Source organism: Castor canadensis, chromosome 10 (genome assembly GCF_047511655.1).
Source record: "Castor canadensis chromosome 10, mCasCan1.hap1v2, whole genome shotgun sequence".
In the NCBI taxonomy this organism is placed as follows: Eukaryota; Metazoa; Chordata; class Mammalia; order Rodentia; family Castoridae; genus Castor; species Castor canadensis.
In genome coordinates, this window is record NC_133395.1 from 39,474,936 (window position 1) to 39,547,024 (window position 72,089).

Consider the following 72,089-nt stretch of genomic DNA (forward strand, 5'->3'; position numbering starts at 1 on the left):
TAGGAGGACTGTGTTCCGCACGGTGTCCTAAGCACTTGAGTGGTGGTATTGGGTACAACCAACATGTGATTTTAATAGAACAGATGGGGTATGTGGTGGGAACTGAGAAGTCAAGCATAACTCTAATGTTGACCTAAGAATTTGGAAAGGTAGAAATACCATCAAATATCATGAGCAAATAAAAAATTCCATATATTTTAAGAAATTTTAATATTTTAGCAATTCTTCAATAAATTTAGGTTAGTATTACTTAGGTGTAAGGTTAAGAACTGATACAATTTTAATGTATTACAAGTATGTTAGTAATTTGAGTCTATAATAATTATTATTCCTCCTAGTTACTCTTTTGTTCACTTGACATGTCCATCCTCATTTTTTGTATAATTAAAAACAATATTTACCAATGTACTGAATAAATTTAAGATAATTTCCCATTATGTTTCTTTCTATTGTATCCTGTATATCAATTCTTCAGATTAATAACTTGCATTAATAAAAGTAATATTTCTTTTAAGCCTAAAAGTAAATGTTGGGTAAACTGAATGTATGTAGGAAACCAATCAAGCAAAATTCTTGGTGGAACCTGAGAATCAGCTGTAGAATTCTCCATGTTGTCCCTTAAATAAACTCTGACACTGACTAGCTTAGAGACAAATATCCAACATGAAGAAGACATTACATAATTTTTCTTTCCAATAAAACTTTCTGTCTCAAATATCAACTTTTAATACTTCTGTACCTTTACCTGAAACATGTGATAAAGAGGGCATGAGACTTAAAATCTTCTGTTTCTTCATTTTTTATTTACTCAGTAATTTCGCATCTGAAAAAGTAGAGTATGTTTAAAAGTCAGACTGTGTTGTCACATAAATATTGAGACACCATATTTAGAGGAAAATTTCAGTTTTTTATACTTCAGAGAAGCCTATTTAAGGCTTGAGAATAATCCGAGTAGGGTATATTATTTTCCAAATCATGTTGAGAATCACCCAGTAAGGTAAGCAAATGATAACATTTTCCTGACTGATTTTAATATGGATATTTTTCTTCATTAAATATGCATAAATCTCATATTCTAAAAAGCACACTTTGAAAACTATAGTACCTCAGTGCTTCAACAAGCACTTTTTGACTTAAAATTATTTTCCTTTTAAAGAAAACTTGTGTATTCCATCTTAAAATATTTTGTTTCCTTCTGAGTATTTTATGTGTGCCTTTTCTCATTTCATCATATTTTGTTGAATAGGTCTTTTGCATACCTGATCCTTTTTTATTGCTATGCTTGGGGTACATTGTAGCATTTACAAAAGTTCTTACAATTTATCAAATATATTACAATTGAACTCACCCCCTCCATCTTTCTCCTTCATTCTCCCTCTCCCTATTCCTGAAATAGTTTCAACAGGCCCATTTTTCCATTCACATACAGGTGTACACAGTGTTTGCACCACACTCACTCTCCTACACCCTTTACTTACATCTTCACATCTTCAACCTACTCTCACTGGTACCAATCCCTGAGACAAGATCTATTTGGCCCTCTTTTTCTCTGATTTTGTTAAAAAAAAAAAGACATTTTTGTTTAAGATAGCTGTAAATGGAAATTCCTTGTGACATTTCTGTGTACATCTGTATTATACCCCGAATTGTTTCATCTCTTCTATTTTTTTTCTTCCTACATTAGTCCCTTCCTTATGGTGATTTCAACAGGTTTAAAAATTCTATATTCATTCTTGTATAGAAAGTACATCAACCATATTCGCCTTAAATTCCTTCTTTTACCCTCCCTATCTTATATGTGACCTCCCATTAGAATGACCTATTGTTCATAATATTGCTTATATTTGTATTAGGCCAATATTCCACGTATGAGAGAAAGCATGTGGTCTTTGGCTTTCTGAACCTGGCTAACTTCACTTAAGATGATGTTCTCCAGTTCTATCTACTTACCTGTAAATGACAAAATTTCATTATTCTTCATAGTTGTATTATATTCTACTGGATAAAACACCACATTTTCTTAATCAATTCATCATTAATGGAGCATCTTGGCTGTTTTCATAGTTTAGCTATTGTGAATAATGCTGCAATAAACATCAGTGTGCAGGTGCCTTTATAGTAACCTGAATTATATTTCTTTAGGTATATTCCTTGGAGTGGTATTGCTGAATCATATGACAGTTCTATTTTTAGTTTTTTGAGCACCCTCCATATTTTTCCCATAGTGGTTGTACTAATTTACATTTCCACCAAAAGTGTTTAAAGCTTCCTTTCTCCTACATCCTCACCAATGTGTGTTGTTTGTGTTCTTGAGGATAGGCATTCTAATAGGAGTAAGATGGAATCTTAAAGAGGTTTTGATTTGCATTTCTTTAATGGTCAGAGATACTGAGCATTTCTTTATGTGTTTTTTTAGCCATTTGGACTTCTTCCTTTGAAGAAGCCCTGTTCAGTTCACTTGCCCATTTCTTCATTGGGTCATTGATTTTTTTTTTTGAGTTTAGTTTTTTGAGCTCCCTGTATGTTCTGGTTATTAATCCCTTGTCAGATGTGTAGCTGGCAAAGATTTTCTCCCATTCTATGGCCAGCCTCTGAAATTTAGAGACCATTTCCTTTGTTGTACAGAAGCTTTTTAATTTCATGCAGTCCCATTTGTCAATCCTTTCTCTTAGTTGCTGAGCCATTTGAGTTCTATTGAGGAAGGCATTGTCTAATCCTATTAATTCCAGTGTATTCCCTGCTCTTTCCTGCACTACCTTCAAAATTTCAGGTTTTATATTAAGGTACTTAATCCACTGTGAGTTGATACTTGTGTGCAGGGCAAAAGACATGGATCAGTATCACTTTTCTGCATGCAGATATCCAGCTTAACATTTGTTGAAGAGGCTGTCTTTCCTACCTGATCCTTACATATAGGAATTTTGTCAAGTTTAGTTTTCTGCAGCTTTTTAAGGTGCTCTAAATATCTTTTTTCATGCATGGAGCCACCACCATCTTCTCTAATATTACAAGACTTCTAACTGTACACTTTTGCTTTGTCTTTGTGATTTTTCACTATAAAGCATTTTGGCCTATTCTTATGCTATTTCCATCTACAGGAACAAACTGCAATGTTTCAATTGTATTTTCCTACCTCTTCTCTAAATTATTCACTCTGCTGTTTCTATTAGTCTCAAAACACTTTGAGCCTGGTAGACTAAAATTATGAAAACTTGTACCAGTTTTCCTTTTCATTTACATACAATGTTCTATTGGATTCAAAATGTTTAAGGATTTCACTTTCTCATCTCTTGGAATTTTTATTTTTGGTCCAATTTTATTTCATTCCTATGTTCCTTAATCATCCTTTTAGCTAGAGTTTATGTTTCCAGATTTCTCTGAGTGAATCCTTTGGTTCTATTTAGAAATTTCTACTTTTATATATTTTAATACCTTACTTAGCAATTTCCATCACAGCATTTTGCCTTTTTGTAAAAATTTCTGCACTACACTTAATAACATTAAAATTCTATATGTTTGTGTTACAAAATATGCCTAAATATATGCACATATGTGGATATAAAATATAATTTATTTTATGTTTTTATATTTGAAAATCTTGGTATATTAGTATATACTCATAATCACTGCAATATCCTCACATATAGAAGTTTGTGATATGTAAAGAGTGTAGATACATATAGTCATGTCCCCCAAGTCTTAATGCATAAAGAAAAAATAAGGGTATGACTTTAATTAAAGGGCATTTTAATGAAGTAGACATTTTTTATAATTTGAAAAGAAAAATAATTATTTCAACCATATAAGTGCACAGTTTCAACACAGTAATTTTGACATAAACCATATATGCACATTTTGTGTTTAAAGTACATTTATATTTAAGTTATTTATATTTGAAGTATGTTTTTATTTAAAGACATACATATAGAAAGAGATATACATGTGTGTACATGTATATGTATTTCACCTTCTCGAAATACTGAAGAAAACTTCAAATATGATCAGAATTCTGAGAAGATCCTTACAAATTATAGATAATTTCTTTATTGACTAGTCAGATAAGGTGAATTTCAATGGAAATATTTTCTAAATAGAGCACAATTTTTCCCTTGAAGAAGATATGACTTAATATGGTTTAAATATTTTTCTCCTTCAAAACTCATGTTGAAATTTAATTGCTGACATAAAAGCAATGGAAAATGGAAACATTAAGAGGTGCCTAGTCCGTGAATGCTCCACTCTCCATCTGCAGGGGGAATAAGTACCATTAAAAGAGGGCATGTTCACTCCCTCCAGCTTCCTCTTGCTTTTCTTCTTCTGCCATGGAATCAGCAAGAAGGCCTTCATCAGATACCAGCACTGTAATCTTAGACTTTCCAACCTCCAGAACTATGAGACAACAAATGTCAGTTCATTACAAATTATTCAGTCTGTGGTATTTTGAAATATCAGTACAAAGTGTCTTGGTACAAACTAGATTTTACATATGCTTTACATCTATAAACAAACTCAATAATCCAAGCATATTGAATGTGACTGTCTTCTGAACAGTCTAGCAGTAATTGTATGCATCACCCAATATTAAAGGATGAATTCTGTCTTCACAAAATTTGTATGTTGGAATTCTAAGCCCAAGGACACCCCAAAGTGACTTTAGTATTAGGTAGAATTTTTAAAGATGTAAAATGAGGTAATTAAGGTGGTCCATAATTTAGTATCACTGATGTACTTTGAAGAAGGACTTAATTTGAAGTTGGGTGTAGTAGTACACACTTGCAATTCCAGCACTTGGGAGACTGAGGCATTGGGATGTAGAATTTGAGGCCTGGGCTACAAAGTGAGTTCTAGGCCAACCTGAGCTAATAGCAAGATCTTGTATTAAAGTAAAAGAGGAGGAGGAGGAGAAGAAGGAAGAGAAAGGAGAAGGGGAAGAAAGGGAAAGGGATGGGGAAGAAGAAGCAGCAAAACTTTAAATACTTTGATTCCAGATATATATTTGTGTTTTCTAAGCCATTGTACTTATTTTTAAGTCAGATTTACCAAATTAATATGAACACATTTTACAAATTTCTGTGGAAAGCAATTTCCCTCATTCTCTCACTTTCTTCTACTTGAACTTGCCTTTCCAGAAGTTGCTATATTTTTGAGGCAGTTGTAGTATTTTCTACCAAGAAATATCTGAATTTTTAAAGTGCATCTTCCTGTCAATGTGTTTCACTCACTGGATCCTTGCAACATGTAGATAAAGATGACATATAATAAAAAATAAATGACATGTAATTTTTAATACACGAATGGTATCAATTAAGCTACATTAAACTCAAGATGTAACTTTGTAGGACATGTCAATTCAGCAATCAGAAGACAAGAGATTTACTGCAGGTCCTTAGTAAGAGAGTAGTTTTCTTTTCATGTTTGAGAATTGGCTCTGGCCTTTATGTGTAGATGTCATTGGTGACAATTTGACATACAAATGACAGGATCATCTGGTTATAGCTTCATAGAACAAAGAACCATTTTTTTGTCTGTCTATAGACATCCTGAAATTTTGTAATCAGTGACCACCTACTTGCTAACATACCATTTAGCATAAATTTGTATTATCATTAGTCATTGTAATAATGACCACAGGTCAGACATGAGAACTAGGTAAACTCAGAAGCCTATATAGATGTACTTTCTGTCAACTGAACTAATTAAAATGAAGGGGTTCTTTTTTTTTTCCTTTTTTTGTGTGTTTTTTTTTCTTTTATTATTTATATGTGCATACAAGGCTTGGGTCATTTCTCCCCCCTGCCCCCACTCCCTCCCTTACCACCCACTCCACCCCCTCCCTCTCCCCCCCACCCCCTCAATACCTAGCAGAAACTATTTTGCCCTTATTTCTAATTTTGTTGTAGAGAGAGTATAAGCAATAATAGGAAGGAACAAGGGTTTTTGCTGGTTGAGATAAGGATAGCTATACAGGGCATTGACTCACATTGATTTCCTGTGTGTGTACCACAGGTCAGACAAGAGAACTAGATAAACTCAAAAGCCTATATAGATGTACTTTCTGTCAACTGAACTAATTAAAATAAAGGGGTTCATCTCCCACTTAGATTACCATTCATAATGACTGAGGAACTGTATTCTCCCTTCAGAGTACCATCCTTTTGTTGCCCTAGGTAGAATCCTACAAACTTCTACTCTAATTGCACAGTGTGTTAATGTATCAGTGGCACTTTGTACATACTTTCCTCTGTCTTCACTTTTGTCAAAGTGATCTCATCATTTTATAATCACCACTCTTTACATTCAAATAGATCATTAAAATCTGTAGCTATGCAAAATATTTTGTATTTCCACTAATATATTTGTCACTCCACTCATTGTACTAAGACTAGTTGTTCACATTTATGCCTGTCCTTTTTAATTGTGTGCAATATTGTGCTACACAAAACCCATGCATATTCAGGAAATATACTTCCTGTGTGACTTTGGAAATACTAGTTTTTTGAGTCTTTGTATAATTATAAACTTTTTTCTTTGTTAAAATAATGTAACTTCAATGAAATTGAAGAACAGAGCACTTGTGAATTCACAACTCTAATCTCTTTCATATATACTTATGAGAACATTCCCAAAGAATAGCTCTATATTCTACATTCTAGGTATTTAATATGTACTATTTTTTGGTTTCGTGAGAGTAGCGAATTATATTTGTTCCACAAAACTGATTTTGTTCTTTTCAGCACAGCATCTTATGAAGAAAGGACATTGAGAGATACTAGGTTGATACATAAATATAAAAGGTGTTCACAAAAAATATATCAAATTTAGTTGACTTTTCCAATCATTTATTCCAAATTAACTTTCCTTTTCTAAAAAAATCATTTTTAAGGATTCTGTTCATAGCTCTAAGGCCAGATAAAAATCATTAGCATGTATTGACCTTTCGCAGTAGTAATTTAATCTTTCGGGGAACAAAGTTGATTAATCATACCTTGACATATTGAAATTTGGCATAATTCTTTCCCTAACGTGCTTATAGGGCAGCAAGTTCTAGGGCATTTAGTGTAATAACTAAGTTACATGTTATAAATAAAAAGTACTCAGAGAAGTTTCCCAGAAATTTAAGAACAATTATTGCAGTTTTTCAATTCTAGAATGGTCTTGCAAGAGTGTGATGAACTGATCACGTGTATAAACTCTCCAAAAGATAAAACCTCTGAAAAATTATAGTCAGTAATTTAAATGAATTAGAAGGGGCACATTTACACTACAGATAAAAATTCAAGGGACTGTCTCAATGGATGTGAGCTTTTAAAAACATGGTTGATGTTAGACTTGTTTTTCTTAACAAACATTCCACATCATCTTCTAACACAAAAAGTCTGCAATAATAAAAAGTATATTTTTAGGTTTCAATTAGAGAGTCTTACAAATTTTAACAAGATATAGTTACAGTAAACTTAAATTTGAAACTAAGACAAATGGAATAAAGGGAAAGAACTGAACATTCATTTTACAGATTGTACCAGAAGTGGTAAGATTCTGACATATTTGTAATTCACCAAAAACTTTTAAATTATAAGAGTGTTTTAGTCCATTTATGCTACTAAATAAACTATCTCAGATTTTGTAATCTATTAACACACTCTTGTTACATATAATCCTATAGGCTAGGAAGTCCAAGATCAAGATCCTGGTATTCATTGTCTGGTGAAGGTCTTCCTGATGCATCCTCAGATGGCAAAATGGAAGGGTAAGTAAGGAAACTGGCCAGTTCTTTCTGACCTGCTTGTTCACTAGTTTCATTCATGAAGATGCTCCCTCTTGAATCATTCACCTGCTAAAGGGTCCATCTCTTAATACTACCATCTTAGCGCCTACATTCCACAGTGAATTTTGGAGTGGGCACAAATACTTGAAGCATGGCACAGCCATGGATCTGGAAATAACATTTATATCTCAAATCTCCAAGTGTGGTAGGCTAATTGTTAATTCTCCAGTTTCTGATTGTGATAGGGAGCACCTTCTAAGGAAGTACATTTCATTGCTATAGCTTTATAAGTCAGATATCAAAGTAAATTTTCAGCTGCCTAAAAGATTCATTAAGCTGCCTATAACTATGAGATAATTCTCCCATCTTCATTTCATTTTGTAGCATTTATTCTAGTTGAAGTGGATTTTGTTCTCACATGTAATCTAATAAAATAATAATATCAGGAATTTCTCTAACTAATCCTACTTATTAATATGTCTGGGTTTCTTTATTTGGACAGCTATGTGAAAAGAATCAAGTGTGCATTCACTTTGTGGCTAGTCTATTGCCTATTCATATTATGCAGTGACAAGACAATTCAGACATTTCCTCTATTACCTAAAATGAAGTTTCTCTTGAAGGTAAGGCTTTGACAGATACAGCAACTCCTGTGATAAAACCTTGGAGTTGAAATGAAGATTCTCCTGCAGGTTATTATACTACAATAGTTACCCTTATCTGCATTTTCTCTTTCCACAATTTAATTTAACAATGGTCAACCATAGTATGAAATATAGAATGGAAAATTTCAGAAATAATTCGTAAGTTTAGTTGTGTGCTCCAATGAGAAGCATTGTGAAGTCTCATATGTTCTAAGCCATCTGGTCTGGCTAAGGATTTGAATTATCTCTTTTTCAAGTTTATCCATATCTGTATCTTATATGTGTGACTCAGTAGCTAAGTGACTAATAGTCTCAGTTATTGGGTATACTGTCTCAGTATTGAAGTGCTTATAAGGTTCAGTAGTATTTATAGCTTCAGGAATCCAATGACAATTTTATTCACCACACCTAAGTGTGGTAACCAATACACAGTACATTTTCAGTGTTTGGTTTTACCTGGTCACTCAACTAAAAGTTAATTGAGAAAGAGTTGAAAATTGGGAAGTGCCATGAGGGCACTTTAATGGAATTAAGACTGAATATCACCATCCTTTTGCAAAGCCTGCCTTGCCAGCATAAAAAACCTGTGTCTGCTTTTAAAGGCTATCCCTGCTTATGGGCCTCACCCATGTTCAAGACTTCCAAAGACAAGGAATATCAGTGCCTTCTATTTGTCTCTGCTATTAACTGTCATTGCAACCAAACTTCAAACCATCAGTTTGATGGACAAGAAAATATCTGAGGAGGAAAAACATATTTTAAATATTAAACAGCACAGTATTTTTCTTATATGCAGCAGCACAGAAATCGGAATGTAAAGGAGATGAAACATGTTTAAAAGAAACATTGTATTAGATTGTCCTGCTTTGCACAAATTAGAGTTTTATAGAAATAACAGATAATGGACCATGTATCCTAGTTTAGGTAGCTGAGAATGGTTCCATCTCTTTATAATTAAATGGTTAGTAGATTGAACCGAGAATTAAACTTAATATATGATTATTGAAGTTGTGATATGTGCAATTTCTATGTGACACAGTGGAAAGGACTCCCAAAACTGTAGATATAAATGATTTTTTGAAAGAGTTTTAAGTAATTTTTGCTAACCCATATTTATGTATCTAGTGGGCTAAGAAATTATTTAATTCATAATTAAATTGTGGAATATATCATACTACTTTCATTGAAAAACAGTGAAATGCTGGGTGTGGTGGTACACATCTATAATCCCAGCACTTCAGAAGCTTAGGAAGGAGTATCCCGTGTTTGAAGCCAGTGCAGGTTACAAAGTGAGATCTTTTCTTGAAAGACAACACAAACAAAATGAGAATAGAACATAAAGGAAACATAGCAATAATTACTTCCTACAGGGCTGAAGAAAGTTTATGCGATACTGTAATTTAGTTAATCAATTTCAGGGCGTATGGTGAAATCTGACATAATTACCATTATACGCAAGTGGGGTCAGAATTGTGTAGTTGGCATACCAGAATACTGGTGATCATTTATCCTGTCCTCAGGACAGAAAGAAATACCCAGACACTTAACACCATGCTTTCTTGAATAGTCAAAATATAAATTAAGAGCTAATTGAATGTAAAATAGATGCAAATGATCATAATGGAGTGTCATGTCATTTCATCAGACTGAAGGAAGGCATAGAATCCTGAAATTTAAGATTTATGGAAAAATTCTATATGGATGTCTTCAGTATATACTGTAAGCCTTTATTATCCTTCTATCCAAGATAAATATAAGTATTTACACTAATACTGATGCAGGGAAGAAACATTTCCAGTTATTTGATCAATTACTAAACACAGTCACTGGTCTGCCTATAACCCCTTATTATCCTTTGACCCAGTGTTTGTTCACTAGTCAAAATTGATCTTGGAACTGTTTCCATCTTACCATACATTTTCTATATTCATCAATAAGTAGTTTTCCTGATATTTATACACATACACATATTTAGCAGTTAACAGACCTCATTAGGTATTATTACTTTGGCCAGAAATACATCCTATTAAGTTAGGATGGAGTAAGAGGAATTCATAGAATCAAACTCCCTTAACAATGTAGCAAAGTGATAGAAATACAATATTCCTTGGTGAATGCATAAATAATGCTACCATTAAATACTTGAAAAGTGAAGACAGCAGACATATATTTAGCTCATTTGATTGGCTTGTAGAAGACACAGATATCTCTTGACAATTTATCGTGAGAAAAGTTAATGCATCCCCTGATATGAAACTCTCCATCTGCTAAAGGGTTTTTCTTTGTTCTTCATGGAAAATCACCAAATACCATGTAATTCAACATATTAAGAAACAGCAGCATACATACCCTCAATTCTCTACCTCTGTATTACACCAACACCCCTTCAAATTGCTAATTAAGCCCTAGAAACCTTGATCATTTCACTACTTCATAATACAGCATATTGGTTTATGAAACTTACAAACTGAAGACTTGTTGGGAAGGAAGAAGCAGTTTACTTGAATGAACTGGTAAGACACAGGCTGGAGTCTGTGACATAAGCTTTTGTCCCAAGTGAAGTTTCTAGGAGTGTGTGAGAGTGTGTGTTTGTGTGTGTGTGTGTGTGTGTGTATTCTTCCAAAGGTAAAAGTAGAATGTAGCTTCATTTAACAACTACTTCTAAAAAGGAAGCCCTCTAAATGTTGGATCATTCTCAATTTTGAAAAAAAAAACAATTAAAATCTATGTTGGTATTGTTCTGATCCATTTCACCTGTAAGTTGAGTGACTATCAGTTTTTATAAGAATTCAAAGCAAGAAGATGAGCTCACTTTGTCTAGATTTGATTTCAAGAAAGTCAGTTACTATTACTTCAGGACCCAATGGACCAAATCAGAAGATGGGCAGTAAACAAAACAAGAATTTGATAGATTACAAAGCAAACATATAAAAATCTCCTAATTCCGAACAAAACTTCAATACTCTATTTTATTTAGAAAATATATCGAAATTCTATTTTTGCAATATGGGAAATGTGAACATAGAAAAAACGAAATATAGAAATAATGCATAATGTGTATCAGTGCAAAAATAATAGATTTAGAATGAATAAATATTTATAATACTTGAGAAATATGTATCAAATAAAGGAATTAAAATGTAATAACCAGAAATCCAAGGGTGGACTCTCTCAAATACATGTTTAAAGCATTATATGACATGCATAGTAAATACCTATAGACTGATTTGGAATGGTTATTTGTACATGCATTTATCAACAACTTATGGATGTTTACTTCCTGCAGTAAATCTCTCCTTTTTATTATTTCTGTGTAGCTCAGCCTCTCATGTATGATGTTTTCTCATCTCTGAGAAAATTGCTGATGGGAGAGTTGGGGATTCTCCGTTGTTCTAGAAAGATGATTGAGATATGTATTTGTATTATATGTAGATAGTAATGAACAATACATTATATCAAATAATTGGTAGTAATTCCTACTCCCACATGAATACAGGAAAATTTACTACCGCAAACCCTGACAAAAGGTTTTTTTCTCCAAGATTAGGCAGTTAGCTGGTATGGATTCTGAACTGCCAATTTTGAAATAGGATCTCATATTGTGAATCAGGACCTCTCAAATGGGATTTCCTTGGACAGATTGTGGAATTTATCTTTCAAAGTAGACTTACTCTGATATCACTATCTCATCTTACAGTTCTACTGTATACTGCTCATACTCATTCCTATCCTGCTAATCTTTTTTACTTTATTCACAAGAGTTTATAAAGACAAATGTATTTTAAAATAGTAGTTTGCTTTAACTGTGAGCTATATGATTAAAGGAAAGTAATTTTGCCTTCCACAAAGGTAGGGAAGTTTTATTCTCCTAACGAAAATTATTTAGGCATCAACCCCTGAAGACAAAAAAAGAAGAAAATAGTTTCTATCCAATATTGAATGTGGTTCTTTCCATCAGAAACACACAAATACTATATTTAATCTGCTAGAGTAAACATAATAAGTATTTCCTCAAGTTTAAGTAGTCTCATGCTGCCCCATAGTTAGATGTTTTTGGGTCTTTTTTTGAGACAATTTGGATAGAATTTTTCTAATTGTAAGCAAAGTATTCTTTTAGGAATCAAAATGTCATAGTTTTTTACTGATGTAACTTTATAGCAAATTGAGAAGGAGGTTTTGATTGTTAAAAATATATGTTTATATAAATAATTCATCATTTTCATGAACAGGAAAGTTTTTTGACCTGGGGACATATGAGTGGTACAAGAATTGAATTTTTTCATTTTTCAGAAGAAAAATGATTTCTTCAGACACTTCTTATGGCAAGCACAAAGTAATTTTGTTAATAGATTAAGACCAAGTGGTCACAAATATCTGTGAGCACAGTATATAATCACTGAAAATAGGCACAGGGCCTAATATGAAAAATGCTGTTGAAATAGGCTATTGTAAGACATGTGATTACAAATCAAGTGTAATAATTGATTTTTTATTCATTTATTCACATGTGCATACATTGCTTGGGTCTTTTCTCCCCCTAAGTCCTGCACCCACCTTCTTCCCCTGACCCCCACTCCCAACCTCTCCTCCCTCCCCTGCTCGCTTCCAGGCAGAACCTGTTCTTCCCTTATCTCTAATTTTGTTGAAGAGAAGACTTAAGCATAATAAGAAAGACAAAGTGTTTTTGCAAGTTGAGTAGAGGATAGCTATACTGAGAAATTCCAGTATTGCTTCCATATACAAATGTGTTACAACCCAAGTGGATTAATCTCTAACTGATCTTTACACTGGTTCTTGATCCCCATCTTGTGTTGACCTCTGTTGCTTTAAGGTTTTTGTATTAGTTCCTTTGGAGTGGGGACATCAAACGCTTTCATGTTTTGGGTTTACTACCTATCCCCATACCTTGCATATGTGCTCTCCCCTTGTCATGTGATCCAAGTCCAACCACATTGCTGCATTTGCCCTAGATCTAAAGTCCACATATAAGGGAGAACATATGATTTTTGGTCTTCTGAGCCTGGCTAACCTCGCTCAGAATGATGTCCAGTTCCATCCATTTACTTGCAAATGATAAGATTTCATTCGTATTCATGGTTGAGTAAAATTCCATTGTATATAAACACCACATTTTCTTGATCCATTCTTCAGTAGTGGGGCATCTTGGCTGTTTCCATAACGCTGCTATTGTGAATAGTGCTGCAATAAACATGGGAGTGCAGGTGCCTTTGGAGTAAACTGTGTTGCATTCCTTTGAGTATATACCCAGGAGTGGGATTGCTGGATCTTATTGCAGATCTAAGTTTAGATTTTTAAGAAACCTCCAAGTTTTTTTTTCCAGAGTGGTTGCAGTAGCTTGCATTCTGACCAGCAGTGTACCAGGGTTCTTTTTTCTCCATATCCTCACCAAAAACCTATTGTTGGTGATGATTTTGATGATGGCTATTTTAATAGGGGTGAGGTGGAATCTTAGTGTGGTTTTGATTTGCATTTCCTTTATGGGTAGAGATGGTGAGCATATTTTCATGTGTTTTTTTGGCTATTTGAATTTTTTCTCTGTTTAGTTCAGTTGCCCATTTCTTCATTGGTTCATTGATTTTGGAAGGGTTTAGTTTTTTTGAGCTCCTTGTATATTCTGGTTATTGGTCCATTGTCTGATGTACAGCTGGCAAATATTTTCTCCCACTCTGTGGGTGGTCTCTTCAGCATAGAGACCATTTCTTTTTTTATGCAGAAGGTTTTTAATTTTATGAAGTCCTATTTGTCCATTTTTTCTCTCAGTTGCTGGACTGCTGGGATTGTATTGAGGAAGTCCTTGCCTATACCTATTAGTTCTACAGTGTTTCCTGCTCCTTCTTGTATTAATTTTGGACTTTTGGGTCTGATATTAAGGTCATTGATCCATTTTGAGTTGATCCTAGTACAGGGTGATAAACATGGATCTAGTTTCAGTTTCTTGAAGACAGATAACCACTTTTCTCATCAACATTTTTTGAAGAGGCTGCCTTTTCTCCATCATATATTTTTGGCAAGTCGTCTCTGTATACACATGTGTACGTATGCCTATGCCTAATTGTATGCTTATATAGTTGTATATTTATGCACAAACCTACCACCCCTTAGAAAGACAGATAGACAGATATAGATAGATTGATGGATAGATAATGCACACATATATCCAACTAATCAATGTTTTAAAATATTTGACAATATTCAGTGTTTGCTTAGACATTAACATTTTCTTAAATCAATTGATCACATAGTTTTTAGCATAATTTCTAGACGTTCTTATTTTGAAGCAATTTTTATGTACTATGAGAGGATTCATTGTATCTTGATTTAAAATAGCTTGGATAATTTTATTTCAGACAATGTGGTAATCAAATCTTTGGGAGGAGTGTTAAGTAGTCATTGACTTTGAATAGAACTGCATGAAATGTTCAGAAGGTAGTGATTAACAGATCTTTAAGGCATATTATTTGTGATATCATTACACAGTTTGTTTACTGACATCTGTATTTTCTTTTTGGTGACTATGCTATCACTTTGTAACTATTTAATTATAACCATAAGATTATTTCTGTATATATTTCTGAATCTCTGCCTCCTTTGTGTCATTAGTCTTCAAATATTTAAAATAGATATCTTTTTAATTATTTATTGTTCTACATTTAATGAAGTATATTTAAAATATTTCAAGCACTTTTTTTGAGACAGTGTCTTACTATGTAACCCATGATAGCCTTGAACTCTGATCCACTTTGCCTCAGTCTTCAGAGTGCTGGAATTATAGATCTATGCTATCATACCCAGCTAGAAAAGAATTTTTAACATATGCATCTGTATCACTTTTATAAACTCTAAATCACTTCTATATATTGGTAACTAATGTTAATTAATTAATTCTTAATGGAGTTTCATAAGGTGTGAGAAGACCCTAAAACATATTTTGCCTTATAACCTACTTTAATTAAAATTTGAAGTAAGTAGTGTATTATGTGTCCAATTTTGTAGTAAAGAAAAGTTAGCCTTCCTTTTTTCTTTTCACTCCAATGGTCTCCATAGAAATAGAGGAATGACCATGATAAATGAAAATTTTATTAAGTATAAATACATTGAAGAGACCACTGATATATGTGGATGAGAACTAAAGAATCACTTAAATAATATTGATCAGGTGATAGCAGTCAAATATTATTATTGACCATTTTATAGTTACCTCAGGAAGACAAGAATGAAATACATACTGTAGCAGGAATGGTAAGATACATCATGTACACAAATTCTATTTCTGTGCCTGTTAAAAGTTGTTATCACTGTTGATGTTAATCCTTCTAGCAACAAAAACATGCACTGAACCTCCAACCCTGGAGAAAGCATCTGGATACTTGATGTCAGAGTGTCTGTCTTGGATCTCATGGAGTCTATAAGGAATAACAATTCATTTTTGAAAGGGATCGCTACACATTCCAAGAATATGGTATACTTTACTTCATTCATGTCCTCAGGCAACACCACTCTCCAAAGACTTAATAAAAGTTTGACTCATTTGCTTGGGATATTACATAATGTGTTGGGCCAATGGGCACATTTTACATGAAGAAGATACAAGAATGCACCCCCCAGGATTGTGGTATCCACTTATGGTTTCAAAACAAAAACATTCAAAGTATAGAGACCTGGAAGAGCAATGGACTGGCCAGACAAATTAAAGCATCTGCTTGATAATTTATAAGTGTAGTGCTGTCTTGTTGGATATATCAAAATCCTTATATGGCAATCTATACCTGAAGAAGAATATATGGTTCAGAATGCACGAGTTAAGCACTGGAATAGCTCCACTTACCATACATAGTCATAAATAGTGCTCTTAGGATCAATATCAGTTTAAATAATGTTAAAGAGGAAGGACTATCCCTGTGATTAATGCTTTTGTTGTTTTGGAGTGAGGATTGCATTGAGGAAAATATTGTGATGTCAAAAATAGTTTTGTTTAGGATAATGTTCAAATCCTTTAAACATTTTCCCACTTAGAGTATGGAGAGCAGTAAACTAACTAGGAAAGCAGGCATGATACTATATTTGAGGGAGCAATTGAATGGTTTCTTTTTGAAATGTATATTTTCATGTCCTTAAAATTCTTACTTTTGTGGAATTGAAGGTTCTGTACTTCTTATGCAAAAACATTTCCATTATAGCAAGACCTTCATTTAATTATTTGTAGTACTGTTGCCTAGTATTTCAAGAACTTTGTTAAGGATCCAGCAGTCAGGGAAGCTAGTCATCATTTTGTTTGAAAAAATAGATCTGATTATCAAGGGGAGTTAGAAATGTATTTGACCTTCAGATAGGCAATTCTGATGACTTTTGATACTCCTTTGCCTATTTTGCTGTTATGGGTAAATTCAGGAAACCTGACTAATAAGACTATGTGAATGATATATTTCAGTTCTGTCAGGGCTAAAGATCCAGGATATGCCATCAGTAAGCACCATCACAATCAAAACTTCCACCTGAGTATAAAGGACTGTAATATAGATAGCAGAGTAAATGACAATTGTCAACTATGGCTTTAAGATCAGTTTCAATGGCAGGAGCTCTGTGTCAACACATAACTTGTGTCTTTTCAGTTTCACTCAAGAAGTGGTCAATCAGAAGACTGAAGGAAATGTTCCCAGAGCATAAAGAAAGAATGTATCTGGGCAATACAAGAGTGCATTGTAGACCAAACTATGATGAATGTATGATTCCATCCTCTGAGAGTGCTGTTGGAACTTTGTTGTTATATGTCAGTCCTCCTTCAGAGTTCTTTCTCTCATAAAATCTACATCACACAGGGTTGTGCCCTTCTTTGAGCAATTTGTATTCAACAGCTAGTCAATGTGGATCACTCTCCTATCCCAAATATGGACAATTCTGTGCCAGTCACATTATTATTGACATGTAACATAGCTCTACCAATTCTGCTTCTTTAATCTCCCCTATAAGAAATCCACTACATGCCCAACAATGTCCTAAATGTTACATTTATTTATAAAGTTGGAATGAATTTTCACTATCATACACTTTTTAGTCATAATCATGTGACATAATGAAATCTCTTTTGACCATATCTTCAGTTTGTGGAAATGAAATATGTAAAAGGTTTTATTGCTTTAGTACCTAGAATATTTTTTTGCACATTGGTGGTTCATTGGCTATAATAGCAGCTTTGTGGCCAATATCTAGGACTTAAAATTTAAGTAATTTATTCTAAGGCCTCACAAGTCGTTTCTATGATTTGCTATTAATTTTAGTTGTTAATATTCCTTCAAGAGGAACATTGTTTTAAATAAATTAAGACTTTTTGATGAAGTGTTAATTTATACTAACTTAAAGTGAAAATAAGCTATGACAGAAACTCATTAAGGATTATTTAAGGAAGAGAAAGAAACTATAAAAACTAGCACAATTTTATTTTAAAATTAAAATGTATTCAATTTAGAACAAGTTTTGAAAAACTGCTTCAGTAGCAAGTTTCTCAGAATTAAGAGTTTCAATTTACAATTTTCTTTTGTTATGACAGCTAGTATAGGAAAACGCCAGGGGTGTTAAAATGTATGAACTTTAGATAAAGATTGCTGCTTTGCTATTTAACCTTTACTTCTCTCTCCAAAGTGATGTACAATAGCTAGTTTTACTTAGAAAATTGTTGGCAAAATGTTACACATGAAAAATATATCTGATTACTGTGATTTTTATTTCCTTGTCCTGAAACAAGTTCAAATTTCTTTTTTTAACATACTTTTACCTACAAAACCAACTACTTAAACTTTGCATGTTTTCTTCAAAATAAGAAACAGTAGTAAAAAACTGCATAAATAAGAATTATTTTTAAAATGGCATAATTTAGAATGAGAAACATCAGAAAGTGCTTTTGTCAATTTGCTAAATTTTAAAAATATAAATGCAGTCTTAAACCATTTTTCTTTATGGTGTGGAGAAATGAAAAGTAATAAAATGTAAACTCTTCCATTATTTAGTTGAAATAAATGAAATTATATATAACTATGCATCTAGATTTCCTATTTTTCACTGACATACAGTTGAATGGGAATTTTCCTGAATTTAAATACACTACCCCTGAGATGAAAAACTTTGAGAACAAGGCACGGTAATAGCCCTGTCATTCAACAACCAAAATGAAAGCCTAAACCTGCGAGAACCACTTTGTGGAGATGTAGAGTATCTCAGGGTGCATTGTTCCTTTTCTGTTGACAATGAACACATAGCCCAGAATCTTATAGTCAATTCACTATAGCATGCACTTACCTCTTCCATGTATTATCTATTCCACTTTTCTTTATTTATTTCCATCTTATTTACTTCTCAGCTAATACAAAAAAGTGTAATATACTCACTTTTTACTCTACTGAAACTTAAACATCATTTTTATAGCACAAAAAATTGAAAAAAATTCTCAAATATAAAAGTAATTAATTTAAATATATCAAATTTATAGAACACTGTTACCTTATTATCATATAGCATGTTTCTTTGTAAATATATACAAATAACATCCTCATTATTTACAAGCAAGAATTATTGCAGCTAATACTTACATCAATTTATAATTGTACAGGCACTGTAGGCAGTGTTAAATTCTTAAAGGTAATCTTTACATAGATTAGAGAAGCAGTTCATTGATCAATTATATGTGCTATTAGAGGTCTCATAGGTTGAATGGGATAGTACTGCAATAAAATCAAATGTTTAATCAAGTTGAAAATCCAGTTGTTATGTCTCTGGGCCAAAATTATAGGTCCTCAACATTTTTTAAAATGCGTCATATTCATAAGAGATATTTGGACAGAGATTGTGTGAAAGCATGAAGTCATTCTATAACCCATACTAAAAGGCTAAAATAACAAGAATCAGCCTCTAGCATTATACCATATACAATTATTTATGGAAGCACTGGGTATATAAGTGATCAAAAGAGTGTACAGTGCAGAACTTTTTATAATAAATTATGACATTTGTTTCATAAAATTTGACACTATCATTCTAAAAAATCACATACTTGGGGAAAAATAGAATGAAATATGTTTTCATGTTTTTACTAAGTACACATAAGAAAAAAACAGGGATATTGAAATAATATAAATGAATATGTGAGATATACACAGCATATCATCAATATTAAAGTATTAGAACATATTTGATTATCGCTGAATAAAACTATGGTATGATTGTGCTAGAATTTCTAGTGAAAGACTCATGGTATTAGAAACATGTATGTCTATGATAGAAGATATGGTTTTTTTAGTATTTATGTGTATAGCATTTTTTTCTTAAAAGTTGTATGATTAGAAAGAATTCCAAGATGGCGGCTAGAGGGAGGAAGCAGAAAGTGTTCCTCCTATGGTGAAATCTTGGAGGCAAAATCACTGAGAAGAGGCAAAACTTTAAACCCTCCACACCTCCAGCAGGCTCAGAGAATCTCCACTTCATGTTAAAAGGAGAAACCAAGAGGGCAGAAGACAGAAGGCACAGACAAGGTGAGCTAAGCGATACGTGGTACTCCCACAGACAACCCTGGGCCAGAACAGCATAGCCCCATGGACAGACCGACCTCCACCTGGGGAAAAAAGAGAAACTGAGTAATAAGCAATAAGAACAATAAAGACACGTAGCAAAGAGGGTGAGGTGCAGTAAGCACTGAAAAGAGGGGTGGGGAACCATTCCCGGAACTGTAAATAAACAAGCCGGGCCTGGCTGGAGAGGCTCCAGTGGGAGCGGGGGTGCGCGCCTAGCAACCAGGAGCAGGAAAGCTTGTGAGAGTGGTGGAGGGAGAAAAACTCCACAGGAGAGGAGGGAAGACCCACTTCCCACGTGAGCTGTAAACAAACATGCAGGCCAGAGAAAGCGGATGCAGTGTCACCTCCCCCAGTGTGCTTAGAAAGGGTAAAGCTTATAGCAGAGGCTCACGCACAGGAGAACTCTGAGTAAACAAAGACTGTGGGGCCAGGTAAGTGTTAGGCTCACTGAAGAGATCTGCATAAATAGCACCTCGAGCAACAGCAGGCTGAAGCAGTGGGCAGGCAAGCCATAGCCACAGATAGCCATTCACAGACTTGTCTCCAGACTCTTTTTTTTCTCTCTCCCTACGTTTGATGAGAAAACAACCAAACTACACTTGCATGCTGAAAAACTTACTGAAACTGTATTGCATTTGAACTTGGGAAACTTTGTGGGATTTTTTTTTTTGGGTGTGTGTGTGCAGTTTTGTTCTACTTTATGTGTCCCCTTTGATGAGACAACTACAGAACAACAACTGAGGTACCATCTCCAGGACTGGAGGCTGAGACAGACATCAAAATTATTAAGACTGAAACTTCATTGCATTTGAAATTGGAAGTTATTTTTTTCTATTTTTCATTTTGTTTTATTTTATTTTATTTATATATATATATACTTTTTTCTTTCATTTACTTATTTTTTATTTTTATTTTTATCATTATTTTTTTATTTTTACTTTTCAATCCTCTCTCTGTCTCTCTAATACCTTTTCAGCTTACAGTTAATTAGTACACTGTCTCTCCCTGTTTATATCTTTGAAACTTTTTTGTTTGTTTCTTCGTTTTGTTTTTTTTCTACTGATTATTTGTTCTTCCCTTTTCCTTTAACTTCTTTGCTTTCCATCCCCTCTCACCCTTCCATTCTAAATATCACTAGTGCTATTATTATAAGACAGAAAATACTTAATTGCACACAGTGCAGGGACAATAACAACATCAAGGGCAAAGATGGGAAGACAGAAAAAGCAGGGAAACCAGTTTCCCCACAGTAAAAAATTACTACAGGAACCAGAGGGAAATGAAGAAAACAGATACTCAGATCCAGACTCCAAATAAATGAAAATAAACTATGACAAAGAACCTAATGAAGCCCACAAGAATAATTTAAAAGAAGACATACTATAAGTACTCAATGAGAATTTTATAGAGATGATACTGGATATGGTCAACCAAAATATACAGGAGACACTCAAGAAATTCCAAGACAACAAAAATAGAGAATTTGAAAAAGCAAAAGAAGAAATAAAGGAAACCATAGAAGCACTGTATAAACACCAAAGTGAAACAGAGAACATGATTAATAAAGAGATAAATGAACTCAGGACAAAAATAGACAACATTAAAGAGGAAACCACCCAGGAAATGGAAAACCTCAGAAAAAAGAATGAAACAGAACTGCAAAACAAAACAGAAGGCCAATCCAGCAGAATAGAACAAAGAGAAGACAGAATCTCAGAACTTGAAGATGAAATGGCAATTAAAGGAAAAACCTGAAGAACTATTAATTAAACAACTCAAGACCTGTGAAAAGAAAATGCATGAAATCACTGACTCCATCAAAATACCAAACTTAAAAATCATGGGCATCAAAGAAGGAGAAGAGGTAAAAGCAAAGGGAATGCATAATATATTCAACAAAATAATAACAGAAAATTTCCCAAATCGAGAGAAAAATATTCCCATACAGATGCAAGAGGCCTCCAGGACACCAAACAGACCAGATCAAAATAGAACTAACCCATGACATACCATCATTAAAACAACAAGCTCAGAAACTAGGGAAAGAATATTGAAGGCTGTAAGAGAGAAAAAATAAATAACACATAAAGGTAAACCCATCAAAATCATAGCAGACTTCTCAACAGAAAAATTAAAAGCAAGAAGAGCATGGGGTGAGATCTTCTGGGCACTGAATGAAAATAACTTCAACCCCAGGATACTCTACTGAGCAAAACTATCATTCAAAATAGATGGAGCAATAAAAGTCTTCCATCATAAGCAGAAACTAAAACAATATGTGACCGTAAACCAACACTACAAAAGATTCTTCAAGGGATTCTGCACACAGAAAGTGACACCCAACTTAACCATGAAAAGACAGGCAGCACCAAACCACAGGAAAAGAAAAAGCAAGAAAGTAGAGAGTAACCTAAACTTCAGTACACAAAGTCAAACCTTCAAACAACTAAGACAACTAAATGGCAGGAATCACCACATACCTATCAGTACTAACACCTAATGTTAATGGACTTAATTCACCCATCAAAAGGCACCGCTTGACAAAATGGATTAAAAAGGAAGATCCAACAATTTGTTGCTTATGGGAGACCCATCTCACCGACAGAAATAAGCATAGGCTTAGGATGAAAGGCTGGAAGAAGATTTACCAAGCCAATGGCCCCTGAAAACAGGCAGGAGTAGCAATACTTATCTCTGACAAAGTAGACATCAAACTTACATTGATCAAACAAGATAAAGAAGGACATTCCACACTAATAAAAAGGGAAATAGACTAAAAGGAAATAATAATTATCAACCTGTATGCACCCAATGTCAACGCACCCAATTTCATCAAACATACCCTGAAAGACCTAAAAGCATATATTAACTCCAACACAGTGGTTGTGGGAGACTTTGACACCCCATTATCATCAATAGATAGGTCATCCAGACAAAAGATCAATAAAGAAATCCAAGATCTAAAATACACCATAAATCAAATGGACCTACTTGATGTCTACAGAACATTTTATCCAACTTCTACAAAATATACATTGTTCTCAGCAGTCCATGGAACCTTCTCCAAAATAGATCATATCCTAGGGCACAAAGCAAGCCTCAGCAAATACAAGAAAGTAGAAATTATACCGTGCATACTATCTGATTACAATGCAGTAAAACTAGAAGTCAACAACAAAAGTAAAGACAAAAAACTTGCTAACAGCTGAAAACTAAAAAACTCATTACTCAATGAACAATGGGTCATTGATGAAATAAAAGAGGAAATTTAAAAGTTCCTGGAAGTCAATGAAAATGAAAACACAACCTACCAGAACCTATGGACACAGCAAAGGCAGTCCTGAGAGGAAAGTTTATAGCCATGAGTGAATATATTAAAAAGACTGAAAGATCCCAAATCAATGACCTAATGATACATCTCAAACTACTAGAAAAACAAGAACAAGCAAATCCCAAAACAAAGAGAAGGAGAGAAATAATAAAAATAAGAGCTGAAATCAATGAAATAGAAACAAAAAACCATACAAAGAATTAATGAAACAAAAAGTTGGTTCTTTGAAAAAATAAACAAGATCAACAGACCCCTGGCAAGCCTGACTAAAATGAGGACAGAAAAACCCCAAATTAGTAGAATCAGGAATGAAAAAGGGGAGATAACAACAAACACCATCGAAGTCCAGGAAATCATCAGAGACTACTTTGAGAACCTATATTCAAATAAATTTGAAAACCTTAAAGAAATGGACAGATTTCTAGATACATATGATCATCCAAAACTGAACCAAGAACAAACTAATCACCTGAATAGATCTATAACACAAAATGAAATTGAAGCAGCAATCAAGAGTCTCCCCCAAAAGAAAAGTCCAGGACCTGATGGATTCTCTACTGAATTCTATCAGACCTTTAAAGAAGAACTGATACCAACACTCCTTAAACTGTTCCACAAAATGGAAAAGGAAGGAAAACTGCCTAACACATTTTGTGAAGCCAGTATTACACTTATCCCCAAACCGGGCAAAGACACCTCCAAAAAGGAGAACTATAGGCCAATCTACTTAATGAACATTGATGCAAAAGTCCTCAACAAAATAATGGCAAGCTGAATTCAACAACACATCAAAAAGATTATTTACCACGACCAAGTAGGCTTCATCCCAGGATTGCAGGGGTGTTTCAACATATGAAAATCAATAAGCATAATTAACCACATTAACAGAAGCAAAAACAAAAACCACTTGATCATCTCAATAGATGCAGAAAAAACCTTTGATAAGATCCAACACCATTTCATGATAAAAGCTCTACGAAAACTAAGAATAGAAAGAAAGTACCTCAACATTTAAAAGCTATATATGACAAACCTATAGACAGCATTATACTTCATGGAGAAAAATTGAAACCATTCCCTCTAAAATCAAGAACCAGACAAGGATGCCCTCTATCTCCACTCCTATTCAACATAGTACTGGAATTCCTAGCCAAAGCAACTCAGCAAGAAGAAGGAATAAAAGGAATATGAATAGTTAAAGAAACATCAAATTATCCCTATTTTCAGATGACATGATCCTATACCTTAAAGACCCAAAAAGCTCTACTCAGAAGATTCTGGACATCAATAGCTACAGCAAGTTAGCAGGATATAAAATCAATACAGAAAAATCATTAGCATCTCTATCCACTAATAATGAACAAACTGAAAAAGAATGTATGAAAACAATTGCATTTACAATAGCCTCAAAAAAAATCAAATACCTAGGTGTAAACCTAACAAAAGATGTGAATGACCTCTACAAGGAAAACTATAAACTTCTGCAGAAAGAGATTGAGGAAGAGTATAGAAAGTGGAGAGATCTCCCATGCTCATGGATTGGTACAATCAACACAGTAAAAATGTCAATACTCCCAAAAGTAATCTACATGTGTAATGCAATTCTCATCAAAATTCCAATGACATTCATTAAAGACATTGAAAAATCTACTGTTAAATTTATATGGAAACACAAGAGGCCACGAATAGCCAAGGCAATACTCAGTGAAAAGAACAATGCTGGAGGTATCATGATACCTGTCTTCAAACTATATTACAAAGCAATAACAATAAAAACAGCATGGTACTGGCACAAAAACAGACATGAAGACCAGTGGAACAGAATAGAGGACACAGATATGAAGCCACACAACTACAACCAACTTGTCTTTGACAAAGGCACTAAAAATATATGATGGAGAAAAAGCAGCCTCTTCAATAAAAACTGCTGGGAAAACTGGTTAGCAGTCTGCAAAAAAACTGAAACTAGATCCATGTATATCACCCTATACCAAGATTAACTCAAAATGGATCAAGGATCTTAATATCAGACCACAAACTCTAAAATTGATACAGGAAAGAGTAGGAAATGCTCTGGAATTAATAGGTATAGGTAAGAACTTTCTCAATGGAACCCCAGCAGCACAGCAACTAAGAGATAGCATAGATAAATGGGACCTCATAAAACTAAAAAGCTTCTGTTCATCAAAAGAAATGGTCTCTAAACTGAAGAGAACACCCACAGAGTGGGAGAAAATATTTGCCAGCTACACATCAGACAAAGGACTGATAACCAGAATATACAGGGAACTTAAAAAACTAAATTCTCCCAAAACTAATGAACCAATAAAGAAATGGGCATGTGAACTAAACAGAACTTTCTCAAAAGAAGAAATTCAAATGGCCAGAAAACACATGAAAAAATGCTCACCATTTCTAGCAATAAAGGAAATGCAAATTAAAACCACGCTAAGATTCCACCTCACCCCTGTTAGAATAGCCATCATCAGCAACACCACCAACAACAGGTGTTGGCGAGGATGCGGGGAAAAAGGAACCCTTTTACACTGTTGGTGGGAATGTAAACTAGCACAGCTACTCTGGAAAAAAATTAGGAGGCTACTTAAAAAGCTGGACATCGATCTACCATTTGATCCAGCAATACCACTCTTGGGGATATACCCAAAAGACTGGTTACTCCAGAGGCACCTGCACATCCATGTTTATTGCGGCACTATTCACAATAGCCAAGTTATGGAAACAGCCAAGATGCCCCACTGCTGACGAATGAATCAAGAAAATGTGTTATCTATACACAATGGAATTTTATGCAGCCATGAAGAAGAAGGCAATGTTATCACTTGCTGGTAAATGGATGGAATTGGAGAACATCATTCTGAGTGAGGTTAGCCTGGCCCAAAAGACCAAAAATCGTATGTTCTCCCTCATATGTGGACATTACATCAAGGGCAGACACAACAAGGGGATTGGACTTTGAGCACATGATAAAAGCGAAAGCACACAAGGAAGGTGTGAGGATAGGTAAGACACCTAAAAAATGAGCTAGCATTTGTTGCCCTTAATGCAGAGAAACTAAAGCAGATACCTTAAAAGCAACTTGAGGCAAATAGGAAAAGGAGACCAGGAACTAGAGAAAAGGTGAGATCAAAAAGAATTAACCTAGAAGGTGACACACACGCACAGGAAATTAATGCCAGTCAACTCCCTGTATAGCTATCCTTATCTCAACCAGCAAAAACACTTGTTCCTTCCTATTATTGCTTATACTCTCTCCTCAACAAAATTAGAGATGAGGGCAAAATAGTTTCTGCCGGGTATTGAGGGGGTGGGGGAGAAAGGGAGGGGGCAGAGTGGATGCTAAGGGAGGGGGTGGGGGCAGGGGGCAGAAATGACCCAAGCATTGTATGCACATATGAATAATAAAACAATAAAAAAATTTAAAAATTAAAAAAAAAGTTGTATGATTAGAATTGACATTATCTCCATACTATAAACAACAAAATTATAACGGATTAATTGAATTGTCTGAAATCACACAACCATACATTTCCATAACCTTCCAATATATGAATTTATTTAATTCCGTGTTTTGTTAATAATTTTGGATAGAGTTTTACAGGTGTATAATATATACATATGTATACATGTATGTTTATATGTAAGTATAATGAAGAAGTTTTATCTATTGTTAGCTTATATCATTGTCCACAAATAAAATTAAAATAAAAAATAGCATCTATTCATATAGTAATTTCTACTAGGGATTAATGCTACAAACATAAATTTATTATTTTTCTTTTTTGGGACAGATCTCATTGGGTAACAATGTAGCTTGGGCAAGCCTTGAACTCATGATCCTCCTACCTCAGCTTTCAAATTGTGAAATTACAGGCTTTCACCAGGAAACCTTATTTAATTTTATTTATTATTTACTTGCTAATCTGTATTAATTTTCTCATAGATGTACATGCACATACGATTATATCAATAATGTTCATTGTTTATAGAATATTATTTAAATAATCACATAAAAATTCACCAGTTATATTTAATGAAGTTAGAAGATATTCTATATGAGAACTAAGTAAACAGTTTAGTACAGTTACATTCTTACGTTTTATTTGTTATGTTTTGATTATAAATACATTTTAAAAATGGTACTTGGGGGAAAATACTAAAACAAAACCAGAAAGATAACTTTTATCAACATAAAATCTTTAAAACCATGAGGGAATTTTCCTTGACAGAAGTACCTGAGTATGCAAGTCATCCAGGAAGAGTTAATATACACCATCTATACGTAATCTTCTGTGTTTAGATGTACATATGAGGGGATTCTTTATTATGTAATCAGAAGTACACCATATGTACTAATTCCTATTTAGATTTCTTTCAACTTAACTTTATTATAATTAGATTGCAAATCCAATTAAATATAAAAATTTTGTTAGAAATGCTTTGTATTCCATATCGTACATGAAAGAACTGAGTTAATTTAGTGATAACATTAAACTTACAGACAAATTCACAATGTATTTCCATTTGTAAAACTGAAAAGTATGAAACATTTGCCAAATGTGCATGCAATTTAACTTTTAGTAGCTACATAATCAAAATTTCACTGGAAGTAGAATTGATGACACGTCCATATATAATCTGGAATTTAAGGTGGTTCTTGAATTAGGAAGGTTTGATTATGACTTTTTGACTTTACAATAGTGTGAAGGTTATACACTTTCAGTGAGAATTGTACTTTCAATTTTGAGTTTTCACAGACTAGCTTCATACTTTATGCTTTTCTCCTGTTTTGCCAGTATGCAGCAATGAGGCACAGCTCTCAGTCAGCCATGTGACCTGAGTGCAAAGCAGCAATATTCTACAACTTATTGTGTTACTACCCTACACTGTGCAGTGGTTTAGATACATTCAATGCATTCTTGACTTTTATTACTTTCAACTTAAGAAAATTTAGGAGTAACTGTGTGTAATGTATATAGAGATTTAAAACTTTTACCAAGATGATTCTCATTTGTTGATTTAAAAGAACTGTAAACTAATGTAAAGGCAAGTAATACTTATGAAAATATTACAGTATCTTTAAATGACAAGAAAATATCAAGAATATATAAAGATAGATCTTGAATCAATTAGGAGCCTCACAATCCAGAAGAAAAATAGACAAATGGAATAAAAATATAAATCAGAAAAAATAAACAGAAATATCAATAAGCTTATGAAATGTACTCAATGAGTAAGAAGGTACAGAAATACAAACCTAATTTTATATATGTATGTCCTAATTTGCTCACTAAGTTATCCCCATTTACCAAACAAAATAGTTTTTCTGATATGATTTTATCTTCCTCAATTATTTCTCCTATTAATTGATGATTTGTTAACCAATTTTAACAACTACAACAACAATTCATGATTAAACACATCCAAGAAGTAGTCTATAAATTCTGCACAAATTCTAGGGAAGAATATCACACACATTTTAAGGAATCTTGATTATTAAAATAAGCAACTTGGAGGAAGGGAAATTTGCATGTATGCATGTATCTTCAGAAACTTGTCTAGCAAATGCATAAATAAAATCAAGAGTAAAGCATTAGTAGAGTTTTATTGGGTATAAAGAGATTGAATAGTGATCCCAATTGAAATATACCAACAGAAGGGTTCTGAGAACTTCTTACTGAATTATCTTACAGATATTTCTGTAGTTATATTTTTATAGGAAATAAAAATGTTTCTTCCATACATGACCTATTTAGTAAGTGGTGTATAGAGAAAATAAACAGATTTTTATTAACTTTGTACATTTCAATATAGTATCTAATTTTAATGGGTTTTCTAGAAATATCCAAATATATAATATCTGAAAATTTTTGTCAAATTTATCATCTTAATTTCTTAGCAAATTAGTTTCTAATATAATCATTGAGTGATAGTGGGGCTAGGGGAGTTATTTTCATTTTAAACTTATTTATGATTTTTATTTGACATATATCTCTATATTTAAATTCAGACATATATATCTATATGTTTTCTATAAAATGACTTTATGCCATCTGTGAAGATTAAATTTTCTATTTACCTGATATGTAGAAATAAAAAAATAAATGTTCTTTAGTTGAACTATAAAATAAAGCCATGTTTGTTATATCAAAAATTCTCACAAGATTTTCTGGCATCTCCTTTCTAATAATTTATTTAAGGTATTTATTCTGGTCATCACAGGTGAGATTGTTCTGTGCTCTGAGTTTGGCCATTAATGTCATGCGGACTATGTTAAAGAATTTCAAAGATCCTATTTTTTCTAGGCTCTGAAGCAGTTTAAATATCATTTGGCAATTTTTACTTTTAATGTTTTCACATATGTGGTTTTGAATTCCAATGCATTTTTGGAAAAATAATTTTGGCAATACTTTAATTGACTCCAAAGTAAGTGCTCTCTCAAATTTCCATCTCTTTTACTATTAATATTTTGACTATATAAAAATTCAGTAAATTGAAATTATTCTCTAATGAACTATTAGTATAGAATACTTTACTCAAACAACTCATAACTATCAAAAAGTAATTTAAAATGCCACTAAGAAACAATAATAAAGTCCATAAGAATGAACTTAACAAAAATTGTATTTTATCTATTTTAAAACACCTAAAATTATTCATAAGAAACAAAGAAATATATAAAATGTGATTAGATATACTGCTTTTATTTGGGGTTGAAAATACTTAAAAGTGTAAATTATTCTCAATCTAGTAATTCAGTTCAATTTTAAGGAATTTATTTTGAATATAGCAGGAATAATCCTAGGTATAACAGTAGTTGCATACAATAAGAAATAACCAATACATTGTGAGAAAAACAGCAATTGCAAGGAACTTGTCCATACAATATCAAAACATATTCTTTCTTTTTATTGCTGTGGTTTGTGAGGTTACATTGTGGCATTTACAAAAATTCTTTCAATATGTCAAATATATCGTATTTGAATTCACCCCCTCCACCATTCTCCTTTGTCCCTTCTTTACCCCCCCCCCCCATTCCTGCAATAGTTTCTACAGGTATCATTTTCCATTTACATACATGTGTATGCAGTATTTGACTATATTTACCTTCCCTTTCCCTTTACTCACCTCCCCCATCAACTGTTACCAATTACCGCTCCCCAGGCAGGACCTCTTCTGGCCTCTTGTTCTCTGATTATGTAAAAGGGAATAAATAACATTTTGTTTGAGTAAGATAGCTATACAGGGAATTTTCTTGTGACATTTCCATGTAAATATGTATGATAACCTGAATTGGTTCATCTCCTCTATTTTTCTTCTTTCTAGCTTAGTCTCCTTCTTATGCTGATTTTAATAAGTTTAAAAAGTCTATATTCATTCTTACATAGAGAGTACATCAACAATATTCACGTTCTTAACTTCCTTCTTTTACCCTCCCACTCTTGTCTGTGACCTCTCCTTAGCATGACCAGTTTTTCATAATATTGCTTATATTTGCATTAGGTCTATTCCATGTATGAGAGAAAACATGCTGTTTTTGGCCTTCTGAATCTGGTTAACTTCACTTAAGATAATGTCCTCCAGTTTCATCCAATTACCGGCAAACAACAAAATTTCATTTTTCTTTGTGGCTGAATAAAATTCTGTTGTATGCAAATACCACATTTTCTTTATTCATTCATCATTAGTGGTACATCTTGGCTGAGCTATTGTGAATAATGTTGCAATAAGCATATCCTGTAATTATAATAACTGAAATAATGTAGCTACAAAGTAATCATCTCATAGATCAATGAAATAGAAAGTTGCTTGGAAATAAGCCTATTTTATGATTAAAGACATTTTATGCCATTGGATACCAGAGATGCTCATTCGAGACTACATTAGGTAAACAGACACAAAGAATTTCATTCAGAAATAACAATGTTTAAAAAGAAAAAGTGGAAAGAAAACTATAAAATTTAGTTAATTCTCAGTGTGGAATAATCACTGGTCAAAGAAACTCATAGAATTGCTAAATAGGCAAGGGACAGTCACAGTCCTGTTGTAATATGTACTGCCAGTCATGAACTATTATGGTTCCAAAGTTGTTCCATGGTTTAAATGTCAGATATAAGCTTGCATTGTCATTTATATTATGTAGACTTTCTGTATTCATATCTGTATAAGACTTTTTCCTGCATAGTAATGAGTTGAAAAGTTTAAAGTACTTTTTGAATTCTGGAAACATTTAATGAAAAAAACCCTGTATCTTGGTTTAATATAAGTACTAATAAATTTTCTGCAACTTATTTTATAATCCACTATGTGTTTCTAAGTTCTTATGGATGAATATTTTAATCCATTTCCCAGTAGAATGTCTCTTTGCTATTTCTTTCTCATGAGATTTTCACCAATACCCAAGGCTGAAAAGTGGGGAAGTGTAGGTGGACAGACAGTACAGTAATACTTTCTTGAATAATGCAAAAATATTAATCAGGGAAAGTTTATGTATTATTAAGGAATAGAGAGCAAAATTAAATTTAAAATTGTTTCCTTTCCCTTCATAACCTCTATATTTTCTGTTATAGCATAATTACAATTTTTAAAAGTTAAACAAATTATTATTGGCTTAAACTACAAATTACAATATAATTTTAAGTTCCAAGCTAAAATCATAATTTTGAATACATGCTAGATGCCGTAAATGTTAACATTTATTTTATCAAACACTATTCATTTTATATTTAAAGTGAAAACCCATTGTGAAGCCCTGTTAATGCATTAGTAGGTCCTTTTTATACTTTGCTTTAAATGTGCTTATTCTTCAAAAGATTATAGTTCCTTCTTTGTATTGCTTCATTAATTCAGCAAGCACAGTGCTTCAGCCATGGAAGACTATTCAGTTTACATTATTGTTTAGCAAATTAAAATGAATTAGGTAAATGACAATGTAGTTATTATCAATATGGGATAATGTGTACTTCTGGGGACTGAAATTTGTAAAAAGTACTAATTTTCACCTTATTTCCTACCATTGATTTTCACTGAAACGTGTTGCATGTTGTGTAAGCTTTCTGTGAATTGTTTTCACATGAAGCCATAATGCAAATGAAAGTGAGGACTAGGAGCTATTGATTCTTGTAAGCTCGATGGTTCCAAATTTTATTCCATTCTTTGATGTCTGATTTTATATATTTTTAAAATTTCCATGTCTAAAACAATTATAATCCAATGATTATACTTAGTAAATATTTAACTAATTTTGTCAAATTAATTTTAAGGATGTAAATTTATATTTATAGTGCAAATAACTCATGCATTATTTGAGAGGCATCTTTTCAAAATGTAAATTTTATGTATAATGTAATATATTATTTACTCTGAGGTTTGCTGGAAATCACAACTCTGTTTTTCATCACAATGATTTTCTTATTTCAAACCATTATGTGATGGAATCATTCAGTATGTAACATTTTAGGACATTGATTTTTTACTCATCAGAATTTCTTTGCTATCCATCTGAAATATTGCATATATCCAAATTTCTTTTTCTATGTGCTTATTACATTTCTGTTGATGAGCATAAAGAAACACCTTAAAGAAATCTCCCTTTATAGTTTTCACTCTTATTATTCATTATTTAGTTTGTATCTCAACAAATAATATTTGATATATTGTAAGAACTTTTGTAAATGCAACAATGTACCATTACCTAGCACAACAATAAAAAATAAATAGGTGTATTTATTTCTATCTCCAAGAATCATAGTTTTAGGACAATAGAAACATTAGTAGCTTTATTTATCAAAATCAGAAAATGATTCTTACCAAAAAAGCAAAATCTGAATTGTTTTTTGAGATAAATGTCTGTAAATTTATGAGTAACAAGGAAGACCCATGTTTTTCCCACAATATCATTTTTTCTGTCACAGTATAGTAATTAAAAAATTCTTCAAACATAATTTCCCCCATTGCTTCTGACAAGTGTATGTCCTCTTTATCTTAGTAGAGAGCATCTTAAGACTTTTATTTTAACCATATCAACTAAGGAATTTAGACTTCAATGGAGAATGCAATTTCAGTGTATGCATGCATGAGCATATATAAGCAGGATAATTGGCATATCTAATATTTCATGTTATTGAATCTTTTATATTGGAAGCATTAAAAACTCCTTCAATTAGCTATTTTGAAATGTTCTATTAGTTTCTGTCAATCATAGTTATCCTAATTCACTGTAGAACAATACAAATTATTTCTCCTTTGTAAATGTATCCTGTATCTATTAACTATCCTCTCTCCATTCTTTTGTCATTCACATCTTTCTCAGGTTCTGGAGGTCATTATTCTTCAACATTGAGATCAACTTTTCAACTTCTACATTTAATTGTTGTGTGGCTTATTTCATTATGCTAATGTATCCAGTTCTATCCATATAACTGTGAATGACATAATTTTATTCTTTTTGAGATTTCATAATATGCCATTACATACTTGCATGTTCACTATTCACAATAGCCAAGTCATAGAATCAATATAGCTATTCATTGACAGGTGAATTGTTGAATGGAGAAAATGTTCAATACATATATATGTGTGTGTTTGTATATATACCCTAATAATAGCAAAATTGTCAAGATACAGTCTCTAGGATTTGAAAGAATATAATGGCAAGACAATTTCCCCTAAAAATCATGAAAATAGAAATATCAAGCAAAGAGAATCTGGAGAAGAAACATACAAATTCCATTTTATGAAGTTATATCGAGTTTGAAAATTTCATAAAAAAACACGAACTGAAATCCTTTCCAGGGAAATTCAAGTCAAACTTGGTGGAATAAAAAACCAATTGAAAATAAATTATCAAATAAAATTGATATGACAGAAATGTACAGGAGAAAGCCACATATATAAAAATACATTCAACATGACCATTCTAGTTTCATCCATTTTATGGCAAGCATCATGATCTTATTCTTCTCAATGGCTAAATGCATATTTTTATGCATTCTTTCTTCATGGGCACTTAGGTTGATCATGGTTTGGTTATAGTGAATAGTGCTGCTATAAACATGAGTATATGTCTATTGTATGCTGCAGTGCTGCCATAAACATGAGTATGTATCTATTGTATGTTTCCTTTGATACTTTGGGGGCATCTACATAGGATTGGTACAGCTGGATGGCACGATAGATGAATTTGCAGTGTTTTAGGAGCCTCTATAGTAATTTTCAATGTGGCTGGCCTAGTTGACAATCCCACCAACATTATAAAAGGAACTCTTATCACTTGCATATTTGCCAACATTTTGTATTGCTTTGTTTCCTTCATGATAGAGTGCCATTTTGACGAGTGAGATGGAATCTCAATATAATTTTGATTTTCATTCTCCTGATGGGTAAAGATGATGAAACTTTTTCCACGCTCTTATTAACCATTTGTACTTCTTTATTTTAAGAGTGTCTGTTCAGTTCATTTGCCCATCTATTGGTTAGATTATTTGGGGGATAGTCTTTAATATTTTGACTTCTTTATGTATTTTGGATATTAGTAAATTGTTAGATGAATAGCTAGAAAGTTTTCCTCTCATCTTATAGGTTTTTTCTTCACTCTTGTTTCCTTTGCTGTGCAGAAGCTTTTCAGTTTCATGCAATTCCAGTTGTTAATTTTTGCTGTTATTCTTTGAGCTATTGAAATCTTATTCAGAAAGCATTGTCTATACCTATACCTTGAAGTGTTTCCCCCTCAGTTTTCCTCTAGCACTTTAAAAGTTTCAGATATGACATGTAGATATTCAGTACTCACATCACCACTGATTGCAAAGACTGTTATCTCCAGTGTATGTTTGTTTTTGGTACCTTTGTGAGAAACCAAGCGGATACAGATTTGTGTGTTTACTATTGGGTTCTTTACGCTATTACTTGGTCTTTGTGGTTTTTTGCCAGTACCATCCTGCTTTTTCTTTCTTTCAGTTTTTTTTTTTTTTTTTTTTTTTTTTTAGTATGCTTCTCTAAATTCAGGCACATTGCTGTGGTATCTTAAGAATTACTGGGTTTTTTTGTTGTTGTTCAGATTCCTTTGGCTATTTGGGATCTTTTGTGCTTCCATCTGAATTTTAGGTTGTATTTTTCTAGTTCTTTGAAGAATGTCCTTGGCATTTTGATGGGAAATGCTTTGAAATGGCTTTTGGTAATATAGTCACTTTCACAGTACTAATTCTACTTATCCATGAACATGGGAAACTTTCCACCTTCTAGTAACTTCTTCAATTTCTTTTTCAAATGTTTTCTGTGTAAATTTTTATATCTTTTTTGGATTTATTCCTAGGAATTTATTTTTAAAAGAACTCCTGGGTATGGTATTATTTTCCTGATTTCATTCTCAGCAAACTTGTTAGTGTTTTAAAAAATTATAATTTTATATATTGATTTTTTGTATCATGCTACTATACTGAAAGTTTATCATATCTGAGTCTTGTTTTGGAGTCTATGTTTTTTTAAGTGAGAAATGTATCCCCTGCACACAAGGCTAATTTGACTTCTTCCTTTCCTGCTTAAAACTTTTTATTTCTTTGTTTTGCTTTACTGCCCTAAGATTGCAAGCACTGCTTTTTAAAAATTATTCATTTATTCACATGTGCCTACATTGTTTGGGTCATTTCTACCGTCTGCCCACCTCTCCAACCCTCTCCTCCCTTTCCTCCCTCAGTTCCAGGCAGGTCCTGTTCTGCCATTATCACTAATTTTATTGAAGAAAAGACACAAGCATAATAAGGAAGACAAAGTGTTTTTGCTAGTTGAGTTAAGGATTGCTATACAGAAATATTCCTAGCATTGCTTTCATGTACACATGTTGATTCATCTCTAACTGATCTTTATACTGATTACTGATCCGCTTTGCATGATAACCTCTGTCACTTTATGGTTTCTGTGTTAGTTCCTCTGGAGTTGGAACATCAAATGCTTTCATGTTTTGGGTTTTCACCCTATTCCTGTATCTCCCGTATGTGTTCTCCCCTTGTCATGTGATCCAGTTCCAACCACATTGCTGCATTTGCCCTAGATCTAAAGTCCGCATATGAGGGAGAAGATATGATTTTTGGTCTTCTGAGCCTGTCTAACCTCGCTCAAAATGATGTTCTCCAGGTCCATCCATTTACTTGCAATGATAAAATTTCATTCTTATTCATGGCTGAGTAAAATTCCATTGTGTATAAATACCACATTTTCTTGATCCATTCATCAGTAGTGGGGCATCTTGGTTGTTTCCATAAATTGGCTATTGTGAATTCCACTGCAATAAACATGGGTGTGCAAGTGCCTTTGAAGTAACCTGTGTTGTATTCTTTTTTGGGTGTATCCCTTGTATTGGAATTGCTGGATCATATAGCAGATCTATGTTTAGATTTTTAAAAAGCCTCCAAATTTTTCTCCAGAGTGGTTGCAGTAGCTCGTATTCCCACCAGCAGTGTATGAGGGTTCCTTTTTCTCCACATCCTCACCAACTCCTGTTGTTGATGGTGTTTTTTATGATGGCTATTCTAACAGGGTTTAGGTTTTGATTTGCATTTCTTTTATGGCTAGAGATGGTGAGCATTTTTTCAAGTGAATTTGGACATTGCAATTTTTTCCTTTGAGAACATTCTGTTTAATTCAGTTGCCCATTCTTTATGGGTTCTTTGATTTGGGGAGAGTTTAGTTCTTAAGTTTCCTTTATATTCTGGTTATCAGCTGGCAAATATTTTCTCTCACTCTATGGGTGGTCTCTTCAGTTTAGAGACCATTTCTTTTGTTGTGCAGAAGCTTTTTAATTTTATGAATTTGTCCTGGACAAACAGGGTTCTGGGATGCTGGGGTTCTACTGAGGCAGTGCTTGCCTATACCTACTGCTTCCAGAGTGTTTCCTGCTCCTTTCTATATTAACTTCAGAGTTTCGGGTCTGATATTAACATCCTTGATCCATTTTGAGTTGGTACTAGTACAGGGTGATAAACATGGATCTAGTTTCAGTTTCTTGCAGACAGATAACTCCTTTTCCCAGAAACATTTGTTGAAGAGGCTGTTTTTTCTCCATCACATATTTTTGGCAACTTTGTCAAAACTGAGATGGGTATAGTTGTGTGGATTCATATCCTGATCCTTTCTTCTGTTTTACTGGTTTTTATTTCTGTTTTTGTGCCAGTACAATGTTGTTTTTATTGCTATTGCTTTATAGTAAAGTTTGAAGTTGGGTATTGTGATACCACCAGCATTGCTCTTTTTGCTGAGTATTTCCTCAGCTATTTGTGGTCTCTCATGTTTCCAAATGAACTTCAGGGTAGATTTTTTAATCTCTATGATAAAAATCATTGGGATTTTTATGAGAATTGCATTAAACATGTAGATTGATTTTGGTAGTATAGCCATTTTTACTATGTTGATTCTACCTGAGCACATGAAATATTTCCATCTTCTGTACTTTTCCTCAGTCTCTTTCTTCAGGGGTTTGTAGTTCTCCTTGTAGAGGTCATTCACATCCTTTGTTAAGTTTACTCTTAGATATTTGATTTTTTTTTTGAGGCTATTGTAAATGGAATTGTTTCCATATATTCTTTCTCAGTTTGTTCATTGTTGGTGTATAGAAAAGCTAATGATTTCTGTAAGTTGGTTTTGTATCCTGACACCTTGCTATAGCTGTTTATGATGTCTCAGAGTTTTTGGGTAGAGTTTTATGGGTCTTTAATGTATAGGATCATTTCATCTGTAAATAGAGATATTTTGACTGTTTCTTTACCTATTTCTATTCCTTTCATTTCTTCTTCTTGCCTAATTGTTCTGGCTAGGAATTCCAGTACTATGTTGAATAGGAGTGAGGATAGTGGGCACCCTTGACTTGTTCCTGATTTTAGAGGTGATGGTTTCAGTTTTTCACTGTTAAGTATGATGTTGGCTGTAAGTTTGTCATATATAGCCTTTATAGTATTGAGTTACATTCCTTCTATTCCTGGTTTTCTTAGAGCTTTTATCATGAAGTGGTGTTGCATCTTGTCAAAGGATTTTCTACAACTATTGAAATGATCAAGTTGTTTTTTGTCTTTGTTTCTATTAATGTGCTATATTACATTTATAGATTTGAGTATGTTGAACCACCCCTGCTTCCCTGGGATGAAGCCAACTTGGCCATGGTAGATGATTTTCTGATGTATTATTGAATTCATTTTGCCATTATTTTATTGAGGATTTTGCATTGATTGACCTATAGTTCTCCTTTTTGGAGGTGTCTTTGTCTGGTTTTGGGAAGAGAGTAATATTGGCTTCATAAAATGAGTTAGGTAGCATTCTTTCCCTTTCTATTTTGTGGAACATTTTAAGGAAGGGTGGTATTAGTTCTTCTTTAAAAGTCAGATAGAATTCAGCAGAGAATCCATCAGGTCCTAGACTTTTCTTTTTTAGGAGACTCTATTGCTGCTTCAATTTCATTTTGTGTTATAAATCTATTCAGGTGATTAATATCCTCATGGTTCTGTTTTGGATGGTCATAAGTATCTAGAGATTTGTCTATTCCTTAAAGATCTTCAAATTTATTAGAATATAGGTTCGCAAAGTATTCTCTGATGATTTGTGGATTTCCATGCTGTTTGTTTTTATCTATCTTTTGCATTTCCAATTTTACTGATGTGGGTTTTTTTCTCTGCTCATTTTAGTCAGGTTTGCCAGGGGTCTGTTAATCTTGTTTATTTTTTCAAAGAACCAGCTTTTCGTTTCACTGATTTTTTGTCTGTTTTTGTTGTTCTTGTTTCTATTTCATTCATTTCAGCCCTAATTTTTATTATTTCTCTCCTTGTGCTTGTTTTAAGATTTGCTTCTTCTTGTTTTTCTAGGAGTTTGAGCTGTTATAGATCTAGTCAGGTGATTAATATCTTATTGATTCAATTTTGAATGGTCATAAGTATGTAAAAATTAGTCCTCATTTTATCAAGATTTTCAAATTTATTAGAATATAGGTTCTCAAAGTAGTCACTGATGTTTTCCTGGATTTCCATGGTGTTTGTTATTATCTTCCCTTTTGCATTTCTGATTTTACTGATTTGGTTTTTTTCTCTCCTCATTTTAATCAGGTTTGCCAGGAGGTGTGTCAATGTTATTTACTTTTTCAAAGACCCAGGTTTTTATTTCACTGATTCTTTGTATGGTTGTTTGTGTTTCTATTTCATTGATTTTGGCTCTTATTTTTATTATTTCTCTCCTTCTACTTGTTTTGGGATTTCCTTGTTCTTGTTTTTCTAGGAGTTTGAGATGTAGTATTAAGTCATTGATTTGAGATCTTTCTGTCCTTTTAATATATGCACTCATAGCAATAAACTTTCCTCTTAGGACTGCCTTTGCTGTGTCCCATAGGTTCTGGAAGGTTGTGTTTTCATTTTCATTAACTTCTAGGAATGTTTTAATTTCCTCTCTTATTTCATCAATGATCCATTGATCATTGAGCAGTGTGTTGTTTAGCTTCCAATTGTTTGCATGTTTTTTACTGCAGTTTTTGTTGTTGATTTGTAGTTTTAATGCATTGTGATCAGACAGAATGCATGGAATTATTTCTATTATCTTATATTTGCTGAGGCTTGCCTTGTGCCCTAAGATATGATCAATTTTGGAGGAGGTCCCATGAGCTGCTGTAAAGAATGTTTATTTTGCAGAAGTTGGATGAAATATTCTGTAGACATCAGTTAGTTCCATTTGCTCTATGGTGTGATTTAGTTTTAGAATTTCTTTATTGATTTTTTTTGTTTGGATGACCTACTTATTAGTGACAGGGTGTATTAAAGTTTTCCACTACCACTTTGTTAGAGTTTATAAATGTTTTTAGGTCCTTCAGAGTATGTTTGCTGAAACTGGGTGCATTGACATTGGGTGCATATAGGTTGATAATTGTTATTTCCTTTGGCATATTTCCACTTTTATTAGTATGAAGTGTCTTTCTTTACCTTGTTAGATTAATTTAAGTTTGAAGTCTATTTTGTCTGAGATAAGATTTTTACCCCTTCCTGTTTTCAGGGGCTGTTGGCTTGGTAAATTCTTCTTCTAGCCTTTCACCCTCAGCCACTGATTGTTTCTGTCAATGAGATAGACCTCCTGTAAGCAGCAGATTGTGGGGTCTCCCTTTTTGATCCAGTTTGCTAAGTGGTATGTTTTGATGGGGGAATTAAGACCATTAACATTCAGTGTTAGTATTGATAGATATGTTGTGATCCCTGCCATTTAGTTGTCTTTGTTGTTTAAGGGCTTGATTGTGTGGAGCTGAATCAATGTTACTCCCTACTTTCTTGCCTTTTCTTATCCTGTGGTTTTGTCCTGCCTACCCTTTCATGGTTCTGTTTGCTTTCTCTCTGTGTGCAGAATTCCTTGAAGAATCTTTTGTAGTAGTGTCTTAGTGGTCACATATTATTTTAGTTTATGTTTATCATGGAAGACTTTTATTGCTCCATCTATTTTGAATAATAGGCTTGCTGAGTAGAGTAGCCTAGGATTGAAGTTATTTCATTCAGTGCCTGGAAGACCTTACTCCATGCTCTTCTTGCTTTTTAGCTTTCCGTTGAGAAATCTGCTGTGATTTTGATGGGTTTACCTTTGTGTGTCATTTGTTTTTTCTCTCTTACAGCCTTCAATATTCTTTCTCTATCCTCTGTGCTTGTTGTATTAGTGATGACATGTCCTGGGGTACTTCTATTTTCGTCAAGTCTGTTTGGTGTTCTGGAGACTTCCTGTATCTCAATGGGCATTGTTTTCTCTAGATTTGGGAAATTTTCTGTTATTGTTTGTTGAATATATTACTAATTCCTTTTGCTTGTACCTATCCTCCTTCTTCAATTCCCACAATCCTCAGGTTTGGTCTTTTGATAGAGATGTTGAGTTCTTGCATATTCCTTTCACAATACTTGAGTTGTATGACTAATAGCACTTCAGTTTTTCCTTTATTTTCCATTTCATCTTCAAATTCTGAGATTCTGTCTTCTGCTTGTTCTAGTCTGTAGGAGTGGCTTTACATTTTGTTTTGTATTTCTGTTTCATTCTTTTTCTAAGGTTTTTCATATCATGGGTCACTTCCTCTTTAATATTGTCAATTTTCATCCTTAATTCATTTATCTCTCTATTTATGGTGTTTTCTGTTTCCCTTTGGTGTTTATTTAGGGTTCCTATGATTTCATTTATTTTGTGTGTGTGTGTTTTCTCACATTCTTTATTTTTGTTGTCTTGGAACCTCTTGAGTATCTCCTGTATATTTTGGTTGACCATGTCTAGTAACATGTCTATGAAATTCTCATTGATTACTTTCAGAATTTCTTTTTTCAAGGTGTTCTTGTGGGCTTCATTGGGTTCGTTGGTATAGTTTATCTTTGTTTTGTTGGCGTCTGGATCTGTGTATCCATTTTCTTCTTCTCTGTCTGAATCCTGTACTAATTTATTTTTGGGGGGAGAATGGTTTCCATCCCTTTTTTCGTCTTCCCATCATTCCTCTTGATGTTGTTTCTGTTGCTGGTCTATGTGTAATTTAGTATTGGCTAACTTAAAATAGTAAAAAAAAAAATCTCCAGTTCAGGAACAATAGAATTTCAGTCTTAGTAGTTCTGGTGTTAGTCCTTTAACATCCTGTCTTGTTTGTCTGTGTCTCCTAGACAGGTTTGGAGCTGGCATGTGGTGATGCTGGCGGGTGGCAGCCAGTGTGCTGGTGGGCCAGGGGTTGGAGGCCAAGTGGAGCTGAGGGTCATGGGCCTGGTGGGCCGGCAGGCTGGCAGCGGCCCACCTGTTCCTTCAGTATATCATGTCATGGAGAAGCCTTCCACAGGCAAGGAGTTAGGGTGCTGAAATTTCAGCTCTCCTTGTGCTTTACCTCATCCAAGGGTGTCCCCAGTGTCTCAGCAAGGTCCCTGATTCCCAGAGCTCACATGGTCTGATTCTATGTCCTAGTCACTATTATGGATACTCTACTTGCCCTTTCAGGTCTTATTTGGGTTTTATGCTTTGTTTTGTTCTGTTTGCTATTATTTTGTTTATATCTCTTTGGTACAATTTTGGTAGGTTATATATACCTAACTGTGCATTTTTTCTACTTTTTCCGTTTTTTGGGAAGATATAAGTTTTCAGGCTACTAACGATTCTCTGGATTGCAGTGCTATCTGTATTTTTGTGAACTTTTTAATCTCTCATTATATTTGTGTCTTTTATTTCTTCGTTTTGGCTAGTTTGGCCAAGGGTTTGTCAGTTTTGATTATCCATTCAGGAGGACATTGTTTGTTTCATTGATCCTTCATATTGTTCATTTAGTTTCTATTTCATTAACTTATTCTAATTTTTTAATTTCTTTCCTTGCATTCATGTTGGATTTGGCTTCTTCTTATTTCTCTAAGTCCTTAAGGTACACAATCAATTAATTTATTTGAGATATCTCTAATATTTTAATGTAGGCATTAACAGCTACAACTTTCTTCTTAGAACCACTTTTACTCTATCACACGTCTTCTGGTATGTTGTGTTTTATTTTCAATTGGTTATAGAAAAATTTTAATTCATACCCTGATTTCTTTTACAGTCCATTCATCAAAAGTATATTGTTCAACCTCTGTGTATTTGTATATTTTCTGTAGCTTCTCTCACTGCCAATGTTTAGTTTTTTTACATTGTAATCTGATAAAGTAGGAGGAGTCCTTTAAATTTTCATGGATTTCTTAAGACTTGAATTATGTCCTAAATATGGTCTATTTTGAATAACATTCCATAGGATGCTTAGAAGAATATGTTTTCTATAGCTTTTGGTAGAAAATTCTGTAGATATTTGTTAATTTTATTTGTACTATATTGTAACTTAAAACTGATATTTCTTTCTGGAATTTTTATTTGGATGACCAACCTATCAATAAGAGTGGTCTTTTGAAATCACCCACTATGATTGTGTAAATGTCTATGTAATTCTTTTTGCCCAGTCGTGTTTGCTTTGTGAAATTAGTTTTTCTGATATTTAGTGAGTATATGTTTACAATTGTTATCCTCTTCATGGATTGTTCCCTTTATCAATATAAGTGATATACTTTGTTTCTTCTGACCAATTTTGCCTTGAAGACTGCTTTAATTGATATGACTATAGCTACTTGTTTGATTTTGGATCCCATTTGTTTGGAATAACTTTTTATGCCCTTTTATTTTAAGTTTGTGCTTGCCTTTGCCAGTGAGGTACATTTGTTGAAACCAACAAAGAGTTGAGTCTTTATTTTAGTCCAATTCACCAGTTTGTATATTTAAATTGGATGCTTAAAACCATTAACATTCAGCTATTATTTTAACTTTGCACTAATTCTCATTACTTTGTTGGTTTTACATTTTATTCTTTCCTTATTCTCATTTGCTTATTTAATATTGTGATCAGATTTATTTTTTCCTGTATTCTTTTTGTGTTAATCTCTTGTGTTTGTAGGATTACTTTACCAATCTTCTGAAGTGCTTGTTTAGTGGTCAAGAATTCCTTTAATGTATGTTTATTGTGGAAGAAGTTTATTTTTTCTTTGGTTTGTAGAATAACTTTGCTGGATACAGTAATCTAAGCTGGCACTTATTTTTTTAAGGTCTTAGATTACATCATTCCATACCCTCTGTGCTTTTATAGTTTTATTTTGTTTTATTTATTTATTTTTTTATTATACTGGGGGAGCATTGTGACATTTACAGATTTCTTATCATCTATCATAGTTGAATTCACCCCCTCCATCATTCTTACAGTTTCTTCTTGGAATGTACTATTATTCTGAAGAAATAGTCTTTGTATGTGACTTCACACCTTTTTTTGAAGCTTTCTTCTGTTCACTCAGTATTTTAACTAGAATATGATGTGGTGAGGTTCTTTTCTGTTCAGGTTCTTTTCTTCTTGAGGTTCTAAAAGCCTCCGCACCCTTTCTCAAATTTGGTGAATTTTCTGCTATTATTTTACCTTTCACTCTTATCTCTTTATTTTTCTATGCCTGCAATTCATAATATTGGCCTTTTTCTTGTGTTCAAGAGATCATATATGTTACTTTTTCACATAGCTTTATTACTTTGTGAGTATTCTATTTCATTTACCTTTTCAACAAATACTGATATTCACTTAATCCAATCTATTGATTAACTTGATATTTCATATTCTGCCTTGTCTCCCTGATTTCATTCAGTTTTTTGTTTCTCTTCAAATTCATTTAGGAGTTTTTTTTATCTGTTACATCATTGATTACTTTTATTGTCTGGAGTTATTCTTTTGGGAATTTCAAACACTTCATTATCATTAGAATTGTTAACTTTTGGAGGAGCCATATTACTTTTTTTCATATTTCTCTGCTTTTATATTGGCATTTATATATCTGAGCCCTAGTCATTGGATAAAAGTTTTACTCTTTTGTCATCTTTCAGTTGAATTATTCACCAAGGATTGAAATTCAGTTGCTAACAACTGGACTAGGTGTGCAGCTAAGTAGCTAAACGTAACAGTCTATAGAAATCGTGGGCCCTGATCTCCAGCACCACTCAAAGAGAAAGAAATTACCTGTAGTAGAAACAATAACCTGCAGACAAACTGGTTTCAGAGAAACAAGGATAAATGAGTAAAATGAAATTTCCAAAATTCCAATAATATTAGAGGCAAAGTAGTAAAGATAATATACTATGAACTAAGAAGATACTTGTTTTAAAAGATATGAATTAAAATAAGAAATCTAATATTAGACACTAATATTAGGAAAAAAAGAATAGAAATACAGGAATGAAAACTAAATAGAAGGGAGGACTAAGAAAGAAAAAAACAGGTGGAGAAAATCTGGTTAAACATAAAAGAAAGCAGAAAAAATAGCCAAGCAAAAGCGAAACAAAGAAAAATTAAAAGAAAAGGAAGAAAGCAGAGAAAGAAAAATATAATCTAGTTGAAGAAAGAGAATAAAAATGGAAGAAAGGAGACTGAGTATAAAGATATTAAAATTAAATATTAAAAACCAGGTATTGTGGTGTATTCTATAATCTCAGGACTCAGGAGGCTGAGGTAGAAGGATCATAATTTTGAGGTCAATTTGGGCTGTACTGTCAGACTCTGTCTCAAAGAAAATGTTAATCATTAGAGTGTGGTGGCTTTTGCTTACAAAACATTTTTTGTAAGTATATAAACTGATTTGTTTGATTAAAAAAATCTCTACAGCAAAACAAACACCAAATAAAGGGTTGGATATTCAGTGAAAATTATTTTTTGAAAGAGAACACATTTTCAGTATTCTAACAAAAGTCACTTATATTGGTAGCCATAAAAGATCTTAACCTATGATGACTAGTTTTTCTTTTTGTGTTCACTTTCACCATGTGCCACTTCTGCTATTTAGCATCATCCTTTTGCTTTTCTGTTGCTCACCTACCAAAGGGTACAGTTTATGAGTACAACCAGCTGGACTTATTTTTGGCATCCTTGCTCATCAAGACTGGGTACAGTGAACCACAAGCTTCCTGTGAGCTGGTCCTAATCCCTCATATCATCAAATGTGTAATTGTGGGGAAGAGAAGCCTCTTGGGGATGTATCAATCCATGCAGTTGCAAAACACTGGTGTGTTCTAACCTCTTCTTTTCCAAATTTCTGTAACTTAGCTCTGGCACATGATTATTTACACATACCCACTCTCTGCTCCCAGAGCTCTCACAGATAATGTCCTATTCTATGCCCCAAATAGGAAATGACCTCCAGTTCTCTGTGTGGCTCCTACCAGTTTGCCAACATGGAGCTCTCAACATAACAGGCTCAAAGTTTTCCCTTTGTAGCTAGAATAGGTCTCCAGATCATCACTCATCATATCAGCATATGACCATGTTGGGAGTTCTCAGGGTAGGTCAGTGAAGTGGTCTCTGACTCCTAAAACCACAGACTCAATAGCAGCCACTAAAAATGGCTTCCTGCCACTGCCCCTAAACCAAATGCAGGGATTAAAAGAGATGTTTCCTAGTTCAGGTATGGTATTCATACTCCAGGGTTGATTATCTTTTGTTAGTCTCACATTCTTCCTTCAGTCCTAGCCTGCAACCTCTGCCTCACCTCTTTTCTGTGTTCTGTACCTTGATATTTTTTCTCTCTTTCTCTTCTGCTCTCTAAATTCTCTGCTTATTTTGCTGTCATTTTTATATCTCCCTGTTCAGAATTGAAATCACAATGCATGTTTTCTTTTTTACTAGCTTTTTCTGCTATTTAGTTATTTTTTAAAAATTTCCAACTAGTTTTATTTATAACCCATGTCTCCTTTTTTATCTTCAAACTTTTCTTTATTCTTTTTTTTTTTTTTTTTTTGATTTTTATTGTTGTGCCAGAAAGGGGTATATTGTGGCATTTATAAAAGTTATAACAATATATTGAATGTATCATACTTGAATTCACTTCCTCTATCATCTCCTTTATCTCCCCCTCCAGTAGAGGAGATGAACCAAATTGGGCTATAATACATATATATACAAGGAAGTACCACAAGGAAACTCCCTGTGTAGCCATCTTAAGCAAAAATGTCTAACACAAAATCAGAGAACAGAAGGGCACAGCAGGTCCTGCTTGTGTATGTGGGGAGGGTTGGTACCATTGCGAGGTAAAGAGGTAGGGAGAGTAATGGAAGGGGTTGAAGAGACCAAAATAAAGTGTATTCACAACAGGGATATGTAGAGAAAACCCTTTGAACATCAATTTAAATATTAATAATGAAACACAGGACAGTAAAATAGGTACAGTGTGTTTGGGAGGTGGTACTTGGGCAAGGGGGCAGAGGGGATGAAAATGATTAAGGTGAGGGTATATTGTGGATGGAATTCATATATTATATGAAATAGAACAAAGAAACCTCTTGCAAGAGTTTTAAGTTTTTCAGGGAGGGGGTTCAGGGAGAAAGACAGTAGGAGTGATCTAACCATATAAATATAAGTCTATTGGGAATTGTCACAATGAATTCCCTCTGCAAAACAAATATGTGCTCATAAAAAAATTAATGGAAAAAAAAGTGTTTCAGGTTAGAGGCATGTCACAAGCTTTAGGGCTCTTGCCGTGCAAGCGTGAATCCCTGAGTTCAAATGTCAGTACTAGTCTCCAAGAAAAAAAAAGTTTCAATTTAGATACAAAAGTTCTATTCATCTGAAATTACTTCTAATACTTTAATTAAATACACAAAGTATATAATATTAATTTCAAATTATTTTCTTTTGATATTAAGTGCTTTGCACCATGATTCCTGTATCATGTCTACTTCAATTAAAAATCTGAATCTAATCAAATATTTTTTATGCTATCAATTTTCCTAAGATTTAAAAATATATAATTTTAGTCCTAGCTACTTGGAAGGCCAAAATCAGTAAGATCAGCAAAGGCAAAAAGTAAATAAAGAAAAAATTGAAGGAGACCCCAGCCCAGTGGAGAAAAGCTGTGCATGGAGGTGTGCATCTATCATCCAACCAAGTTGGGAAGCATAAAATGGAAGGATCTCAGTGTAGGTCTGCCTGGGCAAAAAACAAGTCCCTCTCTCCAGAAAAACCGGAAGTAATAGGACTGGATGCATGGCTAAAGTAATAGAGTGCCTGAAACCCTAAGTTCAAATTCTCCAAAGTAAAAACATTTAATTAATTAAAATTAAAGGTTTAAATGTTTATATTAACATATTTGGTAGAGCAGTTTTTGCCTTATTTCTCATCAAAACTTTACATTTCAACAAGTGTTCCTGTACTTCAACTGTTTATTTAATTTTTTTTCTTTATTTTTGTTATTATTCTGAGGGTACATTGTGGCATTTACTAAATTTCTTACAATTTATCATAGTTGAATTCACACCCTCCTTCATTCTCCTTTCTCCACCCTTCCTCCATTCCTGGAACAGTTTTAAGAGGTCTCATTTACATGTGTAGAGAATAGTTACACCATATTCACCCTCTGACTCCTTTTTTTAATATCCTCTACCTCCCACTGGTTCTAACCCCCAGAAAATACTTGTTTTTTCTTTCTGTCCTGTTTTTGTATTTAAAAAAAATGGCAGCTTTACATGTTTAAAATAGTTACGCAGGGAGTTTCCCTGTGACATTCCCAAGTATATATGTATTATAACCTAATTGGTTCATCCCCTCTATTTTGCTTCTTTCTAACTTAGTCCTCTTCTTATGATGATTTTGACAGGTTTAAAAATTCTGTATTCGAAATATCATAATATTACTTGCATTTGTATTAGGTCTGTATTCCACATATGAGAACAAAGCATGTAACCTTTGGTTTTCTGAGCCTGCTTATTTTAACTTAACATGATGTTCTCCAGTTCCATCTATTTACCTGCAAAAGACAAAATTTCATTCTACTTTCTAGCTGAATAAAATTACATTTAAAAAAATTTGAGGCTTTCAACATTCTGACATCAGAATATTTCCTTTTCTTCTCTTTTTTCATTAATCTTCCCAAAAGAATATTTCCTATAAATTTAGTGTTTTTTATCCTATCTCACTAAACTGTATCTTTCAACTCAGTAGTTGATTTCTTCCCTCTTATCCATAATCTTACTTATATATATACTTAGTTTCTCATTTTATATCTTCTATTTACAATTTGTATTTTCTCTATAATCCTTTTTATAATTATTTCCCTTTGATTTCCATAAGTTTATACAGCATCTATTTTAATTTTATCTTGTCAGGCAATTTTATTTCTATAGCACATATTGCTGTTGATATATTTTTGTTTTGTTTTTGTTGGGACTACGGTTTGAACACAGGGCTCCTTTCTGCAAAGCAGGCATTCTATCCCTATAGCCACATCATCTCCATTCCTTTTTGCTCTGGTTATTTTGAGATGGGACCTAGAGATCAATTTTCCCAGTCTGGCCTCAAACCACAATCCTCCCAACCTCAATCTCCCAACTAGCTAGGATTACAGGCTTGAAACATGGATGCCCTGCTGAGTATATGTATTTTTATATGAAGGAACTTAAAGGTATGTATTCTAATGGAGATAGTAACCATTGTTTTTATGAATGCTAGTGGAGAAAGCATGAAGAATAAACCCTAGACTGTTTCACTTCTTATGATAATTAAGAAGAAAGTATATGTTCTTTGATATACATCAAAAGATACTAATTTGTAGTTAGACTTTTATTGCTTCAAGAGAATTTTATTGAAAAAGACATTGCTTATAAGGGTCATCCATAGGTCTTGGATTTTTTGACTGTTCAGTAATGAAGGAGAGATAGCTGAAGGTAGTATTGCTAACTGGTACATTTTCCATCAGTTTTCAACACTTCTGTGAATGTAAACTGCCTGTGCAGACCAACATATTGTTTGTCTATTTTAGATAGTGAAGAAAGTGTGAGTGACAAATATCAAGAGGCTAAATATTTTACACCAAAAACTTCTCATTTATAACTCGATAAATCATTTGCTAAAAGCTAAAAACTACTTCCTCAGCCTCACATTAATTGCAAAGAGATTGAATAAAATAAGATTGAGATTCCCTTTGCATTGTCTAGCATGTTGTTATTAACATTGTTGTTACTATTCTCATTGATTATAAAAGTCAAGCTCCCCTCATTTTAATATATTTGCTTTTTTAGATAGTGTATGTATTTAAGGCATGATGTTTGTCACACATATACATAATAAAATGACTACTGCACTCCAAGTACAAACTAAATCCACCAACTCACATCATTACCTTTTTGTGTGTGTTATGTGACCATCTGAAATATACTCTGAAAATTTCCATATATAATACAGAAATATCAATGTTCATAGCAACATTTTGCAATGGCCAAGATGTAGAACTAATCTAAGTGTTTTTCTTTTCTAAAAATTAAACTTATATTATTGTTTTTTTTAAAATGTGTATTCTACATTGGTGTTCTAAACTTCCCCAGAACTTGTCCAATTATTTTTAATACGCAATTTGGAAGTAAAATCCAGATTGAAATGACCTAATGATAGAGATAAGAAATTAAATCAAAATAAAACAAAATAATTTCCAGGTGTAAATTTCCACCATCATCAGACAATCTCTTAATAATTTAGGATAGTTAGACCTTTAACTCTTCATTTGTAATCAGAATCTTGTGTTGTAAGCATTACAGGAAATTAAACCTTAGCAGTATATAATTTATGACTCACACACTTCTAAATTAAATGGAAAATGAATTAACTTCAAACTAAATTTCTAAGTGCATTCTGTAGTCCCAGGGTCAAAAAAAGGAGCTGTCAAAATTGTGAAATCATCCAGTAAGTCAGATTTAAATGTATCCTGCTGAGTATAAAATATGAAGTACTTAAACAATTATACTCAAGATTCCAAGATGGCGACTAGAGGGAAGAAGCAGAAAGCATGCTTCCTAAAGTAAATTCTTGGAGAGATGCTGGAGATACACCTGGCAAGAAAAACCACCAAGGGGCAAAACTCGGACACCTCCACACCACCAGTCCATGCATAGCATCCCCCTGCCACATTAAACAGAGAAAGCAGGAGGTCTTCCATGCCACCAGACACCAGATCCTATCCTGCTTCCTGCTTGGGATACCACCAGGTGAGCAAGTAAGCAGCACATGGTACTTCCTGGGACAAATCAGCATAGCCCCATGGACACACTGACCCCCACCAAGGAAAAAATAATGAATAATAAACAAGCACATAAAAAAAAAGACACATAACAAAGAGGGTGGGGTGCCCTGAGCTCTGGAGTGAGGGGGAGGGGCACTCCTCCCTCATGCAAACTGTAAATAAACAAGCCAGCCAGAGAAGGCAGGAGTGGCAACCCCCACCCGAGAGGGAAGAGGGGCACTCCACACACAAACTATAAATAAACAAGCTGGCCAGAGAAGGCGGGTGTGGCACCACATCTCCCAGTGTGCTTGGAGAGGGGAAGGCTTGTAACAACCGCTAAAGTGTGGCACACTTATCCAGAGAGTGGGGGAGGGGCGACTCCCCATGTGAACTCTAAATTAAAAAGGACTATAAGTGCAACAGGCAGGTAGGGCTATGTACTGGAGAAAACAAAAGGGGCATGAGTCCAGGAGAACTCTAAATAAACAAAGCCTGTGGGGCTAGGTGAACAGTAAATCTCATTCCTGAGATCTTCAATAAATAAAGCCTGCAGCAGCAGCTGGCTGACAGTAGGTGGCAGGTGAGCTGCAGCCTCAGATAGACATTCATAAAGCTGTCTCCAGACTCCATTTTTTTTTTCCCTTGAAGAGACAACGACAGGACTACTATTCAGACACCAACACCAGAACTGGATGCTGAAAGACTAGCACCAAATCTATTAAGACTGAAACTTTATTGCATTTGAACTTGGGAAATTTTATTTATTTTTTTAAATTTTTATTTATTTTCATTATTATTACTATTATTTTATCCTCTCTCTGTCTTTCTAATGCTTGTTTAGCTCACTGTTGATTACTACACTATCTCTCCCTGTTTATTTCTTTGCTCTGTTTTTTGTTTTGTCCCTTTCTCTTTACTTTCTTTGCTTTTCCTCTCCTCTCACCCTTCCATTCTAGATATCACCATTGTTACTATTATAAGCTAGAAATTACTGAATTACACATGGTACAGGGATAGTAACAGTAACATGGGCAGTGATGGGAAGATGGAAAAAAGAGGGAAACCATTTGTCCCCCAATAATAAATTAGTACAGGAACCAGAGGGAAATGAAGAAAACATATGCCCAGATCCAGACTCCAACAAAACGAAGATAAACTATGCCAAAGAACCCAATGAAGCTCACAAGAGCACCACAAAAGAAGAAATCCTACAAGTAACCAATGAGAATTTTATAGATCTGATACTGGATATGGTCAACCAAAATGTGCAGGAGACACTTAAGAAATTCAAGACAACAAAAATAGAGAATTCGAGAAAGCAGAAGAAGAAATAAAAGAAACTATAGATAGATTGTGAAAACACTAAAGTGAAGCAACAAACATGATAAAAAAAGAGATAAAAGAACTCAGGACAAAAATAGACAGTATTAAAGTGGAAGAAACTCAGGATATGGAAAACCTAAGAAAAAAGAATGAAACAGAAATGCAAAACAAAATGGAAGGCCAATCCAGCAGACTAGAACAAGCAGAAGACTGAATCTCAGAACTCAAAGATGAAATGATAATTAAAGGAAAAGCCAAAGAACTATTAGTTAAACAACTCAAGACCTGTGAAAAGAAAATGCAACAAGTTACTGACTCCATCAGAAGACCAAACCTGTGAATCATGGGCATTGAAGAAGGAGAAAAGGTCTAAGCAAAAGGAATGCATAATATATTCAACAAAATAATTAAAAGAAAATTTCCCAAATCTTGAGAATCTATTCCCATACAGGTACAGGAGGCCTCTAGAACACCAAACAGACCTGACCAAAAATAGAACTACCCCACAACACATTATCATTAAAACAACAAATACAGAGACTAGAGAAAGAATATTGAAGGCTGTAAGAGAAAAAACAAATAACATACAAAGGTAAACTCATCAAAATCACCTCAGACTTCTCATTAGAAACATTAAAAGCAAAAAGAGCTTAGGGTGAGGTCTTCTGGGCACAGGATGAAAATAACTTCAACCCTAGGATACTCTACACAGCAAAAGTATCATTCAAAATAGATGGAGCAATAAAAGTCTTCCATGATAAGCAGAAACTTAAACAATATGTGACCACAAAGCCACCACTGCAAAAAATTCTTCAAGGGATTCTACACACAGAGAGTGAAACCCAACATAACCATGAAAGGGCAGGCAGCACCAAACTACAGGAATAGAAAAGCAAGAAAGTAGTGAGTAACATCGAGTTAGCTACACACAATCAAACCCTCAAACAACTAAGAATACTAAATGACAGGAATTACCACATACCTATCAATACTAACACTTAATGTTAATGGACTTAACTCCCCCATCAAAGGCACCATTTGACAAACTGGATTAAAAAGGAATGTCCAATAATTTGTTGTTTACAGGAGACTCATTTCATCCATAGAAATAAGCATAGGCTTAAGATGAAAGGTTGAAAGAAGATTTACCAATACATTGGCCCCCAAAACAGGCAGAAGTAGCAATACTTACGTTGGACAAAGTAGACTTCAAACCTAAATTGACCAAATGAGATAAAGAAGGACATTCCATACTAATAAAAAGGGAAATAGACCAAAAGGAAATAATAATTATCAACCTATATGCACCCAATGTCAATGCACCCAATTTCATCAAACATATCTTAAAGGACCTAAAAGCATATATTAACTCCAACACAGTGGTAGAGGGAGACTTTAACACACCACTATCATCAAATAGATAGGTTATCCAAACAAAAACTCAATAAGGAAATCTTAGCTCAAAAACATACCATAGATCAAATGGACCTAGTTGATGTCTACAGAACATTTCATCAAACTTCTACACAATATACATTTTTATCAGCAGCCCATGGAACCTTCCAAAATAGATAATACCCTAGGGCATAAAGCAAGCCTCAGCAAATATAAGAAAACAGAAATTATACCACGCATTCTATCTGATCACAATGCATTAAAACTAGATCTCAACAACAAAAAATAAAGACAAAAACATGCAAACAGCTGGAAACTGAAAAACTCATGCTTAATGAACAATGGGTCATTGATGAAATAAAAGAGGAAATAAAAATGTTCATGGAAGTCAATGAAAATGAAAACACAACCTACCAGAACCTATGGGATACAGCAAAGGCAGTCCTGACAGGAAAGTTTATACCCATGAGTGCACATATTAAAAAGACTGAAAGATCTCAAATCAATGACCTAATGATATATCTCAAACTCCTAGAAAAACAAGGGCAAGCAAATCCCAAAACAAATAGAAGGAGAGAAATAATAAAAATAAGAGCTGAAATCAATGAAATAGAAACCAAAAAAAAAATACAAAGAATTAATGAAACAAAAAGTTGGTTATTTGAAAAAATAAACAAAATCAATAGGCCCCTGAAAAACCTGACTAAAATGAGGAGAGAAAAAACCCAAATCAGTAAAATCAGGAATTCAAAAAGGGAGATAACAACAAACACCATAGAAGTCCAGGAAATCATCAGAAACTACTTTGAGAACCTATATTCAAATAAATTTGAAAATCTTGAAGAAATGGAAAGATTTCTAGATACTTATGATCATCCAAAACAGAACCAAGTGGACATTAATCACCTGAATAGATCTATAACAGAAAATGAAATTGAAACTGCTATCAAAGTCTCACAAAAAAGAAAAGTCCAGGACCTGACAGATTCTCTGCTGAATTCTATCAGACCTTTAAAGAAGAACTAATACCAACTCTCCTTAAACTGTTCCACAAAATAGAAAGGGAAGGAAAACTGCTTAACACATTTTATGAACCCAGTATTATACCAGACAAAGACACCTCCAAAAGGGAGAACAATAGGCCAATTTCCTTTATGAACGCTGATGCAAAAATCCGCAATAAAATAATGGCAAACCGAATTCAACAACACATCAAAAAGATCATTCACCAATACCAAGTACACTTCATCCCAGGAACGCAGGGGTGGTTCAACATATGAAAATCAATAAATGTAATACACCACATTAACAGAAACTAAGACAAAAACCAATTGATCATCTCAATAGATGCAGAAAAAGCATTTGATATGATCCAACACCATTTCATGATAAAAGCTCTAAGAAAACTAGGAGTAGAAGGAAAGTAATTCAACATTATAAAAGCTATATATGAGAAACCTACAGCCAGCATTATACTTAATAGTGAAAAAATGAAAACATTTCCTCTCAAATCAGGAATGAGACAAGGATGCACACTCTCCCCACTCCTATTCAACATAGTACTGATATTCCTAGCCAGAGCAATTAGGCAAGGAGAAGGAATAAAAAGAATACAAATAGGTAAAGAAACTGTCAAAATATCCCTATTTGCAGATGATATGATCCTATACCTTAAAGACCCAAAAAACTCTACTCAAAAGCTTCTAGACACCATCAATATCTGTAGCAAGGTAGCAGGATATAAAATCAATATAGAAAAGTCATTAGCATTTCTATACACTAATAATGAACAAACTGAGAAAGAATATATAAAAACAATTCCATTTACAATAGCCTCAAAAATAATCAAATACCTAGGAGTAAACATAACACAGAATGTGAATGACCTCTACAAGGAAAACTATAAACTCCTGAAGAAAGAGATTGAGGAAGACTATAGAAAGTGGAGAGATCTCCCATGCTCATGGATTGGTAGAATCAACATTGTAAAAATGGCTATACTCCCAAAAGCAATCTACATGTTCAATTCAATTCCCATCAAAATCCCAATGGCATTCATCAAAGAGATTGAAAAATCTACCAATAAATTTATTTGGAAACACAAAAGACCACAAATAGCCAAGGCAATACTCAGCAAAAAGAACAACACTGGAGGTAACACAATACCCGACTTGAAACTATATTACAAACCAATAGCAATAAAACCAACATGGTAATGACACAAAAACAGACATAAAGACCAGTGGAACAGAATAGAGGACCCAGATATGAAGCCACACAACTATAACCAACTTATCTTTGAAAAAGGTGCTAAAAATATACGATGGAGAAAAGACAGCCTTTTTAACAAAAACTGCTGGGAAAACTGGTTAGCATTCTGCAAAAAACTGAAATTAGATCCATGTTTATCACCTTATGCGAGTATTAACTCAAAATGAATCAAGGACCTTAATATCAGACCCAAAACTCTAAACTTGGTACAGGAAAGGGTAGGAAATAATTTGGAAGTAATAGGTATAAGCAAGGACTTTCTCAATGGAACCCCAGCAGCTCAGTAACTAAGAGAGAGCATAGACATATGGGACTTCATAAAACTAAAAAGCTTCCACTCAGCAAAAGAAATGGTCTCTAAACTGAAGAGAACACCCACAGAGTGGGAGAAACTATTTGCCAGGTACACATCAGACAAAGGACTGATAACCAGAATATATAGGGAACTTAAAAAACTAAATTCTCCCCAAATTAATGAACCAATAAAGAAATGGGCAAGTGAACTAAACAGAACTTTCTCAAAAGAAGAAATTCAAATGGCCAAAAAACACACGAAAAAATGCTCACCATCTCTAGCCATTAAGGAGATGCAAATAAAAACCACACTAAGATTCCACCACACCCCTGTAAGAATAGCCACCATTAGAAACACCACCAACAACAAGTGTAGGCTAGGATGTGGGGAAAAAGGAACCCTCTTACACTGCTGGTGGGAATGCAAACTAGTAAAACCACTCTGGAAAACAATTTGGAAGCTTCTTAAAAAACTAAACATAGTTCTGCCATATGATCTAGCAATACCACTTTTGGGGATATACCCAAAGTAATGTGACACAGGTTACTCCAGAGGCACTTGCACACCCATGTTTATTGCAGCACTATTCACAATAGCCAAATTATGGAAACAGCCAAGATGTTAAACTATTGATGAATGGATTAAGAAAATGTGGTATTTATACACAATGGAATACTACTCAGCCTTGAAGAAGAATGAAATCTTATCATTTGCAGGTAAATGGATGGAACTGGAGAATATCATCCTGAGTGAGGTTAGCCAGGTCCAGAAGACCAAAAATCATTTGTTCTCCCTCATATGCAGACTTTAGATCAAGGGTGAACACAACAAGAGGATTGGACTTTGATCACATGGTGAGGTGAGAGCACAAAATTGAGGTATGAGGATAGGCAAGAAACCCCCAAAAAAACCAAAAAACAAGATAGCATTTGATGTCTTTGATGCAAAGGAACTAATGCAGAAACTTTAAAGTGACAGAGGCCAAAAGGAGAAGGGGACCAGGAACTAGAGAAAATGTTAGAGAAGAATTAATTTACAATGTAACACATATATACAGGAAAGCAATGCAAGTCAACTCCCTGTATAGCTATCCTTATCTCAGCTAGCAAAAACCCTTGTTTCTTCCTATTATTGCTTATACTCTCTCTTTAACAAAATTAGAGATAAGGGCAAAATACCTTCTGCTTGGTAGGAGGAGAGAGGGAGGGGGCGAGGGGATTTGGGAGGGGCTGGGGGGGAAGGGAGGAGAAATGACCCAAACATTGTATGCACATATGAATAAAAGAAATTAAAAAATGTGAAAAACGAAACAAAACAATTGTATTCAAAATGCTCACTACAATGAATGCAATGCCGATGGATTTGCATATGTGATGTGACTGAGTACTGTATGATCAAATGATTTAGGAGCATATGTTTTTTACTCAATTTTAAAATCTCCCCTTGCTTTTAACGGTAAGAATGATTAAGAATATATATAACTCACAAATATAATTTAAGGAAATCTGTGAACTCTAAAGATAAAGTTATTTTTCTGACTTGGTTAGCCAAAGTAGAATTTCATACAATTAAATATTATGGCAAGTAAAATAATGCTTGCCAAATACTAAAAGAAAAACCAAAAAACAAATAAAAAATATAAAACAAATAAAGTTACTTTTATAATATGCAGAGCACTAATAACTAAACATTAAAGTGGAGGCTAATCAATGAAAATGACTTTCTCTGAATAGGACACTGATCAATATTATTCATAATGAAAGTAAGCATATTTACAATTCATGAGGACAATACTTTCTTTCTCAAAAATCCAAAACTTTAGCAGTGTAATCTATACATATTACTGTGGAAAATTGCTTATACAGATAGCAAATGGTAAGATTTTTATTTAGTTATGTTAAGCAATATCTTGTGAATTTATAAATGCATTTTCCTTTGACCCAGAAATCACTGTCTTGGAAATTTACTAAAACAAAATTCCCATTTGTTATATAACATTTATATTAAGTTTTTTCTGATACTACTACTGAAATATAGAAATACTAGAATCTTCTCATAAATCTTGAAGAATGGGTTGAACAAAATATGGTATTAATGACAAAAATAAAGTGCTACAAAGGGATGAAGAAGAGGAGGGAAAATTCTATATAACAATGAGGAATAACTCATTATTTAGGCTCATAATTAGATAAAAATTATAGCACACAGAACACATGTATGGCATGTTAGCTTTATGAAGATAGGGAGACATCGATAGATATATTGAGAGAGGTGAGACTTTGTGCATAAAATCTTTGCCAGTATAACAATATAATAATTCTTAATTATATATGGAGGAAGTGAACATAATAAAAAGGTGGGCATTTAAATAATTGCTTAAATTATCTTTGCTGTATAGATTTGCATTTTGGACAATGTTGATATTATTAAGTCATCAAAAGGAACAAAGCAAAACTAACACATGCATACTACTCTCTAAATATTAAGACAGAATAGTCTAGTTTTTTTTTTCCAGCTGAGGGCAAAACTGGATAAATAATTATTCAGAAGGACCTAAAAACACAGTATTTTGAATATGTATTTTAGGTTGTATATTTTCTAAGAAATTAAAACCTAAAAGAAATCTTATGCTGTTTTCAATAGTAGAGTCTAACCCTAATTCAGAACAGCCTGAACTTGATTACACCTGCAAAGGTCATCAACAGAGGAGTATTTTAATAATCAAGTGTGTAGAACAATCCCTTCCAGGCATGCAAGTCAGTCTCCTTTCCCAGTCACTTCTGTCAGAACCTGAAACACTCAGGAACAACATGGCCATAGTGATGAAAACATGGTCATTTACAGACTTTCTAAAATTGACTTCTAGTCTTCAAGGCAGACTTGACTATAGCTAAACTGAGTCCTCAATCTACTAGCAACACAGACAATAATTATCTGGTATAGCCATCCACAGGTTTGATCAGCAAGTTACCTGGAGGCAGGTTGGTTCTATTGCATCATTTCTATCCTGAAAATGGCAGTGCTTTGTTCCTACTGAGCTGGAAATTTTTTGCCCACCCTTTCTGGAATGGTTCTTTCATATCTATTATCTGTCAATTTACATAATTCCTTATTATCCATCATATTCTTATTTACAACATTGCTTCTGATCAAGGAACTAACTTCACAGTAAATGAAGTCTGGCAATGGACCCATGATCATGGAATTCAATGATCTTCCCAACATATTGGAGTATCAAGCTTTGGTCTTTTGAGAGTTTAGTTAGAGTTGCCAGCCATGTGGAAATACATTGTAATGCTGAGGTAATATTTTCCATGGCATGTATGTACTATAATTATAAAACTGATTTATAATTCGGTTTTTCTTAAGCCCAGGATTTATGGCTACAAGAATCAAAGAGTGAAATGGGAGTGGCAGAAAGCAAAATTACCTCTAGTGATTTATTTTGTAAAAGTTTGCTTTCTGCTTTTAGTGTCTACTGTGAGCTGTTCTACGCATCTTAGTTTCAAAGGGAGAGAAGCTTCCACAAGAAAACAGAAGGATAATACCACAGAACTAGAAGCTAAGACCGTCACATGTCTATTTCAGCATCCTTGTTGCTCTATAGTTTAACAATATTACTGGACTACTTATGTTTTGTAATGCATATTTAGCCTAATTTTATCTTTAAAAAAATTCTAAATGTAATTTTTACCTCCTTATTTGAACTAGAAACTGGGAATACTTTAACTGTTCTTTGCCCCTTTTCCTCTGGTTCATATATATAAGCTCTGGACTTTTAATTGAAACCAGTCAAAGCAACTATAAATTTCCAGAAGACCACACTGAAATTTCCTCCTCTCTGGACTCTCCTCCCTTTAGGCTGTGAGCTTTGGAAGACAGAATTTCATTTGAAGTTATTATGTCAGAGTTTCACATACAGCAGATAGTTCATAGATATTTTTTGATTGAATTAAATTTCTTTGTTTCAGTTTAGTTTCTCTTATGAAAGAGCCAGATATTATTTATAATAATAATGATTTCAACAGCTAACATATATTGAGTCTGAGTAGCTATTATACTTTATGCTTGCATAATCTCATTTAATCTGTCCAAAATTTATAAGAAATTAGTATTATTATCAATAGTCAGAGTAATAAATTCTCTAATTTAGAAAACTGAAGCACAGAGAAATTAACAGTTAATTTAATAAAATTGAAACTGATTTTCTATCTTTTCTATTTCTTATGCTGGTCAGAATTTTGTCTACATAAATTTGCAGCTATGCTTCTCCTTGATTATTTTATGTTCTTTTTAAATATTATATACTGTCATTTTAATATAAAGTATCTTCAATAGGATCACCAGGGTAAACTATTTTAATTTTACGCATAATTCCCCTTAGGGTTTTGACACTGTCTTTTTTTGGTATTGCTTATATTAATTAGAACTCTCTTGTTTATTTTATTTTATTCCTTGAAAAATACACTTCTTAAGTTGAATACCATTTTATTTTGCAGTTTTATGTTTATCTCGATTATGTTCTGTATCAGATTTCTTCCAAAATTATTTTTCTTTGATAAGTTGGTTCTTGTCGTTCATATAGTCAAACATATATTCTGTGCCAATGGTACATTTATAGGGCCTGAAGCAACTGCTGCCATGGTCTCATGAGTACAATATTAGTCCTTTTTTAATTGGTGACTAAATATTAATAAGGATAAAGTAACCAGCAAAGGTAACAGCTTCTTCAAATTCTGTTTAGAACCATATTTTCAATTTTTTATTGTAATTATGGTCCGCAGATGTTAGCATTTCTTATTTATAAATATTAAATGAAAGGAAATACATATATATAGATAAAATTAAAATCTCTATATAGAAGTATATGGAATATTAAAACATACATATGTATATACAATGACTAACTTTTGGCTCGTTTGCTACTGATTTAATCCTAAAATCACTTTGAGAAACCCTTAATGGTTAGCTATACATTTGCATCTAAGTTATAATAAATATTGAAAAAATTCTGTTTCTTCATGAATTTAACATTTCAGGTCAAAATAGATATTCTTTTAATTAATTTACTATCATTATGGTGGCAAATTTTGGACAAAACCATTAAAATAGTTACACAACTCACTGGGGCACCACCTTATCATGAAAGGTGGATTTTTGTCTAAAGGAAACATGCCAAAATGCTAAAAAAAATTTCTTTTACACTAAATATAAATTGGTTGTGCTATTATAGCAACTCTCCTCAAGATTTTTCAGATTTGATGGTTTTCAATAGCAATAGAACAGAGTTAAGAAATGTTCACTGTCTTATTCTCCTAACCAAGCAAGCAGTTGCGTGGTTCAATAATTGGTCACAATTACCTAATGAGTTGGTTTGAGCGAAACTTAACGAATTAAAGTATAAAAATAAATGTACATAGGAACATACATGCCCAGATACTCATGATCTTCTTTCTTCCTTCCTTTCTTCATCCCTTCCTTCCTTCCCTCCATCACTCCTTCCTTCCTTTTTTCTTTTCTTCCTTTCACATTGCTGGGTATTAAACCCAAAGCCTCTCACATTCTCATTAAGAGCACTACCATTGAGCTATCTAGCCAACCCTTCCTTTTTCTATAGCATTCATTTTATTACTAACTTTCCATAGAAGAAAAATTAAAAACAATAACAACAACAACATAGAGTTTTGTCTATATTAGAGATGAACTGAAAAGCAGGATTCAAGAAATTCATTGATCTGTTGCCATACTTTAGAGTTGTCCCTGGTAAACAGGTATTCTTATCTTGAAAACTGTATTTGTCACTTTTTTGGGGGAGAAGATACAAGAAGTTACTTTTTAGGTGTTTTACTGCAGTTATGGACACATCATGTAGGCAGTAAAGGATTTTTTCCTAGTAATCACAGCTGCTAGAGGAAAAGGTGTCAGGAAGAAGCAGTAGGGCAGGCAGCAGGAAAGCCATCTGCTTCACAGACAGCAAAATATATGTTCAGGGGATTATGGATTAAACAAGTTGATTTAACTTTTTTTGAGAATGATCTTCTTAAATCATAAATTCGATTAATACTTTATTCCTTATGAAGAGGAAATACCTTTGCTTTACAGTTTTGTCTTGTTAGGTTGCTCTGTCTTTGGAGTCTCTTACCTGACTCGATTTATAGTGCATGCTGTTGTCTTTCATAGGAATTATGTAATTTATATCAGAAAATATACTTTATAGTTTCATAGAATGTTTTCTTCTACAATTCATTATAATATATTATAATATATTAATCCTAAAATAACATGAGTTAATTTTTAATTACTTACATTAGTTGTTTTTTTATTGTATCATTACTTCATCAAGAAGTGGAAAAATAGCTAACTCACACCCATCATCTTTGGTGAAAGTGGATTAAAACCCTAACTAAATCACTTATGTTTTCTATAAAGTCACCTCCCCATAACTAATAAAGATGATGCAATTTGTTGACTCACCATTCCCTCCTTTTAAAATGATTTAAATTTGACCATTGATGAAATTGGAGCAAAGAATTACATGAGTAATTGAAATATAACCTTAAATCTGAGGCTAGTCAAAGGATTCCTTTTCCTCTTCTAAATATGTAAGAATAACAAGCAAGTAACTTGAGTTGAATTTGATTAATTATTTTTCCACTCATTTCAATTCTCTGTATTTTGCCCAAAGCAGAGGTAATTAATTAAGATAAAAATAATATGAGATCAGAAGCAATTAAAATAGTATAAATTTCCCCTTAATTAAGTCTCTCAATTTGGCAGTTTATCATTTTGGCACTTTTTTCAGATATAACTGAACAAATTGTCATATATCTCAGGACAATATTTCTTAGGTTTATCTGATATATTTGGACAAGTACTATAGAAGTATACCTTTTGTCAATGCAGAATAACTTCATTTCTTTGAAAAACTTATTTTTAAATTAAGTAATTATAAAAGAATACAGGCAAAAAAATAAGGCAGTGTTTTCTCAAAAAAGAAAGCAAATATGAATCCAGGTTTACCTGGAGTGCTGAAGCCCCTAATGTTTGTAATTATTTGCATCCTCATCCTAACAGATGGCATCCTTAAATTCTCCAAGTATTAGCACCTCTTTGCCTTTCCCAATTCTCTGTCAAAGCAAACAAGAGTTACTTTTGATAGAAAAAAATTCATAATGAATAGCACACTTGAACTTATTATTTTTATATCAAAAGTACTCAATAAATTAACCTCAAAATTTAAAATTCTCTTATATAAATTAAACTATTAAAATACATGAACTAGTAATATAAAACAATGAATGACTGAACTCAAACCACAGGTTTGCCCTGTTTTTTTCTCTCTTATTATTTTGGAAATTTTTGACTGGGAGACATTTAAACAATTTTAAATTGAATTAAACCTTGAATTCCATGGAGATTTGGATGCAGGTATAGAGACAGCATAATGCTAATTTATTCACACTAACATCTCTGTTATACCCTTTTACTTTCTCTCCATCATTTTCTCCCTCCCTCATCCCTTTTCATCTTCCTTTCCCTTTGTCCCTCTTTGCACTATTTCACATGCATACACAGGCACTCACAGAATTATATATATATACAGTTTCAAAAAATTTTAGGGTATTTCACTGACCTCTTACATTTTATGTTTAGATAGTGATTCTAGAATTTGAACACATGTAAAGGTTATTGTTTTGCTTTTTTAGCCTTCTTCCTCCATCATCATATCTCACCATGTGTTTGTGCTTTATATCATTCACATCTTGTATGAAATAGCATCACCTATGAGTCCCAACCTTAGTTACCAAAACAAACGAGTCTCATTGTCACCTCACAATCTATTCCATTATCAATTTTTAATTTCTACTTTACTTTTTATCATTGATTGTCATTTGAGATTATCTTCCTCATTTACTCAGTTACTACCCTTACCAGATAATCAGTACCATGAGAGACTGAAAGATGCTTATTCTGTTATCCGCAACACCAGAAGCATCACTAACAAGACCAAAGTCAAGGAAGAGCTCAGTAAATTCAGGTTAAGAACTCAAAAATAAAATAAATTTATTTAACCATGTAGATTAAATTATTTATTTCCTTATAAACATTTTGCATAAGAAAAGATGTTTAACATGAAGATTTTTAAACTGTACTTATGTCCACTGAATTTTATTTATATTTGCATACTTGTTCAGTGTTCAATCAACTAAGATCAACATTAACAATATAGTTTGAATATTCTGAGACAGACTGTTCATATCCATGGAATATTGACCTGTTTAAAATCAATGTCAATTGATGAATAAGATACAATTATTGTAATGACATTAAAATATTTGAGTGTTATGAAGGAAAAATATTAAATACACAGCTTCCATATCTGAGTAAGAATCATTTGTTTTGTCTTAAAACTTTGTGTCTATTTTTGCCTTAATTAAAGAGAACCATGATACTTTTTGGTAGTATGGGAGATGTGCTTGTCTTTGTCTCTCACTTTTCTTTCCTAACATAATAAAGGACATTTAGCAATATCTAATAGTATATTAGAAGAATAATGTAGCCATGAATTATCACTTAACACAGTTCTTATTCAGAACATAGCAAAATATCAGTTAAAGTCGATAAAGTAAATTAACGAAGCTAGAAATATATATCAGCATAAAAATTTTCAGTTTTGCAATTATACATGTGAAATTGGATTTCATTATTCATGGCTCAAAACAAGCCAAAGAAATGTTACTATTAGTAAATCATAGGACTCTTTTTAAACTTCCTTCTTATTTGATACGTAATATATGGAAGTATAATATCTTTGTCTAATATGCACAAATTTTTCATTTTAAGTACATTCTAATGTAGTTGAAATTCTCAAAAAATATTATATATTTTTTTATGATTAAAGTGACTAAATCCTTGAGTAAATGACAAATATTTGTAAATTGTACATATTTTTCTTTATTATTCAGCATCCTGAGTGTTATTAATTTAAGAGATTTCCTAATAAAATTATATATACAACTCGTGCACATGTATGACATTTTAGCACTCCAAAGTATACAGCAGACTGCTGTGGGTCAAATCTTTAATCTTAGGTAATTGAGAAGCAGAGATCAGGAAAATCACAGTTCAGTGACAGCCTGGGTAAATAGTTAGTGAGCCCGTCTCAACAAACAAGCTGGGCGTGCTAGTTCATACCTACAACTCCAGCTACTGAGGAGGTGTAGACAGAATTGTGGTCTGAAGTCTGCCCAGGGCAAAATCACAAATCCTTATCTGAAAAATAAAAAGGACTAGAGATGTGGCTCAAGATGTAGACAATTTGTCTATCAAGTACAAAGCCCTGAATTTAAACTACTACTAGGATTCTGAACACTAAAATCTGTTTTCATGAATGGTAACCTTGTGTCTTTAAAAGGGCTAATGCAGTCTGGACATCTGACTGTAAAGGAAAAGAGCAAAATTTTGTGATTTGCCTAAGGAGCATATTTGTAAGATGAAAATATGATCAAACAAAATTGAAAAATGTCCAAAATGATTACTGTTCTATTCTACTACTATTACTACCTTGGCTGTTACTAATAAGTGCAATATTAATAGCAAGTTATATTTGTTGAACAGTTTCTGTGAACTAGGAACTTGTTCTACCCCAGTCATTCTTAGCCATAAAGCTACAAATTAACTTTTTTTTATCTCCTTTATATTGTGAGGAATCCTAGTTCAGAGAAATAATGGAACTAAAACTAAAAGGTCACAAATTTTGGACCAAGAAATCCAACCTAGGAATTTTGATAAATTCTTATCACCAATAAAAATATGCATACTTATGTGAGTAATTAATATATTTCGTAGAACGTAATTTCTTTATTACAATTCTGATTTTGTGTGTACATTATTATTTGAAAAATTGTGAACCTTACAGTTTCCAATTATTAATACTTGAGCTTACCATGCACCCTTCGTTATCTAAGAAAGCATTGGAGGTCGTCCTACCCAGTTGATTAAGGATAAAGCAAGTTTGCCTCATGCAGATGAATTAAAGAAACTTCATTACTGTGATCTACTGTTTCTTATTGTCTTTGAGTATGTTCTAGGTCTGTATTTCATAAAAAAGAAGTTTTGGAATTCGTTGAACAAAAATTAGGGATCTATGGCTAAAATGGTAGTAAATATGCCTTTCTGTGGTCATACATACATCACCCCACAAAGGCACAGAATCTCCACTAAAAATGGCTGAAATTTTCTACTGAGAAGCATATTTATCTATTTCTCTTCATTTTGATTTATCTTTTCTTCCAGTCTTCCTAAACATATATGTTGAAAAATTGTGTTCTTCTGGGAGAAGTGGCAGTAGGAAAATGCAAAGTACTGTTTTGGAGGAAGTTTGTGTTTTATTAATGACTTAACCCATCTCAAAACAAAAATAAACTCAGTCATTAGCATTGTCAGTATTTAATAAAGTTTATTTATTATATGAAGTATAAAATCTCAGATTAGTTACAATATTCTTTTAAAATCACCTTGCATCTCCAATCAAGCTAAAGAGGGTAACAACACTGTCAAAATTTTAGTGACTCAATTGTTTTAAATTATGAATTTTATCCAAGTGAATTTATTCGAAAGATACACAGAAAATTCTATTTTTCAGTTCTCTATTATCTAACATTACAATAAGCAATGTGTTTACTTGGTTATTCTATCTGCTGTAAAATATTAGCACTTGCATGTTTGCAAATTAATACAAATGTGTTTATGTATAAATTTAGTGATAGAAAAATGGTGTTTTCCTGTTCAGAGAAGAATAAATTTTGGACTATGATGACTCTAGGACACCACAATTTCTTTGAGGGCAAATGTATACCCCTCAAAGTGAAATCATCTATAAGATAAACAAATATATAAATATCAAAATACATATTTACCTACAATAAGAATATATAAAGTAAATAAATTCTTTCATATACAACCATATTGTACTATACAACTGGCTCTTCATAAAATCACAGCAAATTTTTATCACTAAATTTTTTGTTTTGACTGTTAAAGAAACAACAGAATATAAGTCAGCAAAAATTAATATGATAATCACTTTCTTTTGTGTGTTTGTTTACTTGTCTTCCATTCCCCAAATATAAAATCCTTTCTGCAGTTATTTTTTAAAATCTATGATGAATGTATCCAAAAAAGAATACATTTCCCTATACATGTTCTTGTGTCTTTAATAGCACATTTACATTGTTTCCTCCCATAATTAGAGATCTTCAATAACTCGAGTGTCCATATTTGTCTTATCTTAATATATTTATATGACTTTAACTACTACACGGTGTCTGTTGCAGAATTCATTTTGATACATACAAACACAGACATACATGTAGCATAAATTCTTAAAATAATATAATGCATATTTTCAAAAACACTGCATAAGGAATTTAGAAATGAAATATTAGCAATTTAATTCCATATAAATTTCTTTAATGAGAAATTTAAATGCTGTTATTCTTTATTAATATCAAACAAAATATTTCACGCTACTGAAATATTACTACTTGTATTCTTTCATGTTTATACAGATGGCTAGGTGTAGAATATATTGAACCAATTATTATGTACTTGTCTTTTGGACCATACAATATAAATTTATTTAGTTCCTTAAAAATCTATACCATTATCAAATAGAATAGCTATCACTAAAAACATAGAGAAGTTTATAAATCATTACAAATTTGTACAGAGATTGGTTGATGTTGCATTTTAGAACATTGAATTTCAGATGATGAAGAGTCTTTAAGTAGTTTGTAAATTACCACATTTTAAAGCTATTTTCACAAAACACACTATTTTGAATTTTATATATTGATAATACTGACATAAATATCATTTGTACCCAGTTTGGTTTAGAGAATTCAAATAACATGCATTTCAAATAATCTTTGACACAAAGGTACAATATTCAATCATCTGCCTGCCATCAGAATGAGAAAAGAAGCAAGCATGTGATCATGCTGATAGTGATTTCCAGAGTCTGATGCTCTATGGATGAGGCAGTTCTTTTCCAGACTGATAACACTGTCATTCACTAAAGCCTATCTTGTCTGGGGCTGTCATGCTTGGTCTTTGACATTAGCAATAAGATTAGGGCCAGCACTAACACAACATCAGCAGGAGCCTAGAAAGCTAGCAGAGAGCTCATTCTGATACAACTACATTTAAACAGTGAAAAGTAAACCTACACTTTTAAAATTCATTCTCCTGCTATATCCAGTGGAAAGCAAGATGCTGGATTTTTACTCCTTTGATACAGCATGAAAGTTGTAAATCATGTAGCCTGATAATTACTAGACTGTTAATTGATATAGATAATGCATCTTTGTTCAGATGAATAAGATCTCTGTGAAAAATTCACATAGTCTACAGTAATAATTTAAAGGAACTTAAAACTTCCTTTTGTGCTTTGCAATACATAATTTCTGAACATAAATGGATATGTTTGTGCTCTCCTTCCTCATGCTGGCATCCATTTATTTGATATCAGAAAAGGAATTATTTTCAGAAAAGTTACAATATGAAAGGTATATTTCCTTCATGCAAAAATATTTTCTTTATTTTTAAATCTAAGTCTACATAAGATACGTAGTTATGTAGTTATTATACTTCATGTCCATATTTTAGACTTTATGTGAAAACGTAATTAAAATACTATTACAGAAAATAATAGCATTTTCTTTCATATTTTTGTAACATATTACATCACGCTTAGGGGCTTAATCCAGCATGCATTTATTATTTCATAGTGTGGATCAGGAGTACAGAAACAGCTGAGCTGGGTCCTCTGCCAATGTAGTTTGATAATTATTAGTTTATTGAGACTGAAGCTCACAAGACTTCAGTAAAGATGTTGGCTGAGCTACTTCCTTATCTGGAGATGTTACTGGCAAAATCTTGCTTCTAAAATCATTCAAGTAATTATCACCTTGAAATGATAGGAGGATTTTCGTGATGAATATATGCTTGGACCACTCTCACCAACTGAGACCTCTTACAGATGACATCATATTATTGCAAAGCAAACAAAGGAGTTTCTCTCAATCCAGTATGCTAATACTGAACCTTATGTAAGGTAACGTGAACAATAGAGTAACATTCCATAACCTGTGTTGTGCTTCATTAGTAAGAAGCAATTCACAGTTTTCTCTCTCACCCAGTATGAAGATTTGCTTTGTTGAATATGACTGTGATTTTAAAATAACAAGAAATATAAGCTAATATCTCTGAAAGGTGATCTGTACTCACAATGGGTTCTTAGAATAGAAGAATGTCTGGGGAAGGGAATTTCTGAGGGAAAAGCTCTGCCATATGTCATAGCAGAGTTTTGATTAAGAATTTGTATACTCAAAAAATAGTATGTTAAACAGAAAACATGAAATCTTTAAGGATAGTAACTGTGTTTCTTTCCATTTTTTTCATCTAAATTTATTCTCCACCCTCCTAAACTGTGTTCTATGCATCAGGAAGGCAAACTTTATACACAGAGTCAGCAGACTCATTTGCTCTCTATAGTTTACTTTGTATTTGGCCAAAGAGGATGCATAAAAATGATCTTAGTGAAGGAAGAGAATGATGTCAATTCAGAATTTACTCACTCAATGTGCAAAACTTTTAATTGTTAGATACTACTCTTAGTGTTTTGTGTGATCATTAACGCTTTTTTCTCCTATAGGCATAATTCTAATTTCTTGCAATTGTTAGTCATGCCCTAAGCTTTTATTAATTTCCCACATCTTTATATGGAGTTCTAACATGAATCATAACTCTTCAGATTACACAGCTTTTTACCAGGAGAGCATAAAAAAATCAGTTCCCAGTCCCTAGTTTTCCATAGAGTGATGATGTTAGGTATTTCTGTAGTAAGGTTGTACCACAGAAGAGGAATTTTGAATTTATGAAATCAGAGCTTATACATGGTGACTAGTCCCTTGGGATCATCCTTCTTTTAAGAGAGATATATTTATTCTGGAATGAAAATGAAAAACCTCTGTTAAAGGAAAGTTGAAAGTCTCCTTAAAATACAAGTAAATGGGTCTAGTAGAGATAAGTAAGAAAATATTTATAAACCATTACAAATCCACTCCCTGTTGGTATCTTGTCTGATATTGCTATCAAATAGTGGAACTGGCATTGAACTCATGCAACCTAACTCAAACATTTCTCTGAACCAGGAGGAGCAATGACACCTTGCTATTCTGGAATCTTCTATTAATTTTTTTCTTCATGGTCCAAATAACAGCTTGTTCTCTCCCCAAGTGTTTCTTTCACCACGTCTTTAATATGGCAGTGTCAAAGATGGAAGGAGATGAAGGTGTAGATCAATACTTTGAGGAGATCTGCCAAACTGAGTTTCTCAAAATTATTGAATTATGATGTGCATGAAAATATAAAATTTTATAGTGTTAAACCACTGAGAATTGAACTTTATAAAGAGCAGAAACTAAAGGAAATTACTTTTAATATTTAATTTCCTGACACTACCCTTCATTTAATAAATCACAAATATATTGATAAAAGTTACAAAGCACTTACAGATACTGATAAATTTAGAGCATCAAACATTCTTTCTGTTCCAAAAGTCTGCTGACTCCCCCTCATCATCTTTACTCTAATCCTCATTCTGAGCCTCACCAATACCCAAATACTCTACTTAATATGTTTCTATTGAACATATTAAAAAGACTGGAAAATTCAGAGGTATCTCTTGTATTGTTCTAGAAAACTATACTAAGATCTCTTGAGATGATTAGTCCAAATTTAATCTAAGCTACATAGGTAAATAGCCTATCTCAATGTGAGCTACATTTAACTTTTCCTCAACAATTGACTTCTTTCCCTTGACACTCATTTTTGTGGTCTTTCACTGAATGTTTCTTTTAGTTAGTAACCATAAAATTGCAAGAACAAATGCAAATTCTTTTTACCTTTCACAAGAAAAATAAAATTCCCTATTATAAATGAACCTTTAAACTAGTACTATAATACTTTCTTAACAAATGAAACAGTTTTTTTTCTCCCTTTGTTAATTATCTATTCAGCCTCAAATACGCAAGCTAATAATATTAGGATAAGTAGCTGTTATCTATGGATGAAACTATTACACACCTAAGGAACATATACTAGGAACTTTATTTGCTAGATTTTTTCATATTAATATACAAAGGAAAATGACCTCTAGAGAATGCAAAATCTGAAATATAAATAAGCAATTACAGAAACTCAGTGGTTCTTTATGTTACAATTACAAGAACAAAGTGGATGTAGATTTAGAACATATGCAAAATGACATAAAATTGAAATACTGAATGCTTATTGATGAAAATAAATATGATCAATAGGATTAATGAACAGGATTTGTATATAACCTACAGAAAACAAAGTGAAAATAAGTTTAAGAGACTTTGTAGGAAAATGGTTCCATGACAGCATGCTTTTATTAGATCAGATTACTTAAGTACATGCAGCATCACCATATAAAACTTTTGAAGAAAGACAAGAAAACTTATAAAAAGTTCCCTAAACTACAGCTCTTCCCAATTATTTTTGACAATAGTCTTACCCTGAATACTTATCTGACAAAATTTTCTGAATATCCTTGTTTTCCATTTTTTGAGATATTATTGAATTGTTTACCCACTTTGCATACATAGTTGTCTCTCTTCTAATGATTATGGGAAGTTTGAGAAGAATGTTCTGAAGAAATAAAATAATAGCCATTTAATGAACATATATGCTTAATTAAATCTTTTTGGTACTTATATGGCTAAAATATTTTGATATTTATATGTAGTTATATGGTGGATGTTTCATTGAAGCCATTTGTCAGAGCATTAGAAAGAAAATAATGGTTACTTATGAGAATAAGTATTAAAATAATG